This window comes from Solanum verrucosum, unplaced genomic scaffold (genome assembly GCF_900185275.1).
Source record: "Solanum verrucosum unplaced genomic scaffold, falcon-dt-bn FXZP01000112.1, whole genome shotgun sequence".
Taxonomy (NCBI): domain Eukaryota; kingdom Viridiplantae; phylum Streptophyta; class Magnoliopsida; order Solanales; family Solanaceae; genus Solanum; species Solanum verrucosum.
In genome coordinates, this window is record NW_026020441.1 from 3,554,213 (window position 1) to 3,626,301 (window position 72,089).

At 35.3% G+C, this 72,089-nt stretch overlaps 3 protein-coding genes and 1 pseudogene across 5 annotated transcripts; 2 read left to right on the forward strand and 2 right to left on the reverse strand.

The window, feature by feature from the left end:
• Positions 1 to 2,039: 2,039 nt before the first annotated feature.
• LOC125808379 (uncharacterized) lies at positions 2,040 to 33,984 on the reverse strand. 2 transcript variants are annotated; one of them, XM_049488084.1, is made up of 19 exons: positions 33,099 to 33,984; positions 32,802 to 33,008; positions 32,191 to 32,252; positions 30,885 to 31,374; positions 28,992 to 29,192; positions 27,127 to 27,382; positions 26,746 to 26,986; positions 26,504 to 26,673; positions 25,855 to 26,418; positions 24,988 to 25,154; positions 20,836 to 21,052; positions 20,471 to 20,674; positions 19,605 to 19,721; positions 15,927 to 16,169; positions 14,708 to 14,912; positions 7,471 to 7,676; positions 4,147 to 4,298; positions 2,896 to 3,160; positions 2,040 to 2,581 (listed from the first exon to the last, which is right to left on the reverse strand). In XM_049488084.1, the coding sequence occupies exons 1-19, from the start codon at positions 33,893 to 33,895 to the stop codon at positions 2,312 to 2,314; spliced, it is 5,034 nt and encodes a 1,677-aa protein (XP_049344041.1). In that variant the 5' UTR covers positions 33,896 to 33,984; the 3' UTR covers positions 2,040 to 2,311. The 2 variants fall into 2 exon arrangements, 1 of the variants encoding a protein (XP_049344041.1); XR_007441725.1 differs by lacking the exon at positions 2,040 to 2,581 and having other exon boundaries at positions 3,086 to 3,160; positions 7,471 to 7,555; positions 7,627 to 7,676.
• A 354-nt stretch (positions 33,985 to 34,338) lies between these two features.
• LOC125808398 (uncharacterized) lies at positions 34,339 to 36,243 on the forward strand. The gene is made up of 4 exons (XM_049488102.1): positions 34,339 to 34,480; positions 34,557 to 34,632; positions 34,757 to 34,883; positions 35,711 to 36,243. Exons 1-4 carry the CDS (start codon positions 34,367 to 34,369, stop codon positions 35,901 to 35,903), a joined length of 510 nt encoding a protein of 169 aa, XP_049344059.1. The 5' UTR covers positions 34,339 to 34,366; the 3' UTR covers positions 35,904 to 36,243.
• A 1,911-nt stretch (positions 36,244 to 38,154) lies between these two features.
• LOC125808382 (MLO-like protein 6) lies at positions 38,155 to 44,615 on the forward strand. Of its 2 annotated transcripts, none has more exons than XM_049488087.1 (15): positions 38,155 to 38,389; positions 39,573 to 39,630; positions 39,715 to 39,869; positions 40,684 to 40,800; positions 41,102 to 41,162; positions 41,408 to 41,496; positions 41,613 to 41,687; positions 41,812 to 41,906; positions 42,243 to 42,292; positions 42,671 to 42,711; positions 42,821 to 42,994; positions 43,182 to 43,217; positions 43,309 to 43,376; positions 44,025 to 44,085; positions 44,223 to 44,615. In XM_049488087.1, the coding sequence occupies exons 1-15, from the start codon at positions 38,252 to 38,254 to the stop codon at positions 44,553 to 44,555; spliced, it is 1,551 nt and encodes a 516-aa protein (XP_049344044.1). In that variant the 5' UTR covers positions 38,155 to 38,251; the 3' UTR covers positions 44,556 to 44,615. The 2 variants fall into 2 exon arrangements, with proteins under 2 accessions (XP_049344044.1, XP_049344045.1); XM_049488088.1 differs by having other exon boundaries at positions 38,157 to 38,389; positions 39,762 to 39,869.
• A 26,448-nt stretch (positions 44,616 to 71,063) lies between these two features.
• Positions 71,064 to 72,089, reverse strand: part of LOC125808501 (pentatricopeptide repeat-containing protein At4g02750-like) — a 4,953-nt pseudogene continuing 3,927 nt past the window's right edge.

Below are 72,089 nucleotides of genomic sequence, written 5' to 3' on the forward strand. Positions count from 1 at the left end.
AGCATATTTAAAAATCGAAAATCGATAAACCGAACTGATAATACTTAAAACCGAACCAAACCGATCGATACAATAGATACTCGAGTACATATATGTTGATTCAAGTAAATGAGTAATAATGTATACGCCAAATTACAAGTAATAATGTGCAACCCTAATGCGATTTAAAGAATTTAATTGCATATATTCGCTAGCCAATTGTAATGTGATATTGGATCTCTTATGAATTTGAATTTCAAGTCCAAAATTGATAATTAAAAAAAAATTGGAGTACTGAGAGAAAATGGCCAAATGAACCCCTAATCTATTATTGAATTTTCAACTACACACTTATACTTCACGAGTGTCCTATTACCCCTCTGAGCTATTTAAAAGTGGAATTATTTCCTCCCTGAAATATCATTACCAGACATGTGTCTTGTGGTGAAATACACGCACTTGACATGTGTATTTCACCATTTAATAATTATTTTTTTAAAAAAGCTCTCCTCCTTCCTCTTCCTTTCTTCCCCAATCATTTTTTCAACTCTAACTATTCTAAACACCATTTTTTACCTCAATAAATTTCTATATCTCTAACAATTTATAAAAACGAAAATTCAAGTCACCTTTTCTCTTCCCCATTCTTTATTCTTTCTCCCACTAAAATTTTCATGATTAATTTATAATTTGAGTTTTTGATTTTGATTCTTCATGGGTTTTAGGAGAACATCTATGATCCTTCTTTAAAAATGTAGAAGAAATTGTTTTGTTTTAGTTTCTTTTAATTAGTTTGAGGATATTTTTTAAATATACAATTAATTCACTTTGATTTTGTTACTCTTGAGTACATGACTTTAAAAATAATAATTAATGGGTATGTTTATTTAAAAAAATAAATTTAATTTGTTAGATATGTTCTATATAAGTCTATTGACAAATTATTTATTCATAAAATGCATTAGTTGTTGATAATTTTTATTCCAAACATCCATTGAAAAAGCTTCAACAATGATAATGGTGAGAAATGTATAGTTGTATAGATAAATAAGAAGAAAGAAAGAGAAAGAAAAAAGAAACTTAGAAAAAAAACAGAAATTAAAAAAAATAGGCAACTCACTCTCTCAAAGAGAGTGACATACACTCTCTATGCCAACTCAGCACATAAGGGGTTATTTATTCCATTTTAAAGTAGTTCAGGGGGTAATAGGACTCCCGCGAAGAATAGGTGTGTAGTTGAAAATTCGATAATAGATTGGGTGGTCATTTAGCCATTTTCTCGAGTACTGATAAGCGGGACAAAATGTTTTTTTATTTATTTATTGGGTCCATGTAATTTATATGGTATAAAAAATAATTTATTTTGCTATGCCAAATTTATTTTAGTGATTAATATAATTGGATGATTTTTCTAGATAAATATCTTAAGTTAAGTGATTTTATTGATATAAAACAAAGTTTAATGACTTTGCTAGATAATTTCTCATAGTTTAATGACCTTTTATGATATTAACTCGAGATTATAGATTTTTTTTTTTGAAAAAATAGTTTAAAAAAAAAAGAACTTGACAAAATCGCTGCTGGGCAGCGATTTTAATTTTTTTTAACAGCCCAAACGAAGTTACTTTACCAATAAAGATCTCGCAGCCTCCAGAGTGATTTTACTCTTTTTTATTTTTTATTTTTTATATACCGTTTATGTTTTCTGAAGGAAAAAAGTTGCCCTTTTGACTCCGAACTCTAATTTATGATCAAAGGAGTTTAACACACAAAAAAGAAAAGAAAAGGAAATAGAAGATAAAACGGAGAGGCTTGGGCATGAAAATGACAAAGTCTATCTATACAATGGTGGATCCATTATGGGAGGAAAATATGTACAACCGTTATACCTTGTGTGCTAAGCACTAATGTACAAAAGAATCAGCTATCTACAAAACATAGAGGCGTGCATACATGATTTAAACTAGATCTTTTAAGTTTTAACACTAAATTCATTCTACTTTTGAACTTATGGATACATGTATAACATTTATTGAATTTTTAGAGGATATTCACACACATTTATGAATTCACATACAGGTATATATATATGCTCCATGTCAAAAAAACTGGATTCGGAAGAATGCCCCTGTGACAAGATAACTATGACCAAAATAAGCTGCTAATGGAAATTTACTAGCAGCAACAATCTCCTATCCAGGACATTCCACTGCTTATGGATAGCATGATAAATGGATGAATCCTTCATTCAGGTCTTGACATATCGAAATAAAAAAAGAATGGAGTAGGATCATGATCCTAGTTGTTCCTTCAACAGCAGAATTTTGTTTATTCAACAATTCTCCTGTGGCTCTTGACCAGATGTTTGTTCCCTAAGCCTCCTCTCAGCAGCTATAGCAGCAGCAACAGAAGGTGGAAAATGCGTCAAGCTCTGAGTTGCCTCTTCATCGGTGGAAGGTGTCGGTGCCACCCTGAATAAGGATTCAACATCTCTTAGCGTCAAAATGGGCTGATCTTGATTCTTTCTGTTGCCACTAACAAATGAATCAGTATTCCTGCTCTTGTTCAGCTTGTATATGCTCTCCTCAACTGTGTCTTTCACCTATTATAAAAAAAACAACAAAAAGAAAGAGATCTTGATGAATCACCCCCAGTTAAGGATGTACTGTACTATATGTAGCAACAATTGAAAAATAAGACTGGAAAGTAGGTCTTCACCCACAGTCACTTCAGACATACATAAAACGACACATTTTATGTTGCTAATAATAGGAGACAGCTCAACCGATAGTTATAAAACAATACTACAATTTTTGGTTCATTGTACCAGAAAGTTTAGATATAACAGAGTTACCATACAGAGTTAGGTTTCGACTCCCAATTCAATTATAATGAAGTTTCGATAGAGATACATACTATAAAACGGTGAACAAGAGTCTTATGTGCTTGTCCAATTCGATGCACCCTGCCAATGGCTTGTGCCTCTGCTGCAGGATTCAGCAATGGTTCAACAAGTATAACATGCTGGGCTTCCAGAAGATTGAGGCCATTGGCTCCATGTTGGATCAGGAGCAGCAACACTTGAATGGATCTAGTTTCTGGTTGACCCACATGTCTTTTGCCATTTTCTTCGACATTGTTGTTGTGGCCTCTGAATTGGCTGATGGCAACATGTGATTTCCTGTGAACGCAGTACTTAAGTTTAAAACTTGAAACTAATGTGTCATAGCACACTCCTAAGACATGCAACATGAAATATTTGGCCATAAAATCAAGAGCTGCTTCCTTCACGGATTTTAGGAATGAACTAAGAATGCAGTGACTTCATTCCAACTATTAGCTTCAGTTCGAGCCCAACACTGCTAAAATTCACAGTAGCATCATAATTAAGATATAACTAGTGAGCTGAATCAAACTATGCCATTGACAAGCAATAGTCTAAAATGTAAATAATGGAGCTCGCTAACATATAGGAGGATGAAGAAGCAGAAAAGCAAGAGTGGATTAATGCTTAGTTCTGGACCGTCAACATCATCAATGTTGGGAAGACAGTTTATGAAGTTTAGCTGATTTATTACATTAAGTTTGTGGCAAACCATACTAGAGCAACGTGGTTTGGATTGTACAAATTGGATACTTTTGATATATAATTCGCTCGAAACAATTCACGTTTGCGGTATGTCGAATTGAAAAAAAAGAAGAGAAGAAGAGGATGACGAAGCAGAAGAAGATGATGATGAAGAAGACAAAGAAGAACGATGAAGAAGAAGGAGAAGAAGATGAAAAAGCAAGAGGAAGGAAGAAGGAAGAAGGAAGAAGGAAGAAGGAAGAAGGAAGAAGGAGAAGAAGATGAAAAAGCAAGAGGAACGAAGAAGGAAGAAGGAAGAAGGAAGAGAAGCCATTAATGGCTAAAGTGAAAGGAAGAAGAGGAAGCTATGGCCGAATGGCTAATTTGGCCATTTTTTTTGTAAATAAATTAGCCGAGTGGCTCTTTTCTATAATTAACTCCTTTCTTTAAACAGAGACTTCAGATAATGCAGGAAAATATGAATTTAGTCTCATGGTTGCTAAAATCGTGAAAAATAAGTGTTCCCTTCTGTTCCTAGAAAACAACTATTTTTGAACTTTGAAAGAACCAAAAAAGGTGGACTACAAGCAAATTATTACCTTCCTCCTTTCATCCGCACAAAAGTTATGTTGTTAGCCGCAAACGCATGCTCTAATACATCCAGCACATCATTCCAACTGCTAAAGACAAGAACCTTAGCTACTGGATTTGTGGAAGTGATCCATAAAATTCTTCTGGTGACAGCTTCAATCTAGAATACAATGTTCATCAAAATACAACGTTCATCAATAAATTGAAAATGCATTACAACTTTTGTTGTTACATACACAAATTCCTACTGTCCTAAAATGAATGATACAGTTCCATATTCAGTTCAAGTTATCAGTTTGCAGTTTAGTTAAGGAATTATGTATTAAAAGTAAAACTAATCAAAACTGCAACAATATGTAATGATTCAACGACATATTTTAGTCCTAACAAGTTAGCGGACTCTCTATCTAGAAAGTACTTCCTCTTGTTGCAAGGTGCTTCTACAACTTAAATGGAAGAACGTCCTCCAACATTCTGATCAGATATAGATTACATTTTCCATATTATTTGATTGGAAAGTTGACTCTGTCTAGCAAGTACTTCCTTTTGTTGCAAGGTGATTGATACAACTTAAATGGAAGAACTTCTACTCCAATTGTATTATTTGATTTGAAATTTTCCCAACTAACTTCCGTTCTTCAGTCTTCCCATTTCAAATCATTATCTTAATCATTTATTTATCAAATTCAATAAAATAATTTATTTGAATATTTGACTATTAATATCCGCAATATTCAGACCAAGGCCATACCTATTTACCCTTCTATGGATGAGCTAAACAACAGTGTTCAAGATGAGATACCATGGCACATGCTCTTTGCAGACGATATTGAGTTAATTGATGAAGTTAGTGAGAATGTCAATCAAAAGTAGAAGCACTTACAGAGTAATGAATTTAGGATAAGTAGGAGTGAGACAGAATACATGCACTGTACCTTTTGTCAGATAGGAGTAAAGTTGAGGTGAGATCAGACGGATATGAGGTACTTAAATGTAAATAGTTTAGATATCTAGTTTTAATGTCCCAGGAAAATGGAATGATAAATGAAGATGCTATGAATACGATTAAAGTAAGATGGTGGAAATGGAAGCGTGCCACAAGAGTGTTATGTGATAGGAAGATACCAATGAAAGGCAAGTTCTATAGAACGTCTTTAAGGCCAACAATGTTGTATGGGAGTGAATGTTGGGCCTCTACAGCCCAACATATTCGCAAAATAAGTGCCTCAAAGATGCGAATGTTAAGATGAATGTGCAGTCATACAAAATTTAAAAAAGATAAAAACTATCACATATCTCAGAAGGTACAAGTAGCGGATTTAGAGGATAGAACGACAGAATCTCGTTTAACGCATGATGATTGACAGTGCTAAAAATGGAAAGGAAGACCTAAAATCATGTGGGAAAATGTTATCATAAAAGATCTGGAATATATCAGAACCTAGGAAAATCTAGATAATCAATGGAAGTTGAAAATCCATATAAATGATACCAACTAAAATACTGGTGCTTACTAGAACAACCTTAATATATTTAGAGAAATAAGCACTAGAGAGCCCCTAGTGGTAGATAGTCCTTAAGCACGTATTGACATATTATGAACCTACTACACATTTATGATATTGAAGATCTATACAACCGACCTCAATTAGCTTGGTATTGCGGCATAGTTGTAAATGTTGTTTTATTCAGACTAAGAACCTATTTAGCCAAGCTGCCAAAAACTACTTATTTTGAGAAGCACTTTTGTCAAAATAATTTTTGAGAAGTACTTTTGGAGGAAATTTGTGTTTGGCCAATTCATTTGAGAAGTACTTTGTCCGTTCCTTTTTAGTTGTCACATTGCGCTTTTCAAGAGTTAATTTGATTAACTTTCAAAGCTAAATTAGATTACATTAGTACAATTTTAAAATAAAAAATTAGATATTCAAAAACTATACATAAATACTATAAATTGCAACTTTTTTTAATATAAATATGATGAATAAATACATCTTAAAATGTTAGTTAAAGTTCATATCATTTGACTCTTAAAAAGGAAACTGTGACAAGTAAAAAGGAATAGTGGGAGTACTTTTTTCAATATTTTGATTAGGGGTGTCAAATGGGCGGGTTGGGTTGAAATAGAAATAGGGTTGGGTCTCGACCCGCCCAAGTTTAGTTTGGGCTCAAATGAGTTGGGTTAAATGGGTTGGGTCTTGACCCGCCCAATTTGACCCGATTAATCTCTATACTTTTAACATAGTGATATTTAACTTTTATAATCACAATGCGAATTTCAGCACAAGATTTTTTTTAAAAAAAGTAACAAATTGATAGATAAATCCTAAAAGATGTTAAATAGATAATAATTCATACCTTTAATATAAAAACATATCTTAGTAAAGAGTTTTAAAACGGGTTGAAATTGAAGATTGAATTGGGCTCAATTGAGGATTCTCTTAAAATGGGTTAGACTTGAATGAGTTGAGATTAAACCCAATTCAAATTATCTTGTGCCGAACCCTTAAAATTTTGGGCGGGTTACCTATGTTTGGGTTCATTTTTGACACCCCTAATTTTGATAAACAATTTTCTGGGTCGAAATTTGATGAGTCGATTGTGCTGGCCAATCATTTTAAAAAGTGTTTTGGCATGTTAAGTTATGAGAAAAACAACATTAAAGCACGTTTATTTAACAGAGAAATTATATAAAATATTTAGGATGAAAAACATTAAAGTTAAGAGCAAATTATTAACTTGTATTTTGTTTATAGTTATGACATTGCTATTTCAAAGAGAAAAATGGAGAGATAGAGGAAAGAGACTGTAGCAAAAAGGGAGAAAGAAACTTGTATTTAAAGTTGACGGGTTATTACAAAGAGGAAGAGGAGAAGAAGAGAGAGATGGAGAACACGGGGAAAGGCACGACAGAAATAAAAAAGAAATAGGAAAAAAGAGTGTATTTAATTGAAAGAAAGATGTATTAGATTAATGAAGGGACGTTTGACAAATGTAAAAAAGGATATTTTTGTCTTGAAAAATTAAATTTCTGCTTCTGTTTCATGGAAAAGGCAGAAATTTGTAGTTTCTTCTCAACAACATAAATGCTACTTCTCCCGCAGCTCAAAAGTACTTATTTCATTTGGTCAAAAACCTCAAAAATAAGTGTGTTTCTGATATAAAAGAGTTGCTTTTAGCCTCCAAGAAGCTTGGCCAAACAGGCTATAAGTTAGCTATTATGGGAGGAAAGAGGTAGATTGAATAATATTGGGACACATGAAGTTGCTGGGAAAGTACAATTCAGTGATAAATGATAGAATTTGCGTTTTGAGTAAAAAAGTAAGGAATACCTTGGTACTATATGAACCTTGGACATTTGTTGAAGCTTCAGAATTCTCAGAGACTACAGAAGAAGATGGACATGACATATTCCGTCTGTCAACAGCATAAGCAATATTTCTGCAGTCAGTATGTTGTCTACAAGTTGGGCACATTAACCAGCTAACCTGAGGCTTCCCATGAAGGGCTAATCTCTTCTCAGTCATTGCAAACAAACCTGCAATGGCAACCATCAAAGTTAGAGCATAGTATCCACCTTTAGCACTCCTTACATAACAGAAAAATGTTTATAGCATTTATTCAAGTTAAAGCTACATGAATATGCAGGTTCTGTAACTTTCTACAACCCCACAAAAAAAATAGTTTGTCCAAGCTGTGTTAACTCAAATGTTGTTTATGCAGAAAGGAAGGTTATCCTCTATTCTCTTCTGGCAATGTCCGAAACCCCTCAATTTTAGGGGCATTCAAAACAATAAAAAAGAAAAGCACACAAGGATAATATAGATATTAGGAACAAAATTCTTGGCACAAATGTGAAATACAGAAAGTGCAGATAAGAAGGGCATATCAACTGTCAAATTAGATAGCTGGATTAGATATAGCCACATGTGTAAACAGACGTCTACTTGCGAAAGTGTCCCAAATCTAAATGGCCAGGATCTCTAGTTCTATTCTGGAATAAAAAATAAACTGTAACTAAATACTCCCTCCATCCTACATTATGTGACACCGTTTAACTTGGCACAAAGTTTAAGAATAAAAGGAAGACATTTGAAACTCGTGATCTAAAAAAACATTAGATATTTGTGTAGCTATAAAACATTTCATTAAGGGTAAAAAGAAAATTTTAAAACTAAGTCGTTTTAAATTATAAAAAAGGTGACATTCTTTTAGGGACATGATGGGCATTGAATTAAGCTAATTCCAGACAGTGTTGGATGTGAATTTTGCTATTATTCTTCTAATTTTATAATGAAGGTGTTGCTTATTCAAGTGTTGAATGTGATTAGTGGAAAAAAGACCCAACAGGAGTGCTGAAGGAATGAAAAGAACATAAAAATGTGTGAAGTTGCAAGACTGCGCAGCCGAGAAGAAATGGGATGAGGCCACTGGACCTCTTCCCGCTGGCTGCGCACTCAAGTACCCAGCTGCACAACCACGCAGTGTGGGGGCGAGAAAAATCAGCAAAAAGGGGCAATTTTGGGAGTTTGAAGGAGACTCTACACTATATGAGTTTGGAACTTGTCACAACGCTATGGTATTGAGAAAAAGGTGAGGATACGAAGGAGAAAAAGGGGTACACTACTGATAAAATCATCTATGATATGCTATTAAATAGTTTAGGAATTAGATCAAATAAAATCATCCCTTGATTCTCAAATCTCCTAGAATCAAGGGATCTGATTGCTAGTTTGTTTATTTTTCTGTAGTATAATTTTGTACCCTCTATGTATATGAATAGAGCCTAGAGGTCATATTATTGTTTTAATTTATTAATATATTGATGGGTGTTGAAAAGAAGGAGAGAGTCGGAAATTGAAAATAAATAAATTGTAAGGTTAAAATTTGAAATTCTCTTGTTATGAGTGATCTTTTCAATTTGAAAAATAATAATGGGTCATGAGATAATCATTGGATGGAAATTAAGTGAGGGATAGGGATTAGCCAATTAGTGGACGTATAGGTTAGCTGCTGGATGCATATTTTTATTTTCGTTCTTTCTGTAGTTGAAATTTAAAATATGGTACCACATTATTATTAAAGCCCTGATACCATTCTGCCACGACTCAAAATTGAACGTGATGACACTTGTCTTATTCCACCAAGACAAGTCAGCCTAAAATTCAACTAAAATCTTCCTTATAAATACTGTTTTAACCCAGGAATCTGTAGTAACAAACTATTTGGTTTCTCAAATGTGAATGGACATCGAATCTCATTATATGAAACATGTGACAAAACTGATAACTCCTTAAGTAGTTAGTATTCCACTTGTCAATTGACGTATTTGTTTCTAGATACCACTAATACCACATCGTGAAAGTCTGTTAGATCCACCACTGGAACACATCATACCTATCGAGAAGATCGTACCCAAACAACCCACACACTGAATAACTGCAAAACATTATCAAATCCATTCCGTCTCTAGCCTAATCGATATGCATTCTTTCTAAGATCACGTCGATGGCAGAAGTAACACGCTCCATAACTCCAACCAAGTAAGCATCGATATCGTTGTAGTAGTCGTATCATGACCCTCTTTGATATACACTCAATCTATGAAATCGTAGTAGAGATTCTGATCTCAATTGGCGCACAACATTCGCTAAGCAACCCGACAACTTTACTAACTGTAGTTTCCAAAGTTACAGTGTTCATAATCTAGCCATCATTTTAATCATTCTACTTCTAATTGTCGAACCACTCAAGATATTGCCGATACCACACAAGTACTATTCCCTCTGCTAGGGTAACTAACCAAAAAAAAAGATAACACGCTCATGAAGTCCCTCAAACACTTGTTCAACCTCATCATTCAAATATCCTCAAAATGCATCATCGAGCTATCACCTTACTCAATCCCTTCAAATTGCTGAACATTCTGAATCTGACCATGCATCCTTTTCATAAGTCTATCACTTCCACCTTAGTATAAGGTCTAACATCCAAGCCATCAAGACACACCAATGGCTTACTTAAGGAACCACGCACGACTCATCACTATAAGTGAGAGAGAATGGAATGAAGCGATACGAATCAGAACGAACAAAAGATGTACGATAGAGATTCAAGAAGTGGAGATTTTTTCTAAAAGTCACAATAGCCTCTGATGATAAGCAACAGACGTCTCCGTGCCGATCCTCAAGACTTGTACACACGTGAGACCTATGAACCTGACTCTAATACCATTTTGTCACGACCCAAAAATAGACGTGATGACACTCATACAATAAATGCGGAAGTAAGATAAGAAAAGAGACTAACACCATCTAATACTGTGGAAATCATAATCAACTCAAAATAAAACCCCAAAACCTGGTTGTCACGTGTACAAGCCTCTAAAGTATTACAATTGATTCGAAAGAAAAATATAAGTCTCAAATGACAATGTTTCTAGAATAGAACAAGATCATAAATAAGGAGCAAAAGGGTCCGCTGAGATGACAAACAACTACCTCACAAATCTCCACAGAAAGCCTTGGACAAAGAGACAGTATCACAAAGATCCGGACTCGTAACCTACACAATTGTAGAAGCAAGGGGTGAGTACCAAACCACACGGTACTCAACAAGCACACTCCTAAACAAAAAGTAAGAGTATAGAATACGGGTACTCCTACCCCTCCAAACGAACCTCCACAACTATAACCTGCATAAAACCAGCCTAACCTAGCAGTTCACAATTTACATAACGCATAGCTCAATAACAACACTCCAACAATTGCAGATCAACAACACACGAGATCAAGTTCCACAGAAAGGCGCTCACAAGTTATAAAGATCTGCAATGCCAAGTATTGTAATGCATGTCTGACCTAGTGATACACACCCTGTCTCTCAGTCCGGGACCCATGAGGGACATATCTGTCCATGCATCCGTCGCGGCGTAAGACACGTCTCTCAATAATAGAATCCGTCGTGGCACACAACACGTCCCTCGATAATAGAATTCGTCGTGGCGTATGACACGTCCCTCGAATCATAATATTTGTCGCGGCGCACAACATGTCCCTCAAAATGGTACATCCTTTTTAATTTCTTATTCTTCCTCAATTCACATAACACTTGTCACAATCATGTCTCAGAACCAATGCAAATGACATGTTCACACAATTGATGACGAGATGATCATTTCCATAACAATTCACAACAACACAATCGCGATACAACAATGAATCAATAAGTCTTTCAAACCATTCACAACACATCACACACCAGTAACTAAACACATTGCCTTTATTACCCCCTTTTCATCATTAGAATTATTCAATAGGGACCAATCAACCCGTCACAAAGTCTCATTACTCCTCAACACATACCACAAGGAAATACACAATTCTATACACTTAACAAAGGTCGAGAAATCCACTTGCCTCAAATAATCAAACAATAACTCCAAAACTTGAGTCTTCTCCTTTTGTTGGGCTTCCAAATAAATAATCACAATAAGATTTTGAAACTAACACCCATATTACTATATGTCTAGCGTAGACCCAAAAAATCACCCAACTCTCTAATCAAGTTCCTAATCTTGATGCCAATTAACAAGTCAACTTTTATATTTTTTAAATTTCAAGCCTAGGATTAAGTTCCAATTTCTCCAATATCAATAATTTAATGATATTCATATAATACAATACACCTAATATTTAATTACATATACCAATATTATTAAAACTTGAATTTTTATACGATGATCAGAAGATAAAGAAACAAGAAATCAAATTCATGGTTATCGTATAAAAATTCATGTTTTAATAATATTGGTATATGTAATTAAATATTAGGTGTATTGTATTATATGAATATCATTAAATTATTGATATTGGAGAAATTGGAACTTAATTCTAGGCTTGAAATTTAGAAAATATAAGAGTTGACATATTAATTGGCATCAAGATCAGGAACTTGATTATATAGTTGGGTGATTTTTTGGGTCTACGCTAGACATATAGTAATATGGGTATTATTAGTTTCAAAATCTTATTGTAATTATTGATTTGAATAGATTGCATTGATTTGGAAGCCCAACAAAAGGAGAAGGCTCAAGTTTTGGAGTGATTGTTTGATTATTAGAGGCAAGTGGATTTCTCGACCCTTGTTAAGTATATAGAATCGTGTATTTCCTTGTGGTATGTGTTGAGGAGTAATGAGATTTTGTATGGATTGACTTGTCCATATTGAATAATTCTAATGATGAAAGGGGAAGGGGTAATAAAAGGCAATATGATTATTTACTAGTGTGTGAAGTGTTGAGAATGGTTTGAAAGACTTATTGATTCATTGTTGATGCTGTATCACGATTGTGTTGTTGTGAATTGTGCATTGTTTATTGTTATGGAAATGGTCATTTCCTCATTAATTGTGTGAACATGTCATTTGCATTGGTTCTGAGACATGGTTGTGACAAGTGTTATGTGAATTGAGGAAAAATAAGAATTAAAAAGGGTGTACCATTTTGAGGGACGTGTCGCGTGCCACGACGGATATTATGATTCGAGGACGTGTCGTACGCCACAACGAATTCTATTATTGAGGGGCGTATCGCACGCCGCGACAGATGCATGGATAGATATGTCCCCCATGGGTTCCAGACCGAGAGACAGTGGGTGTGTACCACTAGGTCAGACATGCATCACAATACTTGGTACTGCATTTCACTACATTGCATATCTTTATCATTTGTGAACTTGTGAGTGCCTTTCTATGGAACTTGTGATTGAGGAACTTGATCTCGTGTGTTGCTGATCTGTAATTGTTGGAGTGTTGTTATTGAGCTATGTGTTATGTAAATTGTGAACTGCTAGGTAGAGCTGATTTTATGAAGGTTGTAGTTGTGGAGGTTCGGTTGGAAGGGTAGGAGTACCCATATTCTATACTCTTACTTTGTGTTTAGGAGTTTCCTTGATGAGTACCATGTGGTTTGGTACTCACCCATTGCTTTTACAATTGTGTAGGTTACGAGCCCAGATCTTTGTGATACTCTCTCTTCTCTCCTTGTCTGAGGCTTTCTGTGGAGATTTGTAAGGTAGTTGTTTGTCATCTCAGTGGACCCTCTTGCTCCTTATTTATGATCTTGTTCTATTCTAGAAACGTCATTTGAGACTTCTATTTTTCTTTCGAATCAATTCTAATACTTTAGAGGCTTGTACACGTGACAACCAAGTTTTGGAGTTTTATTTTGAGTTGATTATGATTTCCACAGTATTAGATGGTGTTAGTCTCTTTTCTTGTTTTACTTCTAAATTTATTGTATTAGTTAGATTTTAGGCTGACTTGTCTTAATGGGATAAGATGAGTGCCATCATGTCCATTTTTGGGTCGTGACAATGGATGAATAAGATTGTACAACTTTGGTACCAAAACTTATACGACCTTTCGTGAGTACCGTATACCAATAGGGATAACCAAAGAACTCAAAATTGCGAGTTGAACTGCAGAACCCAAAAAGTTGCATACTTTGTTGGCCTTATGCAAACTAGGGAGGCTAGCTCCTCATATGTGTACTAGTTTGATAATTCCCTTAGGTTGACTAATTTTCCAACTTGACCAATACGGATTCCAATAAACTCAGAAGAGACTTGGGAGGCGGAGACACTCTTACCTACAATCTCTTGAATCGACACAAACTTAGCTAAGAAGGAAGCCCAATCGAAGAAAAAAACTATACAGACGACACTAACTAGTAGGGATTAAAGTTCATATGTTGGTATGCCCACATCGATCAGGGTGTTTTTTCAGAAATGTTTTTAGTATGTTAATAGAGTTGTATGCTATTGTAGGGATAAGAATGAGCTGTAGAAGATATTTAGTCAGAGAACCTCTAAAATGCCTCAAACAATAAATTTGAGTATTTGAATGTAATGGGTCTAACAGAATGGAATGGACATAGAGGATTCATATAGTTGATCTAAACTAGCTTGATATTGAAGCGTACTAATTGTTATGTATATTAACATTGTAGCAATAAAGAACTGCTATAATACTTTCAAAGTGAAAATAGCTGCTCTAAACTAATATCAACCCAGGATATGCATGTATCTCACCCCAGTATATTAAGAAACATGTCTATTTTACAAATTCTACTCTTTTGCTCAGTAGGGTAATCTTCTTAATCAAACTTTCATTCACTAAGGTGGACGAATATCACCTATCAATAAAGAAGGAGAAGGAAGAAAAAGAAAGTAGTCATGTACATGCACTAAGCTTAGTAAAATAAAAATGATCTTATATTAGAATAACTGAAAATTCCATTTTCATGGTGTACACTATTTAGTCATGTCCTTGGAATATATGTACATTTTAGCAAGGAGAAAGTTCAGTTTCTAGAATCCTTAGGTAAAATGCATGCAGTTACAATATACAGCTTGCCAGCAACAGCGTTTTTAGAACCAAGAGGTTCAGTAACAAAATGCAGTTATGCTTGGTAACATAAATAATATATAACTTGGTAATATAAATAGTACATTTGGAATTACAGTGACTTGAAGCAGAAATAGGGATACAAGGTCATGAGAAACTTACAATTACAACAAATGACATGCCCACATTGGAACACCATCTTTTGATTATTGAGCTTCTCTTGACATACAGGGCATGTATCTTCCTCAATAATAGCTTGGTATTCCTTTTTTTCTTCTGCATGAGCCGCAGCGACAATTGTGGCTTGAGTTACATTTGAATTTTCATTACTTGCATGATGGTTAGTTTGTTTGGACTGTACCAAACCCTGTGAAAGATAATATCCACAGGAATGTGAACACACAAAATAAGTTTGAAACAAGCTAATGCAGATAATAAGCAGTTACTTGTAAACTTTAAATATAAATGGGTGACGCCGCTTTATATGATTCCGGTGTCAAACAATTAGACATCCAAAGTCACCAATAAGTTGGTTTTCTCTTTGTACTTCTAAGAAAAGACTAAGTAATGATGGAAATTGGATGTACCCGCCTCTAAAATTTAAAAAGCAAATATAGGGGAGCAAAAGAAGAATTAAAAAAAGTTGTTCCTAAAGTCAAAGGAAATACATGCACAAACATAGACAAAAAGTGTTTTTCATCATTTCTTTTCTTGCATACATTTCATGACCATTTAGGAACACAATACCATGGAAACATCAGGAGTATCAAACATATTTTCTAGAATTAGGAGAAATGAATCTAGACTTGGCACCTTACCGACAAATGACCCATAGTCTTAATAGTTTCGCAACTTCTGAAAACTATAGTCACGGTTCCTATTTTGAATAATTTCTTACTCCTTCCATTTCAATTTGTTTGTCCTACTTTCTTTTTTAGTACGTTTTAAAATGAATGTCTCTTTCCCTTTTTAGCAACTCTTTATTTCCAACTTTCCACATGGCATGTTTAAGACCACAAGATCAAAGGGCATTTTGGTACATTTGACATATCTTTGATTTAAGACCACAAGATTCAAAAGTCTCATTTACTTTCTTAAACTCTGCGTCAAGTCAAAATAGGACAAAGTCAAACAAATTGAAATGGAGGGAGTATTACTTTTTGGACTTATATTATTCCTATGGAAGTGGTTCAATATACAAATGAGATAGACAACAAACTGAATGGGATAAGTTCATAGACCATATTAGTTTAATTGCAAAATGTCGAGTTCTGGTAATGTCTATTACTGAAAGCATATATGATTCACATCCAGATGACTACTGAATTTCATAACAATCTTCATATAGAACACAAGAGAACTCTGAACCTTTTGTTGTTACCTTCAGGTAGCGAAGCTGCCCCTTTATTCTTGATAAAGAAGATAAAAATAAAAACTTTTCGCTAGACCATTCAGCATTGGCTGCATCTAGTTCTCCCGGATCTAAGGCATCAATGGATTTGTCATTCTCATCTTCTTTTAAGCGTAGTCGAGAAGTTGCCATCATAATCTCATCATGAGCACGCAGAACATGGGCTTGAGCTGTTGCCAGGAGCCTTGCTTGTGCATACTCCTTCCGCATCCCCTACAAAGAACTATAGAATGAACTACCTTACATAAAGATACACATTGTCAAGATGCTGTCGTGAAGGCTTTGTGTAACAACCCATTTGGTCGTTTTGAGTATTAGAGCTTTTATTATATAAAATACTCTTTCGATAGATTTTAAATGAGTGTTTTGGACTATTCGTAACTACAATTATGAAATTAGTGGGGTAGTTTTTATAATTAAGTTAGTTGATGGTTATAGAAGATAGCATTAAAACAAATAGTGGGCCACTTCTACAACTCCCATAATTAGTCCTAATAATAATTAGGGTTAATAATTAATCTGCAGAAGAAAGGAAAACCAAAAGAGTCGCAAAGATTGGAAAGACGGCTTCAGGTAACTGTTTCACCGAAATTTTTCCAGCATTCTAATTGTATATTATTGGTTAATTATCGTTAGTGGGTCTGTATGATGAACAGTGGAAAAAGGATTAAATAATTGAAAGGTGCAAAGTTGAGGAACATAATGATTGGTCAAATTGGGGGTACGATAAAACAAATAATGTTTGAAAGGTTCGGTTGTTGTAATAATTAGGGAAGGTAATTTATATATATATGTAGTTGTAATTGGATAATGAATTAGAAGGACGATATGACAACTTGTGTACATGAAAATGGTGGGGATAAATTGTTGTGGGTTTGTCTGGGTAATAACAGTAACATAATTAAGGAATAATTATGGCATAGTATTGGTTATAATATGTGGTGTAGGAAATTGTTATTTGAGAAGAATGGATACTACAATGATTAGATAATATTGGTTGGTTGTTTTTGTTAGTGTTGAGGTATTAAAAATTGTATGGAAAAACGTGGTTAGTCATTCACGTGAGTTCTTGGCATTATTGTACAACTTCTTAATGATCAATTAATGATTGACAATTGAGTTAGTTATTACCATCATATAGTAATAGATTGAAGTTGGCAACATACTCCAGTGAAGTGTAGTTTATACAATTGAATAGGTCAGGTTATTATTTATGGCATAGGTGTTAAGCGTTAGCATGGTTCTCACCACTGGTTCATCACCAGTTAGCTTCCATTTTTAACTAATATTATTTGATTATCATAATATAAGGTAAGTTGTAATACATTGATATATGTAATTAAATATTAGGTATATAATATTATTCGAATATCGTTAAAGTTATGCCAAATGGGAGGAATTAAGACTTACCCTTAGGTTGAACTTTAGGAAATTGATTATAGAATTAGGTGAGTTTTTGGATCTAGGTTAAACATAGAATAATATGAGTGTTTATAGACTCATCAACTTACAAATTATGCACATATACTTTATAGATTGGAAAGGTTCAGAGGCATTGAGGAAGGGAAAAGCATTGGAGAAGTAGTTTGCTTTACTTCGGTTCTTCGGTGGAGGTAGGTTATGGTTTGTTCTATTTGATAGATAAACTCTTAATAGCGATTGATATGCATTGTATGATATTGTGAAGTTCTCTATGTACTTGACTGTGTGATTGTGTGGTTTGGTTGTGTGGTTTGTGATTGGTCTAAAATCCTGAGACCGCGAGATTTATAATCTGAAAACCTCTCTATTGAAGTTATGCCTTGAATAAAGAGGGCTTGATGTAATGTTATTAATGAGCTGAAAAGTAGTGATAATAAATGATAAATTAATAATATTATTGGATCGGAGTGTCACGTTCCGACACGGTATTTTTGGATCGGAGTGTCACGTTCCGACACGGTATTATTGGATCGGAGTGTCACGTTCCGACACGGTATAATTGGATCGGAGTGTCACGTTCCGACACGGTAACCTTAAAGGAAAAATATATTGAATTAACTCAATGTACTCAATCTCAATGAACGCATTTCCCAAACGAGTGTGATGTAGAGGCATGAGTCCTTGTGTGTGTGCTTGATATTGTGATTGATTACGTACTTGCTTCAACTGTTACTTGTTCATGTTGTGGTTTCTTATCACCTGTTAAGTGCTACAGTTGACTTTATACTATTATTCGTTGTATATTAGTTTCTATTTTGGGTTGGCCGATGATACCTACTCAGTACGTGTTCCTTGTACTGACCCCTACTTGTGTTTTCTTCGTTTTTCTTTTGTGGAGTGCAGCAAGTGTACCATCGACTTCGACTCGTCCTCAGCTCTAGCCAGTCTCCAGCACATCAGATTTCAGGGTGAGCTATTCTTTCTAGCTCGTGCTGGATTCTCTCAGTTATGGCGTGATGTCCTTTGAATTTCGGACATGGACCATCGTATTTACTTATTTTAGGAGCCTCTAATATTTTTAGACTTGATATGTTAAGAACAGATGTCCTTGATGTGATGACTTTCAGATTTTGGGGATAATATGTAATAGACTTTAGAGGTTTATTTGATTGGTTACTTTAATAAGTTTTGGAGCTTCCGCGTTATTGTTGTTATTCGTAGTTGGATTATTGGAATATGTTGGGGTTTAGATTCCTTGGTCCGCCCACTTAGGAGGTTAAGTGTGGGTGCCACTCATGACTCAATTTGGGTCGTGACACTTTGTCTTGAACAGACATTAATAGACTATTATGCCCATAAATAGAAAAGTTCCCTTCTTTAGAGAATGGAAAAGATCTCAAAGGCAAACCAGATTAAGGCCATTGTTTGCACTTAATGAAGGTCTGAAACTTAATCATTAAGATGATACTCATTAAGTGCATTTGTTTTTCTTAAAATTCTACCACTTATTGGGTCTTAAAACATCTGAATGGTCAGATTTGAGATGGAGTCTGAAACTCATTTCAGCGCTCGTCGGTAGGTGATTAATGCATTAATTGCTCAGTTGAATCCAATATGACGAACTGATTTTATTGTAATCATCCAAATATGTTGTGGGTCATAGCAGCCTTTCTGCATAACTGATCTAGTATATTTTGTCTTATTTCAAGACATAAATCTATCTTTGTCTTTGCTTGTATTGTTATTAGAGGATAATAGATTAATTAATGTTGTGGCCATAAAAAATAAGTACAATCCAAATATTCAGTTAAAAAACCTCAATAGTTTTTAAAATTTTTGGATTTAAAAATATTTGATTAATTTGATACATTGGATGATATATTATGGAATATTCATATTTTATTGGTTTAGTGGTCTTATTATGTTATATTAATATTTTCTCAAATATATTAAAGATGTAATATTTAATTATTATATTGTTTAAATTTTATGTTGTGAATAATATTTGAGTATATTAGTATTATTGTATTTTTTTATATTTAATTATCTATTAATTCAATATATTCAAATGTTAAGAAAACAAGTTGTCTTAATCATTCAGTGTTCAGATCTACAACATCTTAATCATTCAGATGTGCTTTAAGATTCAGACGCCTTAATCTTAATGAAAACAAATGAAGCCTTAAAAGGACAACTGTTCAGACAAAGGCTTTAATTCAGAGATACCTCAAGAAGCTGCAGCTGCTTTCTGGCTGCCGATACACCTTCAGCATCTAACAGGCCCCTGGAGTTGCTCTTGATAAGGACCAACACTACTTCCAAATCAGATGGAGCTTTGGACACCTATTAAATGCACAATCATTAAAAATTTCGTACATTAAAGCTAGAACTATGTAGGTCTTATCCTGACCGATGACAGGAATCAGAGAACCAAATATGGAGAGATAATACCTAACTTATTCTCAAATCTGAATTTCCATATTATTCCAGTCAAAAGAAACAGAAATTTTCAAATATATGTAATATCAGGGAACACAATTTGCAAATGCAAATTCAGACTCTGTGGAAGATGAGATGCATTTTACTTGACGTCATAACATTAACTATGTTTTCTTGCAGCTCAAAGAAGAATGTTGCCGAATCTCTCTTCATCAAATATATGAACTTGATGTTACTTTCTGACTGCAGGGTGGATGTGAGAGTTTCAGGTAAACTCATTCAAGGTAAAAAACGAAACCATTCAGGTTGAGCAACATTAACAGCAATCTCACCAGAGATGGTGAAAGAGGAATTAACAGCAGCAAAGTACCAGAGCTTTTTGCCTTCATTAGAGCACTTATAAGTTATAAGCACACTTCATAATTGGATATAACTGTAGCTTCTTTCAATCATTGGTTCAAGAAATCCTATACTACTATGAAGTATGAACACCAGAATTTGATAAAATTGAAAAGAACTTCAAACTTCTTCCAGTCTTTGGCAGTCTAAGAACTAGACTGACACAGTGAAAAGCACAAAGGCTGCTGCTGCTTTAGCTGAAGTGAAAACAATCATATATTTTAGGAACTAGCAGAGATACAATCATTACGCACCACAATGTTTTCTAAGTCCCTCTTCTTTCCAAAATCTTCATATTCGATGGTAGCTGAACCTGAATTCCTGTCTGTTCGGGCTAAAGTTGTATAAAAACGATTCAGTTGAGACTTCTTCTTCTGCAGATCTACAGCCTCCTCAGCAGATGTAATCACCTCCCCACTCTTCCCTTTGTTAAGACGAAAAAGTCTGGCTTCATAAACCTGGAGAAAGTACAACAACAGCACAACATCACTACACCACATTAACCCCAAGAGAGGTAATGGGAGGAAAATCTCAGAATATAGTACGCATCACAATATTTAGATACCTAATGGCATAACTTCAATAGTCAACAAAGAAAGAAGAAACTAGAAAATCAGACCTGGAACAAGTCATTTAGTTCACAGTGAACACATAATACCCCTTCAGAATCAGCATAGCATTTTGGACAGTATCTAACACGAGCAATATCCTCCTTCCTAGGATTGCCCATTGTCTGGTCAATTTCCAAAAGCTTAACAAGTAAAGATTCCCTCGAGCTTTTCAGTGAATCTAAACCACTCTGAATATAGATCTTCAAAGCAGTAATGCTGTGGAAACTGTAGTGAAAACAATGTAAGAAAGTACACTATTAGCAAAATGATTGGGACAAATAGATTACTAGTTCCACCTTCTGAGATAAAATTGGAAGGACACACTTATAAACAGGGAATATTGAAAGGAACAAAGGAAGGCTGATTTCTTTATGATTTTTTTTTAATAAAGAGGCAAGCTAATTATTTCTGTCAGATCTACTAACAGGTTCCTCTCCTCAAAGAAAGAACCAAGGATCGACTAAAAGAAGAGCAGAGAAGCACTGAGAAAATGAACGAGAAGGGGAGGGAGAATCAGGACCATCTTATAGCATATGCTTGTCCACGGTAGAAACCTAGCGTGTTGTGTTCATATGATCCAACCGCAAGACAACTCTAGAAAGGAGTAAATAGCAGTGTCACGGACATTATATATGTCCATTGTATGATCAACATCGTCTTTGAACAGAAAAACGGAGAAGACCCACTACATACTCAAAAGGCTATAAACTACTCATTCTTTATAGAAAATATGTGTTAGAAGCTTGAGCATTTTAATAGTAGATTTAAAAATACATACATTATAGTAGGATGGTTTTTATAATAAATTTTTTTTTTCATGATGATGCACCAAGATGGTACCAAAAGTTCCAGTGTTTGGTATTGAGCTGTTAATAAATCAATTCAACTATTTATCCGAAGTGGAATTTTTTCTTTCTTCATGAGTGTTGAAGTGTATGATCATCTCATCTAAAAGCTGCTATTAGAGGGAGCACACTTTTATTATTTAATTATATTCTCAACACGCCCCATCACATGCCAGCCTAATTCTTTTTTCATAGGCCAAGCACGTGGAAATTCTTTTTGATATAGGTGGCGGTGAGATTCGATCTTAGGACCTCTGCCTGCTCTGATACCATGTTGAAGTGTGTGACTATCTCATTTAAAAGCTTAAGTTGTTAGAGGGAGCACACTTTTATTATTTAATTATATTCTCAACAAAGAGTATAAGCAAATAAAAGGAAGTTCTTTATTTTTTAAGTCGGCCTACAATCTAGACATATTACAATCTCCTTGAATCATATAACTCTAATCTCTTGTGTTTTTTAAGGAGCTAAATGAACCAAAATTAGCTTCCTCTATTTAGTTATGGTGCAAGGGACAGGTTATTCAGGACCACCTGGCTAAACAGGCTACGGATGTTGATGAAAAAGATAAAGAGACTATTTTACAGTATACCATTTCTGGAAACTTGAGGATAGTTAGTGCTTCACCCTTATACATTATGGACCATTTTGGGTGAAATCCCAAACTTTGGAGACTATTCTGGGTTTCTCTCCCTCCCCCCCTACTTTCGAGCTTATGGAAAACTGAAAAAGCAAAGGGATCATTCTATAATTCCTAGATGTAGTGCTACTGCAGCTGCTTGATTTCTCACCACCAAAAGAAAATCATGGAGACTGGAGCAGAACCATATCTTTACATGCTGGCCCTGTGGTCCGAGTTGACTAGCTAGGTTGGAGACCCACCAGTGCAACTTATGACTGGCCTTGATGGTCCTACACCCAGCCGTACAACTGCATTATGTTTACAAGCCCTTCCTCAAACAATGACAACTCCTGTTGCAACTAGATCACAAGATGAAGCCATGTCCTGTGCTCACTTTACAAGTGGCTCATATGTTACGTGCACAAAAGAGAATGCCTGAACTGTTACCTACTTTGACACCATACATTAAGCCACAAGACCACAAAAGATCTGTTGCACTTGCGATTTCACAACACAAAAGTGCAGCTTATATAGTGCTTCTGTCACTACCAAACTTTATACATGTTTTTTTTTTTTTATGAAGTAAGTTGTTTCATTAGAAAGCATCAAGTAGATGCATAATTACAGGGGCATAATTACAAGTAGGCAAAAATACAAAAGAGAATTGTAGGTCCCTATACATCTGTTCCTTCTAAATTTAGAGTACTAATGAAATCCAAAAACTGTTCAGTATTAGATACTGGGGACAGCTTTATCCAGCAAAAACGGTTAACTAAGCATTTGGTTTTAAGAGCATGGAGGATAGTTTACATAACCAAACTTTATACATGTTGTACAAGGGTGCAGTGCTCAACCTTCAAAGTCTTTCCTTTTTTGGTCTGACAATAACCATTATTACGCCTCAGTCCTAAACAAGTTGGGGTCGGCTATATGAATCCTCATCGACCATGTTTCTTATTTAAGCTCAATTTACGTCATCATCATACCAAATTATATAAAAGTGAAAATAAGTTAAACATATAAAAATAATAGTAACAATAATAATAATATCAGAAATCCTCTATATTTTTTTTGAGAAAGTTAACAGTATATTCATCAACTTAAAACTCTGTGTTGGCATCCAACTTAATAGAAGAGATCGATGAGTCCTACTATCCTTTCCTACCTACAAGGACTCCAAAATTGTAATAAAGACACTGATTCTACTATAAAAAATTCTTTACACCAGAAATGGAAAGACAAAATACATTGAAGCTTAATCTTCTGTAAAGAACTGTGTTTGTCATAAAAACACCTAGCATTTCTTTCTTTCCAAACAGTCCACCAGATGCAAGCTGGAATATCCCTCCACCATTTCTTGTTATTTACATTCCTCCCCTCACTGTTCCAGAACCTTAGTAAATCCAAAGTACGCATTGGCATCACCCAATTCACTTTCCCCAAGGTCAGAACAATTGTCACAGTTGATCAGTGGCTCTGCAGTGCAAACACAGACGACTACTGTCTTCCTGGGCTCTATTGCATAGAAAGCACCTTGAGCTCATTTGCCAGCCCCATCTTTGCAGTTTCTCATGGGTAAGACACGCTTTATTAGCTACCAGCAAGGCAAAACATGTTACTTTGAAAGGGATTCTGGTCTTCCAAATCTGTTTCCAAGGCCACCCCACCTGCTGATCCCTCCATTGCTTTACCATATGTAATCTACTCCATTTCAAAGTCCTCTATATTCTTATTGCCATATAAATCTACGTTAAGTTCAAAATTACCCCTAGAAAAGCAATAGGTTCAAATTCAGCATATTAACTAGACTAAAACATATTCCCAACTAGTAGGTATCACTTAAATGGATCTATTCTTCCATTAGTGTCCTATCTTTAACCAAGTCTAAATTAATTCAATGAAATTGTAGGTCTTTCAATACAACTTCCTTCCATGTGATTTTACAACTATCTCGTCACCTTTTAGCACTCAAACTCACCATAGATTCCACCTATGGACCGGTGCATTTGTAGATCGATGCAAGGCATGACCAAACCATCTCAAGCAACCTTTTCTTATTTTATTCTCAATGTGTGCTACTTACACTTCTGGCCTGGTCATTATTTATCTTATCTAATCTTTGTATGACCACAAATGCATCTTAGCATCCGCATCTCTAAAACACTTAACTTATGGATATGTTGGACTTTAGCGGCCCAGCATTCAGTACCATATAATATTGTTGGTTTTATAATTGTTTTTTCAGACTTACCTTTCACAAATAGCACTTCACCCCAGGGATCTGACACAAATTGGAAACAAGATACGCAATGGCTACATTTGTTCAGCATTTACAGCATATTAGTGTAAGATGTTTTAGCAAACAAAACTTTAGCTACTGATTTGACAAAACAATTTATGTTTGAACCCAACCATTCTGTCAAATAAGACAGCACTAGAGAAGATGATTCCAGGACAAGAACAAACTAATTTAAAAGAAACTTGGTACCAAATTTACATATAAAACAACAATAGAGTTGATAGCAACAATGAATCCATAAGAGATGCAAGAAGTTGTAACTCTTCATACTGCAATAAGGATGCCAATGCATGTGTCCTTCATAGCAATTGCCACCAAACAGTTTCCAAATGATAGCAAATAATTTTGATGGACAAGAAAAGACCCTAGAGTAAAGAATAAATCCATTACTAACCAGGAAGCAACTTTGGATGCCCTAGAGGTGTTCAGAGTCCCAGAAACAGCTTCTCCTATTTTCCTGATCAATTCATTTGAGGAGTCCTTGTTTTGCTCAATATGATGCAAAGCTTCCAGCCACCAAGCAGTATACTGGTTCTTTCTATCACTGAATGCATTACATACCTTCAAATATAAGATAAAAGAAAATGTAAGAGGAACTTGGAAAGCTTGTATAGAGACAGAGACCAAGTACAAAAAGAAATAGGAAACAATTGAGGGGTCTAACTCAATAAATTCCAAGCACCTCAAGTTTAGTAGCTCATCATGACTGTAGATAAAGTCAGAACTGTCTTCTAATAACACATGAACTAATTAATCTCACGACACCACTACTCACACCGAATTTAGATGCTTTTGGTCTATTGATGCTGCACAGTTTTTGAGGATACTCCTGAATATGAAAAATTAAACATCTTATGTGCAATTATTAGTCTATATTTCTCAAAAAAGTTGTCATATTGCTTGGTCTATTCAAATTATCTTCAAAACTCCTTCTTAAGTAAAAGTTTAAGCTGTTGGTGGTAATAGATATTTTCTTTTTCAGCTGTTGGCTGGAACAGAGTTTCTTTTTTCCCTTGGAAACTTTGCAGGCCGAATATCTGTGAGAGCCAAGAGCTTTCCCAGGACCTTCTCTTGGCAGTTATATTTCTTAGTTAGATACTCTCCGTCATCTAAGAGGTCAGTTTTCTGACAGAAGCACTCAAGAACAAACAGCATCCTCAAACAATTACAGATATCTTCAGTGCAAAAAGTCAGGTCTGTTCAAAGCAATAAGTATAGCCAAAGGTTTTCCACATCGATGAAGGCCTATCCTGAATATTACCTGATCATATGACTTTTTGAACTCTTGTTGGGCCCCTGCCAGCTTCAAATTAAAAACAGAGAGGAATTTTTCCTTCAACTTTTCACATGCTATTGTCATTGTACATTTGGACAAAAAGTTTAACCTGTTGACAGAATTTTCGTCGACAGAATCATTTTCCAGTGAATTTGACATTAAGTTGGATGGACCGTCAGAGTTAGTCAATAGCAAGCTTTCTTCCTTAACTTTGTCTTCCCTGAATAGAGCACCTTTATCACTTTCTTCAGCATCTTCTATGTTGGATACTTCACATCTTGTGCTTCCACATGCACATTCAAGCTTTTGCGAACTATCAGAGCTGAGTGGGAGTACCTCAGAAAGATTATGTGTAATATGGATGTTTAACAAAGGATCCAATCGGAAATCTTCGAAATGGTCTTCTGCTAAAGCCAGTGCTTCTTGGTACAATGATACGGCATGGGTATAATTTTGATTAATTATAGCAATACCCGCCAGTGCGTTCAAAGCAACAACCAATCTCCGGAGGGCTTCCTCTCCTTCTACCTTAGTCTTGCTTACCAGAACCTACAAAAAGTACCTTTTATATAAACGTTTGACTGGAAACAGATTTTAAGAAAGAACAGTTTTCTGACCCTGACTAACAACTTACCGACAGGATCTCCTCCATAGTCATGGGAGACTGTTGTAGCGATCGCAACCCAGAGCTCCCAACCTGAGGGTGGCAACAGGCTTGGCGTAGTTTTAGAAGTGAGTTAAAGAGCTTGGCAGCCTCTATATTGGTGATAACAACATCACTTGCGGCATCTTCCAATTGGGAACCTGCAATTGAAGTAAATCTCAGAATCCATTATTTTCCATAGTATTATGAATGAAAAGAAGATATCTAACTACCAGGTATTTTTCTCTTGTATATGCCATTTTTTAAACTTCCAATAAGTTCACGAGCATCATTCACACACGTATCGTGCTGCCTTTGATAAAAGTGCTCTTCAATTGGTGAAAGAGAAAGCCAAGAGACACATTCTTCTTGAGGTGGAAGCTGCAGTTCATCAGCAACATGCACCTTTGATGACCTCCACATCAGGTGCTTAAAGAAATCATGCGTGAAAGTCATCGCTCTGGAATCTCCCCTCTGGAAAAGAAAAGAGAGATTTCTGAGAGGGAGTGAGAAAGTGGAAAAGAGGACAAAAAGATGAGATAAGTGAACTTATAAGCATCAATTGCAGTAAATAGTATATTCAATGATTGTTAAAGAAAGGCCAGGGCACAGACCTCATAAGGATCGCGTATAACATCGGTCCACCACCTTAAAGTATAAAAGGGACTTGCATTGAGGAATCTCAAGAGACCAAACAAATCATCAAGTTTCCTTTGTATGGGAGTCCCTGTAATGCACCATCGATGAACTCCATGTAGTCTTAGGGCCATTTCAGTTGCAGCAGCAGCATTATTCTCCACCATTTGAGCTTCATCCAGACATATCCTCCACCATAATATTCTGGTTAATAGGGTAGGTATCACAGGATATCTGCAACATGAAACACCGGAGATTTATCCTCAATCTAGAAACAACGAAGGCCAAAAAATGAGGTATAAGTAGACAAACACAGCAATCTGGTCAGATTTCCTAGAATAAATTGATCCTGGATGACAAGGTCAAAAGACGGAAAACCAGCATTATCATCATCACTCAAGAATATCTTTATGGACTGAAAGTTCCAAGCCAGACGTGTACATAATCACCACTCCAAAGATCTGTTAGCCTGAACAGTACCTTACATTCAAGCGAGATTGTCAGGGGATCATGCCCTGAACAAAACACATACCTATGATCCTCTAAACAAGTATTGTAAGTGCTTTTGAGAGCATTATTTTGCTTTCCACCAAGTTTCCAGAGAAAGAACAGAAGAAAGGAAAGAAGTACAAAAGGAGACTGAAATTTGACTAGAAGTAATGGTTTCAGACATCTCCTAAACATCAAGGAAAAACATAGAAAAAAACTTTGTGTATCCAAAAAAATCTGTCCATCTCCTCACACTGAAAGCCTCAAGTATTTCCAAATAGTACAAGCTTTAAAACACCTTGCTATAGTTTCAGAGTTCACATCGGTCTGGAAAAGAAGCAAAAAACACTAGTTGCATCATAAATGCACATGTATGATCCTTAGCAACCACACATCCATGGTCATTATCAGCAAATATGAAACTAATGAAGGTAATAAGATTGTTCAGCAAAAGTAAACTAAGAACAATAGCTCATACAAAAAAAAAGGAAAATTATAAGGGGCTCTTGGGCTAGCTTTTGGGGTTGAGTAGGTCCAAGGTCCATAACATGGTATCAGAGCAGGACCCATCCTAATTCTTGTTACACGATGTTCACCCCCATATTAAATTGTCACACTCCATATGTCCATCCCTGGGCGTGGGGGGGGGGGGGGGGGGGGGAGTAAAGAGTCCCACATCAGTCATATAAGGGGATGGGTAGACTCTTTAATATGGCTTGCGCAATCCTAACCTCTTTAGCTAGCTTTTGGAGTTGAGTTATGCCCAAGGTCCATAACAACAACAAAGAGATGTACAAAATTAAGAAAATACAATCAGCATGCCTACCATACACAGTTTCAGAACCAATCACCTGATCAATAGGTCAGTCAAATACTTTTCAGAAGTTGTCACAGAGCAAATAATGGATAGGCACTGGGGGACAAGCACCAGACAATAGTGCATAAGAATCAAACAAGGGAAGCATTCGTCACTTTTACAATAGTAATAAAATACATTCAGGAACTAACCAACAACATTCAACATCACAACCACGTCTCTCCAAAACCAAACAGATAGAACTAACTGAGTTCAATCACTCAAAGAGAAGGACGACTCTACTCTGGTAAGGAGTGACTAGGTTGTAGATCCATAAACCACACTTTTGAATTAATAGAAGAACCAGTAACTCTTCCAAATCTAGACTCCAGTATGATTTTTTTAAGCTGTTGCATCATGCAGGAGTTTGCGATGATGCCTTGATTTCAGCACTAAGAACTGATAAAAATCAGTAAGAGCAGCACTTCTACCTTAACACAACTCTCTATCCAAGCAAACTCAAAAGACAGAAAAAGGAAATTGCAGGCTGAAGGATACCTTTTCTCAAATCTCAGAGCTCTACGATCACCTTCATGCCTGTCAGAGTCGTGTGATAAGTCCTCTTTCAGTACATCATAAGTTGTCAAAACAATGTTGGCATTGAGAAGTTCATTTATATCTGGCAAGGGTGTTTGTGACAAAAAGTTATTCCTCACTCCTTCATAAATGCATGTCTTCATAGCACCAGGACTTGTATGACTAGCAATAAGAAGAAATGATGGGTAAGCAATCCAGATAAGAAACTTGAATAAAAATTCAATAAGGAATAGAATTAAGTTTTACCATATGTAGCCTAGAAAGGAAACAAAACTAACACTAAACCTGTTTCACATTGCCATGAAAATCAATCTGCTCTTAGTCATCATAAGAAGAAGAACACATTAGGAAAAAGTGTAAGGTCAACCAACAAGTGACTGTACAAGCCAAGACCATAAGATAAAGGAAACCAAAGCCCCTTTTTTTCACAGTTTCCCCTGGTCACTTCCAGAAGTTAAGGAAACAGGAAAAGGAAGAAAGTTTCACTGAGTTCTCTACAAGACAGCTAAAGCACAAAAGTGGACTCATCAACCACAGCAGACCAACTAGACATTTATGCTTATGAGTGATTACTTTTCTTATATCAGCAACTGGTCATCTAATTAGAAGAGTTTTAGACCTATTATTTCCAAATTTTTTGGACAAGATATCTTCTGTTTTTTTATAACGGTAAAGCAGTTCTTATATCTTATGTTTACTTACTAATACTTGGGACAAGTATAGGCAGTCATGGAGGAACTTGAAAAATTGATGCAGTTATTGCTAGAGTTGAGAAACAACATGAGCAACTGCAGAGGATATTTCTAGTTCTTACACTTGTTGGAATTCCTAATGACCTTTATTTGGTGTGTGACCAAACTTTGGCAAGTCCTATTGTTCCTACAATTGATGAACTATTCTCTTGATTACTTTCCCTTGCTCCGCCACCTAGTGGCACAGTGGTCTCATCAGCACCCCATCACCAACAATTGACTCTTCTGTTCTCGCATCTCAGACAATGGAAAATCAGACATCTCAAACTATGGATAATCAATGAGGAGGATGTCTTTTTGGAAGATCTCGATCCAAGTGTAGCTTTCAGAATAAGCTTAGAAACACTCATGAAGTATATTATCTTTTCATTATTGATCACCCAAAAATATTCATGTTGCACAGACTGACACTGCAGGTAACTAGGGGTTGTAATAGTCAGAAGGAAAATATAGTGAGTTCCTTCAATGTCGAAGGAGCAAGTAGATATCTCCACAAGTAGCCTTTGTTGCTCAGACTAATACATCTGTTGCTAGTGATGCTTGTGTTTCACAGTCTAGTAATTATTTGCTTGCGCTTCTATGTCATATTTCTGGTAAAATATCATTTTTGAGTCGAGGGAGTATGGATATCAAATGGTTGTTTTATTCACTAACTGAACATATAGTCGAGTAATGCAAAGAAACAAAGCAACTAAAAATAAAAAGCAACAACTAATTTTATGATAAAACATATACTAGTGCATATCTGCAAACTGATTCACAGACAACAATAAACTACTGCCTCAAGGTTTAAATTCAGTAATCAGAGTTTAATACCGTCAATCCTTTAAAATCTTTAATATAAGGAGCTCTGAACATTATATCAAGAGATTAATTTTTTTCCAAAGAAATACCAACTGAGAAGGGCAATAACTAATATCTCCTCTTGATGACAAATAATACATACATGTACGGAAATGTTTTGGTTGGTAACATCTATGTCAACTGGTTTATATATAGTTATACCTTTCATGAACTACACAATATTGGAATATTGAGGAAATCAAAGGAAAATGACATGTTTGATATGGAACAAGGAAAATGAAAGGATAAGCATGAATACCGAACAATTTCAGCATGCCACTGAGGTAATATAGGAGCTGGACACACTATAAGAGTTGCACCTGAGGAAACTGGCGCTACACAGGCTTGGATCAGTTCTGAGCACGGCTGGCAGATATAGCCATCTTCCATTTCAACTATTTCAACACCGTTTTTGCGTTTAGCATGCTTGTGCATATTCCCAGTTAACTGCTGTTCAGTTAAGATTGCTTTGGATTTTTTATATCTCTTGTTAGCTGAGTAGCCCACACAATCTGCATGTTGCCACGCATCACAAGCATCACACTGAACCCACAATCCTTTATATCTGATGCTTTCACTCACAGAACCACATATACACTCAACACGCTCTCTTTTCAGTCTTTTCAGACTATTCTTCTGACCCTCATCACACAGAAATTCACCAGTAAAATTGCCAATGAAAGATGATGCCACCTGATGTGTAAAGATACAAGCAAGCAGCTCAACAGTCTTTCCCAGCCCCATCTCATCTGTAACATAACAATAACAGAAGAAGCAACCAAAGCTAAGTAAGGCTTTCAATAACTGTAAAATGTCAAAAGGCGCTGTTCACAGTTGAGGTACTTCCTTGGAGACTAGGAGGGTTCTTGGAACTAAGGCATGAAGCTCGAGAACGTGCTAAAGAGGAAGAACAAGCATCCACGTGGAAGACTACTCAAAGTTGGGAGAAAGAAGCTATGACTGCAAATGGTTATTTTTGAAATGCAAGCCTCTAGACTAGAAGACCCTTATTTCATAAGTGTATTTTTGTAATAATTAGCTTAGGCTATAAATAGTGGAGAAAAGCTCCCTTTAGACGGAGATTACCTAGATTATTGAATACTAAATAATCTTTGAGACCATTGTGAGCTTGTTGAAGCTTTTGATTGTGTTGAATCTGGAATGTAAGGTAGCTTGGGAATCTAATTCCCTATAGGTCTTTCTAATAGGTTTGGTGCCCTTGGGATATTCTTAGGAGGTCAATTCTCTTAATAGATTTGGTTGCCTTTGATTCCATTTTGTGTATACCTTTCAATCCTTTTTCTCTTCCTTGCTTAATTTCCATTCTTGTGTTTCCTATTCCGTACTTAGAATTGAATTAAAGAAGATCCTACTATGTACAGAGGATCAACCAGCACAAAGAAAAAACCAAAAAAAAAGAGGATAAAATAATGTATGATCCTATCTATCTTAAAGATTTAACGGTGTCCAACACATTTTTAATTGTCTTCCCTGAGGATTGAAAGCAATAACATACAAAGGTAGATCAAGGATGAAAGACTGGAAAATTCAGTCATTTTGCTTACCAGCTAATATACCACCAGGAACAACTGGTGGGGCACTCTCTGGATGCAAGGATACATTTCCACTGAAAAGTAACATCAGAAACTGATCATTAAATGAGAATTCTTCTTAGATGGTTAACAAAGTATGAAGAATATAACTTAACAAAAGAGATATTTAAGAGAGATATCAGTTCAATCTGAAAAAGTTCTATTTCAATTTTTGACCCCTTGTATTTTGAGTTAAGAACAATAGAATTGTGTACTTAAGGAAGAGTAAGAAGCACCAATCAATAATGACCTAAGCCATCAGGAAGACGAATTTTACCATTCATGTGATCTTTTAAAAAAAAAAGGGGGACATGGATACTTGTCCTGGAATTAGGGAAGTACATAGCAAGTCACATCCCAATCCAAAGAACAAAAGATGATGAGAAATTGATCATCCACCTTTTGAAATCATAAAATGCAAGATAGCAAAATCAAATTCAGTTAGTGCCAACAGTTGGAAGTGTCCATTTCATCATAAGGGGACATACTGGATGAACCATGGATGAAAAATACTTCAAAGGATGGTAGAAGTACAGTGAATCCAATGGTAACATTTTCTGTAGATCATAGAGAGAGAAACATACCCAAATGGATTGTAATAAATTGTTATAGAGGTGTCAATTAAACTCAGTGGCATACATAGAGGAGAAATAAAGTGATTTATTTTGCTTTGCAAGGAGCCATCGGAATTTCTTTTCTCCCTCTGCACCATCCAATAAGCAGCACGGCGCTGGTAAGGTCTAAGCTTAGGAAGCAAACCAGGGAGGTCATCATCAAGCATCGGCTCCTCCCTACAGGAAACATCACAAATGCAAGCCAAGTATGAGGAAATTTGCATATATCCAACATAAATTGAAACTTATGTCAGCAGAACCACTCACTTTGATGGCTTAATAGCTTCATAGAAACTAGCTACATCAAACCTAGAAAGTTTCCTTGCAGCAGAAGAACTTTCATCAAGCCCTGAAGCTAGACCAACATCCGCAGGTGCTGCCACCTGGTATCCATATCTAGCCTCTGCTGTGACAACCTCTGGACGTAGCCAAGCCATCACATTCATCATGCTCTTTTTCCATAGCTGTCTGGATGTATCAAGAAGTGACTCGCATGCATCAAAGGCGCTTTTTAAAATCTCGACCCTTATCCGTATAGATGCTAAACAACTCGGAACTATAACAGGCCTCAATGTGAAGAACTTCAAACTAGCCAGATGGACTAGCCCTGATATACCCTCATCAGGTCCATCAAAATTTCCCTCTACCAACACAACTTTTTCCTCCAAACCCTCTTTCTCCTGTTTTGCTACAATTTCCAGACATATACCAGTAGCAGATAATACAGGCCAATGACCCAACTTTATCCTAGTAAGATGATCATTAACATTACTGACCCTAAACCTCAATAAATACCTTGAATCGCGGTAAAATTCCTCATCCAATACATAATTGCCAAACTCATCACTAACATTCAAGTCTGATAAAACAATTTCAGAAATATCCATATGTTGGTCAGATAACCAATTAGACCTATCAATTTCAACAAAATATGGCACATCAACTGCAAAAGACTCATCTTTTTCCGCAGTTCCAGCATCCGTTTTACCGTTTAATTTCCCCTTAGGGACTTCTCCTTCCAAAATTCCTACTGAACGATTTGGCTTAGATTTCCTCCGACCCATTGCAGTAAATAGTAAGATATACAATGTGCAATGCGGTTAACGGATAAAAATCAATCCTTTATTCTTATTAGAACAACCAAGAACCTGTACATAATAACAATTCAAGAGTCTCACATGAACTAACAATTAATTGGTACATAATTTGAATGGTTTCTCGGAAAACCGATAGAAGTGAAATAAGCTACACAATTTCCGAGGTGAATTCTGTAGAGAATTGAAAAAACTACTCTACTAACACTAGAGGCAGAAGGAAAACCTCGATTTCCCGCGAGTACAAACCGTTGAGCTTCGAGTTGTAGGACTGCCAGGATATTCGAAACATTGGATTGATCTGTTTACATATACCCTATGAGGGTATTCAGGTCATTTCACATTTTGAAATTTGGGGGCAGTTAAAAGAAAGAAAAAAAAAACAGGGGTTAGGGTTTTGCAGTATCGGGGAAAGAAAAAGAGGAAGAAGAAGAAGAAGACATGAGAGGGGGAAGGAAGAATTTGAAGAGGGCTGTTGAGGAAGAGTTTTTGACTCTTCAAAAAGGGCAAAGTATTATGCAAGTTTTGGACCTTCGAGGTTCAAATATTATTCAAGTACGAGCTTGTTTTTCGTCTTCTGTATGAATTTTTGTTGTTACCAAATTTATTTTTATTTTTTTGGAATGTGAAGGTAAGAGATGCGAAAGGGGAAACATCATTAGCAATATTTCCAGCTAAATTTCAAAAGAGCATGTGGATAAAAACAGGTTTGATTTGGTATTTCCTATCCATTGATTCATCATGGTTGTTGATTTTATGCATTTATTTTGTTGGCGTTGAATAGTTAAGATTAACGCGAAGTGGATCTTCATTTTTTTGCTGGATCAATAGGCAATTTTGTTGTGGTTGATGATAGTGGTAGAGAAGAAGCTACTGAATCAGGTAGAAAAGTGGGATGTGTTGTTACACAGGTTCTCTATTATGACCAAGTTCGTGTGCTTAAAAAATCACCAGAATGGTGAGACTTTGAAATTCAACCATCTATTTTTTTCACCTTTTTTTTTGGTTTTTGGGAAAGGTCAGGGGAATTTTTCTTCAAAAACTGTTTTGGACTGGAAAAGAAGTAGGGTATTTTGCTCGATAAGCCTATAGTTAAATCTCTATTGAAATGGATAATTTATTTCTAGTTTGTGAACGTGCTTCTAGCTTCTGAACTTGCAGCTAGCATATTTACAAAGATAATTGAAATTGAAGAATAATCACTGATATATGGAAACAGGAAATAATCTCCTTATGATGATTAAAGTAGTGTACTTGTTTCTTCCATGACATTTCACTTTTAATTCTCATGTGGACTGTAGGGATATACAACATTTTGAGTTTTTGTGTTTTTTTACATCCATCCTCTTAGAAGATTTTGACCTTTTTCTAGCAAGTTTGTAGGTTTTTCTGCTACAGCATAATATGTCAATCAGCTTACAGATGAAGCCTCTCAGTAACTACTCCGCTGAGTATGTGTAGTGTTGATTTCATGTAATTTGTCATTTATATTTCAACATGCTAACTTCAGTGATACTTTGGTCTACATACTCTCCCACATAATATTTGCAAAATAGAGGGTAGTTTTTTGTGGGTTCGGCCCTAATTGAGACATCATACTTCCTCACGACATCCCTCTAACTAAGACATAATGACTTCAATCCGCTGTGCAATGCTGTCCAATTGGCTGGTAAGAGTCTGTCGGTGGATGCTCCTCAGGAAGGGTCATACTACTGTCTACTGCTCTCCTCCCCAAAATAGTTTCTGTTCAGAAATTTTCTAATGTTGTGTGTTATTCCTGTGCAGGCCAGAGATCTTCAAATCCACAGCAGTAGAAAGCTCAAAACAGGATAATACGCAATCACACAATTCCCAGATGGATGAAAATGAAGACTCAAGTGATGATGATGGACTCCCTCCATTAGAAGCCAATACAAACAGATTAAATCCTTTTCAAGGAAAGTCAGAAACTGAGTCTGATTCAGAAACTGATTCCTGATCCATGTTTGGGACATTCCTGGCATCATTTCTTTTTTGCAGATGAAGTAGGAGTAAAGGTATCGCTTTCTTTGAAAGCTATTAATTGTGTCTCTTATATAGAGTAGTTTCTATGTTAATCCCATATCTGGAAGGAGTGAACTTCTGGATATTCACATTTAGTTTATCAAAAATTTGTAATGTTATGTTTGATAGGTTGTTCTTCGACATTGAAAACTATGCATAGCCTTTGTTTGGAACTTAACTTGTGAATTAAGGTGAATGAGCACATACTAATGTCTGATTAGCTTTTTTGCCTGATGTTGATAAAATTTTGTGATGCAAGGGTTTCAATATATGTTACTGTATTTCCTTGGGATGTTTGATTTTGATATGTTTTACTTGAGTCGAGGGTCTATTGAACAAAGGCTCTCTGCCTTCACAAAGGATCTCGCTTCAGCATGCACATAGGGTATGACTAGTTCGTATGGGTGTTTACATAATCTTGTAGCAACGTGAAACGAATCCACACATACACGTTGCTTAACAGTCCTATGTTACACTCACCTTTCAGTTCATATTGTTTTGGAATTAACTTTCTAAGTTCTTTTATTTTGGCTAACCATAGGAGAATTTTTCAACAACTCTGTACCTGTAGATGTTCACATATAATCATCTGTTCCACCTACTTTTTATTTCAAATTATAATGAGCTCTCTTGTTAAGGGTTGTATCGGTGGTTGGGGTGTCAAAGTGGCTGAGCAGCCTCGAGCAATGGCTGCCCATTGACCGCGACGGTCATAGTTGCCAGAGTAAAACAGTCTAGTTTTAGGTTTTAGACTTTTCATGAGCTAGAGATCTCGATTCAAGCGTTGAAACTATTTCGGGATATTTGATATTTAAGAGTATCTGTTTTTGACTTTTCCATTCAAACATTAAATCTTCCACTAATAACACTGTTACAAGATATTTATCATAATATATAAACAAAAAGTTTCACCTTATTTAAGTTTACATTGTTTTTGAATAAATTCAAACTAAATTTTTGTATGTTTTCATTGATCATCGTTAAAGTTAATATCAAAAGGCTGTTAAAGCTACTTCTTTAACACCTTGTTTGGATGGTTGTTACCGTTGTATTGTATTGTACTATTTTGTTAGTTTAAATACAATATTTATTTTAATTGTTACTTAAATTCTATTGTATCGTATTGTTTAAATTCATGAATAGATAACGACGAAAAGACTCATTGTAACGACCAATTTAATGTGATCACATAGTTACCTTAATATTTACATCTCATTTTGTCCTCATATTTCATCTTTTATTCTACGTCATAGTAGCTCTATATTGTACCATATTTTTCTTATAAATCTATCATTCAAATTATGAATATGTGATATTATATAGTGACATACAATCGATCTAAATATTGCATGTATTTATTAAAATAATATAATACTATATAACACAATACAATACCTTATGAAACAAACATCATAGATTTCTAGTTTTCTACAAAAATAAATCATTGCGTGTGTAGACACGTAAAACCAAAATTTTGTGGTCATTAATCAATCCAAATTAAGATGAAAATGGTCAATTACGTATTGTTATAAGCTTGCCATCTGTCAATATATAATACTGCCAAAGACTAATCTCCCTTGTGAATTTTCAAACTAATAAGCTATTGGAGTATTTGATAGCTATTATCTACCATCCACTTCTTACTGTTGGACACGATACAAATATGTTACATCACAAAATGTCATATGTTAATAACGACAAAACCATATTGAATGTTATTTTTTTTGTTTTTATATACAAGTTTAGTCATGACTCATCTGATTTTACTATGACTTTTCTCTTCCATGCTTGCTAGAAAATATACGAGTAATTACCTTAAGTATTTTTCTATGTTGAAAGATATATATTTGCGTAAACTTATCTCCAGTGGTTGACTGGTTGTAATTAAGGCGGAGCTACAAGTTCAGGTACAAATTTGGTTGAAATCAGTATATTTATATTAAAAAGTTTATTAAATATGCACAAATATTAAATATAAAACTTAACTAATAACACTTAAATTATCGTTATAAAATTTAAAACTCATAAAGTTAAAATGTTGAAGAACACTTTTACATGTTATAATATATGAGTAGCTTCTTTAAATTGACTCAAGTTTTGAAAAGTCGTCAATATGTTTTCTCTATAAATACAAATATATACCATAGCTTATATATACATACATACAAATATAAAGCCTTATTTTTTTCCCGAAAGAAGTCTCTCATAAATTTTCCTTGTCATTAAAAAAAAAAGGGTTGTACTCCTATCTAAAAGAGTAAGCAATTGATATTGAAACTTATAATGGCAAGCACGAGCTGTATTACAACGTGTGATGAACGTCCTCTAGACGAGACACCAACATGGGCTGTAGCCATGGTTTGCTTTGTATTAGTTATCATCTCCCTTTTCATTGAACAACTTATTCATCACCTTGGAGAGGTAAACATTCATTTACGTACCTTTCATAATTGTATATATGGTTGAATCACAGAATATGTTGCATTTTCATGATGTTTAATTATACAAGTCCATGCATGTGCTATCAGAGAGAAAAACAAGACAAATTTTTAGGAGGAGAGGGACCAAAATGTTTAAGAGGAGAAGTAGCAAGGGGCAAAACTTAAAAACGTCTATATGCAATTTTATTTTAGGTAAATATAGTATAATATCATACTTACAAATAGAATTGCCGATATGAGCTAACTTATCTCAGCTTATACCTCGGCTTTGGAATTTGACGAGCTAATTGGACCAGCTCACTATTTAGATGTTGATAGGCCTTAAAATAGTCAACCCAGTTTTATGTGGGCAGCGGATTGGGGCTATGGGTCCATCATTTTTTTAAAACATTTTTTTAATCTAAATTAACATAAAAAATGCAAATATATAAATACTATAAGACAATATTACAGAACGTAAAATAGAATAATAGAAAAAAATATCTTGAATTTGCCAATACTTTAAGTCTCTGTCAACGACGTCAAGAATTTGTTATCTCCTAACACATATGCAAGTACACGTAGTCACAAGTAATAAAGTGATTAGATTATAAGGCTCGTTTGGTAGAGTGTATTAGAAAAAATAATGCATGTATTAGCATTGTGTATTGCTAGTACCTTGTTTGGTACTCTTTTCTAATCTATGTATAACTAATGTTTGTATTAGTTATACACTCTATTGTGTGTTAAGACGTGTATTGTTAATACCATGGATTTCTAGGTATTAGCAATGCAATAGTTTTAATGCATGTATTAGCACGATTAACCCCTCAAAACTTCTTTTTACATCTTTTCCACCATGATAATGGAGAGTATCTTTTAAATAATTTTTTTATGCAATGCATGTTATTTTTAATGCATCAAATCGAACAATGCATTAAAATAATATATGTATAATTAATGCAAGCATAACTAATACATGCATTGTTAATACAAGCATTATTAATACATTCTATGTAGAATTATTCTTATATACTCTATCAAATGAACCCTCGATTCTTAGAGATACGATATTAAGACCTAAGGTTACGGTGCTTGTATATTCAATAAAAGTGTTGTCACCCTCTCTTTCTCTACAAATAACATATGGCTGGCATTTTTATATATTCTTAATGTTTTTATAGTGGTTATGGAAGAAACAAAAGAGACCACTATATGAAGCACTTGAGAAGATCAAGTCAGGTAAGAGAAATTTTGTTTTTTCATTAGAAAATCATTAAGTTTTTGGACTAATAATAGTTTTATTTTGTATTTGTGGTGGTGCAGAACTTATGTTATTGGGGTTCATATCATTATTCTTGACGGTTGTACAGGATCCTGTGTCTAAGATATGTATCCCTAGGAGTGTTGGACGCTCTTGGCATCCATGTGACATAAACAAACATATTGATGACCAATATCTTGATCCATGTAGAATTAAGGTATATTCTTTGAATCACTTTTGGAGAACTCGATATTTTAGTTCGTACCTTTTTGTATTTTCTTGATGACTCAAACTCACAATCTCAGATTAGAGATAGAGGATACTTATTATATATATAAGCAAACCTTCTGGTCGGAACTAGGTTTATACACTTACATTTAGTAAATTTTACTAATATTTATAACAATAAAATTAAGGAATTATTTTTATAAAAAAGTAAGTAAACTTTATCCATTGTCATAATAAAGCCTCTATAATAATAAAATAAATTACTAAACTTTATGTTATTATATAATAATGACAAAACTTACCATTAAGATGACTTTATCGTTATAATTGGTGAAGTTTTATGATTTCACGCTTTTATTATAATGGATAAAGTTCAATCACTTTACTATAACAAAAAATGATATTTTTTTACTTACTATTGTAATGGACAAAGTATATATAGTTATCTTAACAAGCAAAATAATTTATAATTTTACTTCTATTATGGGTAAAGATCAAATGTTTATGAGTAAAATTAACCATGAGAAATGTCTTAAGTATATTGATAAAAACTTTTTTTCTACTTTGAACATCAAGATAGAGTGTATTTTCCCTTTCAATAGAGAAATAATGACTCAAGTTCTAAGACATCTTATATCTACTAACGTAAATTTAAATTAATCAAATCTCAAATTAGTGAATGTCATACGAGAGATAATGATTCCTTGTTTTATTAAAGCTGAATGACTATAGTTGTGACTGATCTGATATGACCATAGGATAAATATGTTGCTAACTTGTGTTTTATCGTGATTGAAATGCAGGGGAAACTACAATTTGCTTCAAAATATGCAATTCACCAACTCCACATTTTTATCTTTGTGTTAGCAGTTGCACATGTGTTGTATTGTATTACAACTTTGGGAATTGGCAAACTAAGGGTAACTTCTTAAGATAGAAGTATTTAATATTTCTTTTATATAATAATTATCCCAAGTACTCCCTCTCTTTAAAAAAAAAAAGAAAAAAAGAATGATCTAGTTTGACTTGATACGAAATTTAAGAAAATAAAGAAGACTTTTCAATTTTATGGTTCTAAATTAAAGTTATATCAAATGTACCAAAATGTCTTTAAATCTTGTGACCTTAAACATATCACGTGAAAAACTGAAATTAAAATTATGTTAAAAAAAGAAGTCTAAGGTAGACTGTAATTTATGATTTGTGTACATTGAAATGCAGATGAGGACATGGAGAGCTTGGGAGGATGAATCTAAAACAATTGAGTACCAATTCTATAACGGTTAGTTTTATGGATCAGAGCAATGTTCTTGTTAATAATTAATTAAAATTACTTATACAAACAAATTATTTTAATTAACTTTTTTTGTGTTCAATTATTTTGTAGTTCCAACGACCAACATTATATATGCTTAAAAACTATTTTCACTTTTTCACTTCATTTTTTATAGGTAAGTTCATAACATATACAATTTAATTAAAAGAGAAAAAAAAATCATAATATTCTTTTTTTTTTGTTTGTTGCAGATCCGGAGAGATTTAGATTTACAAGACAAACATCATTTGGACGTAAACATTTGCATTTCTGGAGCAACTCTCCAATTCTTCTCTGGATAGTATGATCTATTTTTCGTTTTTATTTCCTCCAATTTAAAAGCTATAAAATTTAATTATTTTTTTTATAAAAAAAGTTTATTATTTTATTAATGGGATTATTGTTAATTTGTTCCAGGTTTGTTTCTTCAGACAGTTCTATGCATCGGTTGAAAAAGTAGACTATCTTACCCTTAGACATGGCTTTGCAATGGTAATTTTGGTGCAACTTAAATTATTATTATTATTATTTTAAATTAAAATGGAAAAATTTAGCTAGTGGGAAATGATAATTAATTTAATGTTGATATGACTTGTAATATTATTTTCCATTTCAGGCACATTTAGCACCTCAGCAAGAAAAGAATTTCGATTTTCAGTTGTATATTAATAGAGCACTTGAAGAAGATTTTACAGACGTCGTGGGAATAAGGTTAGTTAAACCATTATTCTCATACGTAATTACTATTCCCTCCCTTCGTTCAATTTATATAATATAATTTAGATTTCAAAAGTCAAATAAAAAAAATTACGATATATTTGTATGGCTTTTAAATATTTTAAAAATTTTAACTTTTAAAAGACTTACGTAGCTTCTAAATATGTAAATTATTTTTTAAAAATTATATATCAAATTTTATGATCAAAATAAAGAATTTAACTTCTGAAATCCAAACGATATCTTATTAATTATCCCTTTTCTCTTCAAATAGTAAAAAAAAAGGTATATATATTATTAATGAGAATTTCACCCTCTTGTATGTGGCAGTCCAGTGTTATGGATATTTGCAGTGCTCTACTTTCTCACAACTACCAATGGTAAGCTACATTAGCATAGTTTATTAGACGAACTTAATTAATTAAATGAGTGGAACAAAAATGATCGATTTTGACTCATTCACATCGTTTGGTAACTGGTTAAAGTCATGTATGTATTAGCTAGTAATGTAGGGTTTAGTTATTTCACCTTCTATCATACATAAAATAATATATAGATTTTCATAACTTATATATGTACGTATTAGCTATAAAAGTTATTAAATTGCAAACCAAACACTATATTAATTTTACACATTACTTTTCAACCAACTATCAAATGTGCTATTATTAATTAGGCACGATTTAATATGTGCATAACTTAACCACCCAAAATTGGATCATACATTTCAATTGTTACTAAATAGATTTGTGCTTCAGGTTGGTATTCATACTATTGGCTGCCATTCATCCCTTTAATTGTAAGTCAACTCAGAGTACCACATATATATATATTTTCTATTCTTATATTTAAATTTTCTAATTCTACAATTGATGTGTTTCATTATCTAATTAAAGTAAATTTTGCAGATTATATTACTGGTGGGCACAAAATTACAAGTAATTATAACAAAAATGGGATTAAGGATTCAAGAAAGAGGAGAGATTGTTAAAGGGACACCACTAGTTGAACCAGGAGATGATCTTTTCTGGTTTAATCGCCCTGCTCTTTTGCTCTTCTTCATTCACTTTGTTCTCTTTCAGGTAATAATTAATTATACTTACTAATAAATGGACCCCAATTTAAAGTTTTGATTTGAAATCAACGTGTGTTTATGAAATCGATTTGTACAAATTTCAACTTCAAATCCCGAATTCTTCATTCAGTATTGAGAATTTGATGAAAATATGTTTGTCAAATAATTACTACTTACTTTGTTTGGTTTTCCAGAATGCATATCAACTTGCTTTCTTTGCTTGGAGCTGGGTAAGTAGTTAATTATTGGATTATAACTAGTACTTACTAAAATGCACATATTCATTATAGATGTATCATCATCTTCTTCTTTTTTATGCAGTGGAAATTTAATTTACCATCTTGCTTCCACAAGAATGCAACAGATATAGCCATAACACTTTCCATGGGGTGAGCATTTTTACTACTACTAGTACTCCCTCTGTTTAAAAGAATTTGATCTATTTTCTTTTTTAGTCTGTTTCAAAAAGATTGATCCATTTCCTCCCTCTATCCCAATTTGTGTGACACATTTCGGATTTCGAGATTCAAACAAATCTATCTTTGACTGTAAATTTTTCATATATCTTTTAAATATTTTGAATTATCAATTATTGTAACTTATAGTACTCTTTATGTAGTTTACAAATATATAAATTTCATTTTTAAAAAAAAACTGAAAATTCCATGAGCAAATTCTCGGTCAAACTTAAACTGTTTGACTCTCGAAAAGCTAAATGTGTCACATAAATTGGGACAGAGCGAGTAATATTTTAATGTCAATTTTTTCACGTGATATGTTTAAGTCTTTTAATTCAGGAACACAAAGTTGAAAAGTTTATTTATTTTATTAAATTCCGTATCAAATCAAACAATAGTGGGAGTACGTAGTACGTAATATTTCACTTTCCAAAAGATGTGGGGGGAGGGGGGGATTCATTACCCCTTCTTTATAACTCAAATTATTAGCTCTTTGTCCTATATTTCCTCTATTTTTGTGGCCATTATATTAAAGAGCATATTTAACTTATTGGTGGATTTTGATGTTGTTATAATTAGGGCTCTCATTCAAGTTCTTTGTAGCTACGTGACACTCCCCCTATATGCCTTGGTTACTCAGGTATATATTCTCTTCATCTCTCCTCGATCCATGAATATACCATTAGGAATATTTAAGTTATACATACCGATAATGTACCATTTTTTTTACATCAACAAAAAAAGTGAATATATTTAATTTGTTGTAGTATTTTGCAGATGGGATCAACGATGAAACCAGTTATCTTTGGTGACAACGTGGCATCCGCGATACGGACATGGCATCAGACAGCAAAGCAACGGGCAAAAAACGGGCGTCCATCGGAAAATGTGAGTCCAGTGAGAAGCAGGGCAGCGTCACCATTGCGTGGAGGTTCTTTCACAGTTCAACAAAAACATGGACAATTATATCCTCCATCACCTAATTCTTCGCGGAGGAGTGGAGGTAATCCAGAATCAAGTTCTAGGCAAATCTTTGATGCTGGAAGTCATGAACAATCTGAAATTGAGATTACCTTGAATGATTTCTCACTTGAAAACAAATTAAATTGAACTTGTTAGGGTCCGATCCATGTACGTATATAGTTAAATAGTGACAACATGATCAATCTAGTTTAGTTCTTGTACGTGTATACCTTAAGAGTAATAGAAATCTTTATCTTTGTATAATTGTACGTGGGAACTGAGGTATGAAGCACGAAGTGTGTGTACATATTGTTAGAACATTTATGGACTTGGACATATATTGTTTGTATTAAGAAATAAGAATAACGGTAGGTTGGTTGTTTTGTTAAAAGGTCGATCCAGATTAAAAATATTATCAAAAATAGTAAAATAGGGCTCTGGATTCGAACCCTAGTTTCATGGGTGGTTCCTCCAGCTTGCACCAACTATGTTTCAAACATAATTAAAATATTTTCTTACTTTTATATGTTAAAAATATATTTTTGATTATCTGTATTACTAATCAAGTTGTTTATATATGAATAAAATCATGTAATTTGTAATCAATTAAATTTAATGTTACTTTGGTTAAACTAATATCAGTGTGTCACGACCCAGACCGTCGTGATTGGCATTGACACTAACCCTCCGGTGGGAGAATCATTACTACAACCCAACTAAGCAACTTAACAAAAATTAGAACATTTAAAGATACGAAAGCGGGTTTAAATGACTACTGAAATATGGAGTTCCCATAAACTCCGAAAGTTTAACAAATCAACTAACATAACTATTGCGGAAATTCAACCCCTAGAACCTGAAAATCATTGTACCAAAACTCTGATTAACTAACAAGTCTAAGAAAAAGGGACGCAACCCCGAAAACTAAACAAACAACCTAAACCAATAGTCTGAGTCCGAAAAGAGTGGACTTAACAAGAAAGATTCATGGCAGCCTAAAAGAACTAGTTCACCCTTGAATCCGGTCATGCTCAATATAATCTTCTAACTGAGGTTTGTCAGTAGCCGTCTGAAAATGCCTTGTACTCAACAAAGAAAGAGCAAGTGTCGTATCAGTACTCAACCACAGTGTACTGGTAGGATCACACGGCTACTCCCGTAAGCACAATATACAACGAACAATTACAACACAGTAAGCACATATACAAAATACAGTTCAGTTATCATTGCAAAGCAACATACAGTCTTCCATTATCAATGACAAGTAGACATAACAAAACAATCACAAGTAGTTCTCTCATGGAACCCATACCCAAACTGTTAGTGTGTCGGAACGTGACACTTGATCCAATCAGCACAACCACAATCACACCCATAATGAACAATACTTATAGTCATACAATCAAGTAATGAGTTCATGACGTATAGTTAATCATAAACATATACTCATTGCATTAGACTCGTTTTACATTCCTTATTCTCATACATGCATGCATACAAGAAGCAATTATCGGCATATATTACACAAACAAGAAATCAAACCATCACCTACCTCGAAACCAAGCTTGAATCCTCCTAAGACACTTGAGCCTTCTCTTTCAGGATTATTTCCGCTTATTCTTGGTCTACAAATGATTAATTTAATGCAGGGATCAATAATTAAGGTCTAATTTACCCAGATTATAACAAACTCAATAGCCCAAGACCAACCCATGATCCTAATGTACAGTTAGGGATTTTCCCACCATTAACATCAGGCCAAAACTCTCCTCCAATGATAATTATCCTAGAATCTAAATTCTACGGATCGAAAAATGGATTAGGAGAGTAAAATCCTTACCTTTAGCACTACAAGTCATGGGAATCTGTCAATAAATAACCCTGGATCGCGTCCTAGTTCTCAAAGACGAAGTTTTGCAGAAAAATAACATTTTTTGGGGTTTTTCCCCGACTTTAGTGGCGACTGACCCGCTACGGTGGACTCCAACCTGCCACAGCGGCCCCGCCCTGGCGAGACTAACCCCGCTACGGCGGCTTACACGGAGACAGAAGCTCGGAATTTGAGTTCCAAGCTCCCATTTCACAACACACCTTCAACCCTTGACGTTCAGAAACTACCCTTTCATACCAAGATCAGTTTTGGGAGTTCTACTTGCCCGAATTCGATTTCGTAAAGTCGTACGGGCTCCTTAACGTCTTAGATACCCATTTATGTGATCAAATTCACAACCCCATTCATTACCATATTTACCTAGACCTTACCTGACTCAGATTTCATCCAAATTTTGACTAGGCTACAATATTTCAAGTCATTACTCAAAAGTTTTCTGGCCCAAAATCCTTCCCCATTGGCTTTTCCATAACGACGGGAACAGGTCGTTACAATTGATACCAATTTACCCATCACTCGTACCTGAGTGACAAACTAGGAGAAAAGGCTAAGGCAAGAGTAGAGTAGTATCTGAATCATCGAATAGCTGGGGATACTTCTCTCACATGTCTTTCTTGGTTTCCCAAGTAGCTTCCTCAACTGGACGATGCTTCCATTGAACTTTCACAGACTTTATCTCTTTGGTCCTCATGATACTTCTTTAACATGTACATAGAACACTAGATGGACTCCAGATAGGCTAGGCGGTAAATCCAGCCTATAAGCCACTGGCCCTACACAATCAAAGATCTCAAATGGTCCAACGTATCGATGACTAAGCTTTCCCTTCTTGCCAAATTGCATCACCCCTTTCATAGGTGACACTTTTAGAAGGACTTGCTCACTAGTCTGAAATGTCATGTCCCTTACCTTACGGTCTGCATACTTTTTCTGTCGATTCTGGACTACTAGAAGCTTAGGTTGGATGCTTATCACCTTATCTTAAGCATTTTTCACCAAATCAACCCCCTAAGGTTTTCACATCTCCAACCTCAAACCAACCAATTGAATACCTACACATCCTCCCATACAATGCCTCAATGAAGTCATCTTAATACTCGAGTAATAAATATTATTGTATGTAAACTTAACTAACAACAAAAGCGATTCCCAACAACCACCAAAGTTGATCATACATGTCACACCCCGAACCTACACCCTGGACGTGGCCGACACTCGAAGACCATTATTGGCCCCAAGCGAACCCTTGACCTGACTTACTTAACTCAGCGGAAGACTTAACTCAACAACATAAACTCAAGTAATAGTTTAAATGATAACACCTTAGCCAAAATGACAACTTATGTCTCAAAACAAAGTATCTGCAAATACATAGATGAGAGACTCAAAACTAACTGTCTGACTGTCCATGAAACCTCTATAATACTGAGATGGATGTTGGGACAGACCCCACAACATCCTAATAAAGAAAACTAGGAAAGAGAAATAAAAGAGTCTTTCGGAATGCAATGAGGCTCACCACTGACTCTGGAGTGCTCAACTGGATCAACGGCGCGTTGGATGTTGATCCTGGTTACCTGCGTCTACATCATAATAAGATGCATGCCAACTGGCATCAGTACATTGAATGTACGAGTATGCGAGTTAGAATGCTAAACCACAAATTAAGCGTGAAAGGATTACAAAGGAACACTTACCTTGGCTCTGTTTAACTCATGAGTCTGACTCCCAGGCGTGCAAGTCTGTGCACAACTTTGGCTAACTCCCTATTTTCTTCCTCAACATGGATGGTACTACCCATGGATAACCTGCTTAAAGCATCAACAACCACATTAGCCTTACCTAGGTGGTAGAGAATATTCATGTCATAATCCTTGAGCAACTCTAACCACCTTCTTTGTCTGAGATTGAGTTCTTTCTGAGTGAACACATATTGTAAGCTCTTGTGATCAGTGAATACATCAACCTGAACACCATACACATAGTGACGCCAAATCTTCAAAGTGAAGACTACCGCAGCCAACTCTAAGTCATGGGTTGGATAGTTCTTCTCATGAACCTTCAGCTGTCTGGAGGAATAAACTATCACCTTGCCATTCTGCATTAACACACAACCCAAACCAACTCTGGATGCATCACAATACACCACAAAACCTTGAGTACCCTCTGGTAGTCAACCTCTTCTTCAATTCCTGAAAGTTTTTCTCATAAGCTTCAAACTATTGAAACTTCACTGTTTTCTGAGTCAACTTCGTCAAAGGAGACGAAATGGATGAGAAACCCTCAACAAATCTCCTATAATAACCAGCCAAGCCCAAGAAACTCCTAATATAAGTTGGAGATGTGGGTCTAGGACAATTCTGCCTGCCCTTCTGCTGCCCAGATTCATTCCCAGTCTTAGCTTTCTTGCTTCTATACTCTTCCCTATCCCTCAACTTCTCCTCTTCAACCTGCTACATATAAACCATCAACCTGGAGATGTCCATGTTGCCTATCAACATTGCAGCCCTGCCCTCTTTGCTTGATGAACGACCCAAGCCAGCAATAAACAAACTCATTCTGCTCCTCATGTCCTTAACCATTTCAAGAGCATAGCGGGACAACTGGGTGAACTTCAATCCATACTCATGTACACTCAAGGAATCCTTTTTTAGTGTAAGAAATTCTCGTACCTTAGCCTCCTTCAGTTCTTAGGGAAAGAAACGCCTCAAGAAGGCTTCTTCGAAACTAGCCTAACTAGTAGGTGGTGCATTTTTAGGTCGACCCCTTTTCCACTGATCGAACCATATTCTAGCAACATCCTTCAGTTGATATGCAGCTAGTTCAACTCTCTCAGTGTCAGCAACATGCATCCCATCGAATACCTTTTTCAACTCTTCAATGAAGTTCTCTGGATCCTCAATAGTGCTCAAACTAGTGAAACTTGGAGGATTCATCCTCAAGAATTCGCGAATCCTCGAAGTGTCAGCCTCATCTTGCCTTGGTCCTCTTGGCTGCCCAACCTGGTTAGTCACAACTTGGCTCAGCATCTGGATAGCCTCACGAAATTCGGCATTAGTGACCTTGCCTTGAGGTTGCACGTTTGGTGCATTAGGTACCCCTTGCTCTTGTGGTTCAATATCTCTCCTAGCTGGACGACCTCGTGCTGCTCTTCGTGGAGGCATGATTATTTGTAACACGCACAAACACAAATTAAAGGGAAACTTTTAGAGATAAACTTTAATGCATGAGATGGATATAAAGGAAGTGAAGAATTTCCTAAATGTCGCAGCCTCCTAATTATAGATGTGGTGCGCTTCACACCGATAACTAGGACTCTACAAACACGGCTTCATAGACTCCCTAGGAATCTTGAACTCTGTGCTCTGATACCAAATTTATCACTCCTCGAGCCTACACCTTGGACGTGGCCGACACTCGAAGACGATTGCTGTCCCTAAGAGAACCCTTGGCCTGGCTTACTTAACTCATCGGAAGACTTAACTCAACAACATAAACTCAAGTAATAGTTTAAATGATAACACCTTAGCCAAAATGGCAACTTATGTCTCAAAACAAAGTATCTGCAAATACATAGATGAGAGACTCAAAACTAACTGTCTGACTGTCCATGAAACCTCTATAATACTGAGATGGATGTTGGGACAGACCCCACAATATCCTAATAAAGAAAACTAGGAAAGAGAAATAAAAGAGTCCTCCGGAATGCAAGGAGGCTCACCACTGACTCTGGAGTGCTCAATTGGATCAACGGCGCGTTGGATGCTGATCCTGGCTACCTGCGTCTGCATCATAATAAGATGCAGGCCAACTGGCATCGGTACATTGAATGTACGAGTATGCGAGTTGGAATGCTAAACCACAACTTAAGCTTGAAAGGAGTACAAATGAACACTTACCTTGGCTTTGTTTAACTCATGAATATCCGAACTCAATATAAAGCAATAAGACACATGCAATATATATATAAAACTTGTAAAACAGTGTGAACAACTTAGTTCATTAAAGATAAGCAATAACAAACTCAACTTTACTTATATATACAAGTAATATAACTTTAGTGGGAGATTCTTTAACCGACAACCACCACATGAGCCCTAGTGATGATACAATGTTTTACCTTACGTTTCCCAAGGACCATCTTATACCTTGCCTTGATATAGGACCTTACTTAAGTTAGTGGATCCACTAGCTTAACTTACATGATCATCTAAAAAGTATGACCCGTTAAATCCCATGTTGGCCACATGGTTCTTATGGAGATTTGAGTTAATATGAACTCGCATCCCCAATTCGGTGCTCAATACTACTCCCAAAATATACTTTAGCCCATATGTGTTTTAAACACCTCTTTCTTTAGTTTGAGATAATTGCTCAAAGCTTAGCTCAAAGGCTCTTTTGGAATCGATGTTCCCTTTTCTTTGCTCAAATGTGAAAACATTTATAAACTTCTTTGGGAATACATAGTTCCCTAATAACTTTTTAGAAATGAACTCATCTCTTACTCTTTGCTTTACTTGAAACTTGATCCTTAAAACAAAGTTAAAACATTTAATAAAGACTCTTGAAAACTTTAAGAAACTTTGCTTTGACTTGCTTCTTAACTTTTAGACTTGACTCTTAACTTCTTTCACTTTGATCTTAACTTTCCTTGAATTGGATTATGGATTAAAGGCTCATGATCTCATGTTTATAGATGATTTCATGATGTTTAGATGTACCTTAGAGTGTTGGATTCAACTAGAAAACGTAGGTACATCGATTAGAAACTAGTATGAAAAGATGGGGGAAGAATGGGGTGAACTGGCGTCCTTGGCGCTCTAAGAGGCGTGGGGCGCCAGGCCCCAAACTTCAGAGAAGTCTGTGGGGCGCTCTGGCTGGTGCGGCACCCCAAGGCAAAACTTCAAAGGCTGCTTTGGGGAGCGCTGGCTGGCGCGGCGCCCTAGCTCCGATACCCAGGTGTTCTCGATTTTTCTTCTCCGTTTTTCATCTCTAAGCCCTCCAATCTTCCCTAGTTCCTTCCCCAAACACTTAGGATCAATTGAAACCTCAATACACGACCAATCTAGCTCGAAAACAGCCTGGAAACATAAATCAACTCAACCCCCAAGCATCAACAATTTAACCAACAAGAACTTAACAAATTTCAACAAAGTTCTTCAAGAACTCCCTAACTTTTCATTCAATCAACAACCATTCTCTGAATAGATATAAGATGAGAGTGTGGGTGAACTAACCCAACACGAAAAGATCTCACATACCTTAATAGGGATCACCCCCGACGAATTCCACTCGCAAGCTTGGATGATCTTGGTGAATTCTTGCCTTCTTTTCCCGTTCTTTCTTTCTTTCTCTCTTCTCCTAGCCCTAAGCGTATTCTAATTTTTCAAAACTGAATTAAGTTCTGTTTTTACCCCAATAAGTCCCTAAAAACGAATTAGGAAATAAATTAGAGAAAAGACTACTTTAGCCTTCCCTAAATCTGGATTGGGACTTTTCACAATCCAACAACCCAACTACCGAAAGGCATATCTCACTCATACGATGTCGAAATCGCGCAAACTCAGTGGCGTTGGAAAGATATCTCCAAGGTATTTCCAACTATATCAACAACTGGTCCTAATTCATCCTTATCTAGGATTTATGGCCGTTTGAAAATGGCCAAAACTCACTTTCTTAACTTAGACAATTTTCCAGATTTCCTTATTCTTTCCTAAATCATTATTTTCAGATTTTAAACTCTTTCTAGTCGTATCTAGGTGCGAGATGTTACAATACACATGCTTGCAACATGTTATCAAGGACCTTGACACAACTATCAGGATGAATCCTTTCGCACTTAAGCATGATAAAATTCCAAATCAATACTCGCTACAATTAGAAGTGAACCTGAATCCACCAACACACACTCATAATAGCCAAACAATCATAGTTCTTAACAACATCTCCATTGCACAACATAATTTCCCATGAGCTTAAGTTATAAAAATTTGTTCTTTAGACATCAGATACTCATCGAGGGATATGTCCAAGCATACAAACCCCCTAACAACACTATTGAAATGCTAGATTTAGCAATTGTGATTGTAGATTACCCTTAAGAATAGTAGAATTTGATCCAATGATCCTCATATTCAACCAAGAGAACATCGCAGGATCGGTACACCTGATCCACCGCCAAAGATCCACCCACAAAAGTGAAAACATACGTGAGCATAGCTAGTGAATCATACTCTCAACCAAGTACAAAATGAAATAGATGGTCACATAAGAATTTACAGAATAATTATTGAATAGCACTAAATGTTTTCTTCCGAAGAGCCGATACCATCCCTTTCCATTCAGTTGACTCCACATACTCTTTACATTATTCCACTGAAGTCCACACTCTCAATACTAACAACCATCATAAACACTCTGACCATTTACCTTATCATAAACCAACGCTTTTAAATGAAACCTTTCTTAGGTACTCAACAATCAACAATAATAAGCTTTACGAATCAACCCATGTGTAAGTCCTTTTAAATGCTCAATACCTGATACAATTGATCATTTCTCACCTTGCCAACTCATACCTTGACAACATATATCACCACGAAGGTAGACTTATAATGAAAAATATGAATTGTAAATTCAACTGTATAACACAATCTCCTTATCTATCACTATTAGCTTGTACCTTGAAGATTTTTATTAATTCATGGATCTTCACTTATCATTGATCGCATCTCCATCGATCTTACAATATCCTTCGCTAAAAATTCACTCATACTCATTACTAAACTAAAAAAAAAACTAAAGCACTTATCATCACACTCGAGCTAATATCTATTTTCTCAAGTCTTTTCCCATATTTTTTTAACCAATCTGATGGACTCGCGACACTATTACCATAATTCACGCGTCTTTGGACCCAATTCTGTACCCTTTTGAAGATACCTTTTTAGCCTTTGCAATCAAATAAAATATTTTTGCTCTTGCCTCTCTCTAAATGTTGTACTACATCCCACTATTTTTCTTCATTATGACTCTAACTCTTTTAAATTTTATTCGAGTGGTGTCTCACTATCTCTTAAAACCTTCCATACAACCATGTTACTCACCAAATATTAGGAAACCACAACCTTAGATACTCGCGAGTCGTAATTACTATACAAAATTTACTTAACCACAAACTTATTATATAGTTGCATTCCATCACAATTCACCACGAACTCTTATTACCATTATGCTCAGTCAGCCCTGACTATCACTACAAAGTCAACCTTTTCATCAACATGACACCTCAAACTTAGGTATACTCATCAAATTCAAATGACTAACTCAATTTTTTTACGCACTTTCTTACTAAAATCTTCAATTTCCTTCACCCAAGTATACTCAATGAGACTTTCTTTATCCATAAGCTTGTCATTTCGGTATCAATCCACTCATTTACGGCTTAAGATAAAATTATCAGTCCTTGTACTACCATATTTCTTCTTAACAAATAAGATAGGAGCACCCCACGGGGAAGCACTAGGATAGATGAAACCTTTATCAAGAAGCTCCTGGATTTGGGCTTTAAGCTCTCTCAATTCTATCGGAGCCATACGAATATGAGGAATGGAGATGGGGCAAGTGTCAAGTTCCAAGTCTATGTAGAAATATATATCTCTATCTGGAAGCATACCATGCAAATTGGTAGGAATCAATTCCTTAAATTCAGACACTACAGGAATAGACTCAATAGAGGGAGACTCAACCTCAACATCCCGAATATGAGCCAAATATGCCAAAATTCCCTGCCCCACCAGTTTCCTAGCCCGAATTAAGGATATGACCTTAGCTGGCTTAGGCTTGTACACCCCTTCCCAATCTAACTTTTCCCTACCCCGGATCTCTAGAGTCACAAACTTAGCATTATAATTAAGCACAACATAATAAAGGGACAACCAAGTCGTGTCTAAGATTATATCAAAGTCAGTCATATCCAAAATAACCAAATCAGTCCAAGTTTGAAAACTCATAAACAAAACAAGACAAGCACGATATACCTGGGTGACTGTAACACCCCAAAAATATTTTTGAACTGAGACTCGAACCATCCTTTATTGTGAGTTGTATTTTTACTGAGGAATTTAAATTTCTTGAGTGTTAAGATCACTAGATGTAGCACATTGAGTTCCAAAAAGAACTAAATTGGAAATAGCAAAATCTGAAATTTTGTAAGTTATGCTTAAATTATGAGTTTTGGGTCAAATTCAAAATGACCATAACTCTCAGTACAAGATGAGTTAGGTGACCTATGAGATGGAAAATTAAATCCTTTGAGTCCTCTTTCCAATGCCACCGAGTTTGCTAAATTTTTAGCTCTGAGTGAAAAGTTATGACTGATTTACTAACGACGCTCAAACCTGGCAGCAGCTACGCGATAGCTACGCGTTACGGAGCCAATAGGGACCTCACTGCTCGGTGAAAATTATTTCGACTCCCAACTCATTTTATTTATTTCTTTAAGAGTATTTTGTTCATAAAAACCCTTAGGAGGTCATCTTAATTACCCTAAACGAGTAGAAAAATTAGTTTTCTTAAATCAAACCCTCTCATCCACTCCAAAAATTCTAACGCTCAAGGAGTTCAAGAAACGTTAAGGCTAGGGTTCATCTTTCAAGATTTTCCTTCAAGTTGCTTCAAGAAATGGTTCTTTCAAGTATGTAAGCTACCATAGTGTTGGGTTTGTTCACCCACACGCCAATCGTGTTTATTTAAGCAAAATTCGTTCTAGAAGTTTAAAGTTTGATGATCTTGAATTGTGTTCTTGAAATTGGTTGTCATTCTTGAGTTAAGATGAGATTGTTGAGTTCTTGAGGAAATCGGGTCGATTGTAGAGCGTTTATAAGTAGATTCTTGTTTACTTAGGTGGGGTATTCATAAAGAGGAATTGAGAAAAAGAATCAAATTTAGGCGAATTGAGGTTAGAAAATGAAGAAGGAACAAGTCGGGCAAATCTGGGTACCAGGTCCGCGACGTGGACGTGTTCCTCAGGATTGAAAAAGTTGTCTTGGCATCGCGGAGCGGTCACAGACCGTTCTGCCTCAAAATTTATTTCGCAACCAAATAATTAAATGCATCTCCGTGTCGCGGACTTGCTTCCAGATAGTGATTTTTTGATCGTTTTTCATGTTTAACTATCTGAAAACACTCCTAAACATCATGAGATCTTTTCTATCACAAATCGCAACCTTAAATTCATAAATCACATTCAATGTAGAGTTGAGAGTCAAGTCTTGAGAGTTCTCTCAAATATTTTTGAGAAAGTCCCTTTGAGTCCTTTGAGGATTCTTCTACAATTTCTAATAACTTATTTCAAGACTCGAGCAAATGAGTATGAGAGTGAGGAGAATGTATTCATGAGTCTATTTTGTCATCACGATATCCTTCATATCATGAACCATAACTCTTGAATTCATAATTCACATTCAAGAGAGAGTTAAGAGTAGAGTTCAAAGATGTCTTTGAGTTCAATTGTGAATGATTTGAGATCCACTATCGATTTTGAGTTAAGTTTTGAAGAAGTAAGTATGAGAATGAGAAGGGTCGTATACATGAGTTCCATAATGTTCTTTAGACCCTCGAGTCAAGTCATTCATTCCCATAAATTCCTCATGAACTCTATAAGTTGAGTATCTTTGAGAGGAGTAGTATCTTCAAGTTCTAAGTCTTGAGTATCGACTTTCTAAATTTTTCGAGATTATATTCCTAATCGTGGGACTATTACATGTTACCCATGAAGTCCTTAAGTTGAGTAGTTCATGCCCATAATTCCACATGAACCATATGAGTCGAGAAATCTTGAGATAAAGAGTACCATTGAGTCCTTGAGTTGAGTAGTTCATGCTCATAATTCTGTATGAACCCTCTGAGTTGAGCATTATTGAAATGAGTAGTATCATTGAAGTTCTTGAGTTCCAAGTATTGAGTTCTATCTATGGTTATTGAAAACATTGCATTGAGTCGTTCACGTCCATAATTCGACATGAACCATATTTTAAAAAGTCTTTTACAAACGTTTTAACTTTGTTTTAAGACTTAATCTTTGAGTTGAGTAAAGAGTAAGAGTAAAGTTCATTTCTTAAAGTGATATATGGGAACGTTCCCAAGAGTAATGCTTTCACATTTAAAAGAGAAGGAAACTGAGATTTCCAAAAGAGTTTTGAGAAGCTTGTGTAACATCTCTTTTTAGAGAAAGATTTTGAGTAATAATCTCAAACCACAGAAAGATTTATGTTTTTAAACATTTATTAGTTGAGTATTTTGGGAGTAGTATAGAGCACCGATATGGGGACAATTTTGGGTTCAGATAACTCACGTCTCCATAAACCATGTAGCCATCATGGGTAGAAATGATCATACTTTTTAGATGACTCCTTAGTGCTTTTTAGCATAGACTAGTGGATCCACTTAGTTAAGGCGTCCTATATGACGGCAAAGTATATGACAGTTCTGGCAGCGTGGGCAAGACGTTGTATCATCACTTAGGCTCATAGTGGTGGTTGTCGATTAGACAAACTCCTACAGAGTTAAATTATATTTTATTATATATAAATTGAGTTGTTATTGTATTCTTCAATACACTAAGTTGATAACTATTGTTTTAAAAGCTTTCCATATATTGCATATATATTGTTGCTTTATATTGAGTTGAGTATCTAGAGTTGAGTACCTAGAGTCAAGTATCATATCTTTGAGTTGAGTATCTAATCTCTGAGTTGAGTATTTTATCCTTGAGTACTTCTGAGTTGAGTAAGTTGAGTAATTTTGAGTATCCTTGAGTATTCCTTGAGTTGAGTATGTTTGGAAAGGGGTAAGTATGTTTTTTTTTATCAAGTTCAAGCTTATGTTTATGTTTTAGAATTCCCCTTACATGCTCATACATTCCACATACTGAGCCATTTGGCCTGCATCATTTCATGATGCAGATACATGTATTCAAGGTCATCAACATGAGCTTCGTTGATACCATATACAGTTCGAGTTAGCTATGGTGAGCCTCCTTACTTCCGGAGGATTTCATTTACTTAACAGTTTTGTCAGGATGTCGTGAGTGTTGTCCTGACTTCCATCTTTGTCAGTTAGAGGCTTCAAAGATAAACAGTAGAGTTTCAGAAGTGTGTTTATTTATTTTATTAAATGTTTTAAAGACTTAAGTTACCTATTTTGGGGCGATTTGAATATATTATATTATTCAGAGTTTTCTTTTGAGTTAAAGCTTGTATTTAAGTTTTCCATGAATTTTATTATGTTTTAAGCTTTGTATACTTAAGTTAGTCTTCCGCTTGAAGTCAGCCATGATGTTCTCTTAGGGACCATCAATGGTTCTTGAGTGAAGGTCACATCCAGGGTGGTGGCTCGGGTTGTGACAGTGACTATGACTGACTCTCCAACTGGTGTAGAAATATAGATGGGGGGAATCAAGGACATCACAAACTGCATCAAATCCCAAGGCAAACTGAACTGACACATATAAATAAGTAGAACCCGAATCAAACAAAATGGTAGCCATTCGTTCACAGACAAGAATAGCACATGTGACCACTGCATCAGACACCTCAGCCTTGGTCTTGCCCGGAAAGGCATAAAACTGAGCCCTATCATCTTGACGGGCAACCTGCTTGCCTGGAGGTACTACTCCCCTACCTCCACTACCATTTCCCTGGCCTCCACGGCCTCGCTGATTTCCTCCTCATATGCCCAGGTTCTCCACAATTTTAACACACTTAATAACTTAACCAAGTAAGCATCGCTGTTATTATAATAGTCGTATCATGACCCTCTTTGATATACACTCAATCTAGGAAATCACAGTAGAGATTCTAACTTCAATTGTCGCAACATAATTTCATCATTTACTAAGAAATTCATACCTGTTATAACAATAATACTAAATGCATTTTCCAAAGTAATGGTGTTCATTATCCAGTCGTCCCTTACAAAACTTCTTGAATGTTGTCACCTATAGGATCGAATCTGTAAATCTGACCCTAATCAGTGCACAAAGCAACGAATTTGCTCTATGTTCAGGAACTCATCTCTCCTCTTTTCCCTCAAAGTTCAGGGTATATACTTCTCCATAAAGAAAGTTATAAAATGTTTCCAAGTCATGAGTAATGCATTTACTAGTCGACACTCAACGTGAGACAACCACCACATTTTGGTGTCTCTCTGGAATTGATATGTCACAAACTCAACCCCAAACCTCTCCACTATATTCACCTTATGAAGCAACTCATGACAGTCAACAAGGAAATCCTAAACATCTTCATATTCCGTACCCCTGAATAATGGGGCTTTCAACTTTAAGAACTTAATAAAAGATCATGTTGGACACTAGTCTTTACATGACCACATTAATTGGTGAAACATGCTTATTTGGAAGGACACATCCTCTCTTGCTAGTGTTGGTGTTACCACTTTTGTTGCTCTAGCTCTGACCATACAGTGAAGGAGGAAATATACCAATTTGTATCACCTAGATACCAATTGGATTCAAGTAATAACATGAAGGAAAGAAAGAAATGAGTTTTCCTAAAGTCTTATAGCCTCTCGAATAAAAGTACTGACGTCTTCGTACCGTTCCGCAAGACTCTACTAGACTTGTTTTGGTACAAAGAGATCAACGAACCTAGGGCTCTAATACCAATTTTGTCACGACCCAGACCGTCGTGATTGGTAACCACACTAACGCTTCGATGGGTGAACCATTACTACAACCCAACTAAGGAACTTAACGAAAACTAGAACATTTAAAGATACATAAGCAGGTTTAAATGACTACTGAAATATGGAGTTTCCAAAAACTCTGAAAGTTTAACAAATCAACTAACATATCTATTGTGGAAATTCAACCCCTAGAACCTGAAAGTCATTGTACCAAAACTCTGATTAACTAACAAGTCTAAGAAAATGGGGTGCAACCCTGAAAACTAAACAAAATAGCCTAAACTACTAGTATGAGTCCGAAAAGAGTGGACTTAAAAAAAAAATCCATGGCAGCCTGAAAGAACTGGCTCACCCTTGAATTCAATCACGCTTAATAATTTCCTAACTGAGGTATGCCAGTAACCGTCTGAAGATGCCCTGTACTCAACAAAGAAAGAGCAAGTGCAGTATCAGTACACAACCACAGTATACTGGTAGGATCACACGGCTACTCCCGTAAGCATAATATATAACAAACAATCACAACATAGTAAGCACACATATACAAAATACAGTTCAGTTATCATTTCAGAGCAACATACAGTCTTCCATTATCAATGACAAGTAGACATAACAAAACAATCACAAGTAGTTCTCTCATGGAACCCATACCCAAATTGTCAGTGTGTCGGAATGTGACACCCAATCCAAAGTATGTGTTGGAATGTGACACCTGGTCCAATATATGTATCGAAACGTGACACTTGATTAAATATATGTGTTGGAACGTGACACTCGATCCAATAGATGTGTCAGAACGTGACACCTGATTCAGTCAGCATAACCACAATCACAATCACACCCATAATGAACAATACTCATAGTCATACAATCAAGTAATGGGTTCATGGCATGTAATCAATCATCTACATATCCTTAGTGCATTCGATTTGGTTTACATTTCTTATTCTCATACATGCATGCATACAACGAAGCAATTACATGCATATATCACACAAACAAGAAATCAAACCATCACCTACCTCGAAACCAAGCTTGAATCCTCCTAAGACACTTGAGCCTTCCCTTTTCGGATTCTTTCCGCTTGTTCTTGGTCTACACACGATTAATTTAACGCAATGATCAATAGTTAAGGTCTAATTTACCCGGATTATAGCAAACTCAATAACCCAAGACCAACCCATTATCCTAATGTACAACTAGTGCTTTTTCCCACCATTAACTTCAGTCCAAAACCCTTCCCCAGTGATAATTATCCAAGAATCTAAATTCTACGGATCAAAAAATGAATTAGGGGAGTAAAATCCTTACCTTTAGCACTACAAGTCGTGGGAATCTGTCAAGAAATAGTCCTGGGTCGTCTCCTAGCTCTCAAAGATGAAGTTTTGTCGAAAAATAACATTTTTGGGGTTTTTCCCCGACTTAAGTCGTGACTGGCCCGCTACGGCGGACCTCAACCCACCACAGTAGCCCCGCCCTGGTGGGACTAACCCCACTCTGGCAGCTTACACGGAGACAGAAGCTCAAAATTTGAGTTTCAAGCTCCCATTTCACAACACACCTTCAACCCTTGACGTTTAGAAACTACTTTTTCACGCCAGGATCAGTTTCGAGAGTTCTACTCGCCTGAATTGGATTCTGTAAAGTCATACATGCTCCTTAACATCTTAACTATCCTCTCATGTAATCAAATTCACAATTAGATCCCCCATTCATTACCAGATTTCCCTAGACCTTACCTGACTCAAATTTCGTCCAATCTGGACTAGGCTACAATTTTTCAATTCACTACTCAAAAAATTTCTGGCCCAAAATCCTTCCCCAATTGTTTTTCTATAGTGATTGGAACAGGTCATTACACAGTGTTATAAAATTCATTGAATTAAATAAGAAACTACGATAATTAATTTACTGGAACTTTTCATGTTAACTTTTTATGATTTTCTTCTTTTTGTTGGCAATGTTAAGCGGGAATTATAGTTTGAAAATATCTTTTTAGCAATATTTTGAAATGACAATATCGAGATCAGACTTGATTTGTATTTTTTGTTTTATACACTGCTTATAAAAATTAGTCAATTAATGATTAATTATTCAAAATATATATTTAATTCCATGTGAAGCGCGGATGACTACACTAGTATTGTATAAATTGAAATGAAGAAATTACTATTTTTATTTAATATGTATGTAATCATCACAAATTAATGAGCCATGTATTGAAACACTCCCTCCCCCCTCCCCCCCCCCCCCCCCCAAATCCTTTATTTTTTTAATATAATTTTATAGCTAATAATGATACGATTATTTTTCAAATTTTTAATAAAAAAAAAAATATTATAGTGGAAGTTTACGATGATCACGATACATAGTTCTCAAACATCAAGGTAAAGAGAATAATTCAAAAGGTGAGTAACATTGTTTGCATCTCTACGAGCCTTTAAATGAGATGCATCTAGTCAAATTTGTGATTCTATTTATAATAAGTAATTCTTAGATGAAATTAACATTTTTATACAAGTTAAATATTCCTTGTATTATTCAATTCTGTACTGAGATAAAGTATCTATATTTGTCTTATTATTCAATAATTCAATTTTTTTATCAATGTTTTTAACAAAATCAATAGAAACTCTGTTGGAAATTCGCCAATAATATTACAGATGTTGAAAATTCATTTGAAAATGTATAGACGAGTCAAATTTTAATAAATTTTCCATCGAACATCCGTTATTTTTTATAAATAATTTATTAAATCTGAAACTAAAAAAAAACACTTATTTTTTTATTTGGTTGATTTGATTTAATCTTCTCTCTGATTGTAAGACTATTACAAGTGCATGTTTGTCTCTCCCTTTATTTTTGCAATAGGGATTATTTTAGAGAAAATTTTAGAAATAGCAAACATAATAGACATAATAAGGTTCTATAGCTATAATATCGATAATTGTTGCGGTTTGTATATTTCGCTTGTGGATATACAAATAGGGTAAGTACATACAAATTATGTATTTCTAAATTTAGGAATTTTTCAGAACTCCATCTATTTATTTCGCTTGCCAATACAAACAAGGTAATTTTTAATGAATGTTTCATAAATCATATAGAAATAGCTAGAGTAAGCATATACAAAATTCTAAATTTATACAATCAGGAACCGAATTATACAAATCAGACAAATAGCAAGAATTAAGAAAATTATAGCCATGAATTATAATTTTCTTAAATTGTAGCTTTAGTACCTAATATAGGCTAAATGTTTTCTATTCTGCATAATTTTTCTATTATTTTATTAATGTGAACTTAACATTAATTTATTCTTTTATATTTTTAAAAATGGGCTAAATTTTAATAGTTGACAGACAAGACACATATCACATAGTATATGTTGGATTCCTTAATGGGCATGTGTTATTTCTCAGATAGGCGGGAGCTTACAATAATATAGGTCCGTTGGAGACTAATAAGCCCAGAACAAGGATCAAACTCACTAGGCTAACACTTATACACATATAAATACAATCTAGGTTTTCTCTCTTGATTTAACGCAAGAGATTTTTTATAAGATATCCACCGTTACAAGCTAAAGGAGAGAAAAAACTCAACCTACTCTGTCACAAGTTAAACATTGCTATGGAGAATAAAGGTGCGCACAATTTTTCGTGTATTTCATTACGTCACATGTATTTTTTATCTATCTGATTGTAGTTGTGTATTTAATTAATTTAATACTTACTTCATATAAACTTTTTATAAATTTGGTAGTATTTTGTTTTGATAAATATATCCTCTTTTAATAAAATAAGTAAAAAAAATAAAAATTGAATGCAATTTAAAACCTATGTGTTCTTGAATGCACAGAAACACATATGAATGAATTGTTTTTCATGTGATAATGGTAAATTTTGAGGAATTTTCGTAAATTTATAGTTGAGATCATAGTTATACATAATAGATATAGTGTGTCTAATCATAATTCATAGAGAAATTTTTAGAGAGAACGAATGTGTGCGAGATCGAGGGAGTTAAAGATGAGAGACAAGCGAGATCGAGGGATGTATAGAAGAAAGGTGAGCAGATCGTATCTTAGATATAACTTGTATCTAAATTGAAATTGAAATACACATATACATGATTCAATCTCGCTCGCCACTCTCTTGTCTCTCACAATCTCGCATAAATACACATATTAGCTTTTAGCTTTTAGCTTTGAAACTGAAACATACATACACAAATACACATTGTATCATCCTTAAAGAAATACAGTGATACAATATGTATCACTTTTTTTTTTGTGATACTCAAATGAAAAACACATTAATATAGTGTTTGAATATCGTATCATATCTAAAATAATACACATATATAATTTTTTCCGTTAATAGTTATATCATTATTTTTTAATTCATAGAAGAGTCTAGAGATAATTTTATCTTTTTTTTTCTGACACACAAATATAACTCTTTTTTTTGTGATACATAAATGAATTGATCATATCAGTATATATCAATTAAAGAAAATACAATTTGATAATAAATGTATTATTCTTTTTTATATATACAATTTTTTTTTTTTGATACATAGATATAGTTGATTGCATCAATTCAAGAATGGGAGAAAAAAGATAGATGATACTTTTGGAAAAATAAATGGACTTAAAAATTAATGAGTCTAACAATTAAATGATATTTAAATGCAAAATTAATTGAATTTGATAAAATGAATTATTTGTTGACTCTATTAAATGAGAATGAATTGCTAACGACACCAAATCATATAATCCAAATTAGTTGGTGTTGGTTATAGAATTTGAAGTTCAAAATTGAAATCAATTTTAAAAAAAATATGAAATGATGATAAAATATTAATTTTAATTTAAAATCTCAAATATTTCAAAAAGTAGGATTTCAATTTTTTTTGGGTGATACATAGATAAATTGACCAAAACATATTGACTTTTCAAAAACACTACTGTTTGTTTCTTCTCCATTTTTCATTGAAGATAAAAAAAATAATATTTATACAAGAGGTTCCCGAGGAGTTAAGCAACCTAACACTACTAGAATATACAAAGAGAAAGCATACTTAGATATATAATACGTTTAGTTATCTATCCTAGTTAGAGTCAAAGTACAATTATCCTTTACATTCCCCTCAAAGTGAGCAGAATGTGAGAACACTAGCAACTTGCTTCTCAACATCTGATAGCATGTATTGGCAGAGCTTTAGTGAGGAGATAAGCTACCTGATCATGAGAGCTTATATACTTAATTATAAGAGCCTTGTCTCAGACCTTCTCAAGACAAAATCAAAATCTATTTTCATATGCTTTGTGCGTAAGTGGAAGATTGGATTTGCAGTTAAATAATAAGTGGCACTAAGGTTTCTGATGAGACAAGTCTCCTAACAATACTAGAATACACAAAGAGAAAGAATACATAGAATTATAATACTTCTAATTATTTATCCCAGTTAGAGTCAAAGTACATTTATCCTTTACAAAAATAAGTATTTTTAGCCTCCTAACAACAATGTCAAATAGGCTCTTAGTTGAAATTTGTCTCATCTTTGCTTTCTAATTCTGACTTGAATTATTTATAATATGTTGTGTTGTTATAGTAATAGTATGATATGTGCATGGGGTGGGAATGTGGAATGGGTCTATGAAAATTAGGTGCGATGGGAGTCAACATATAATATATACAAATAAAATTGAAATCTTATTTGCTTACTTAATTCATATTTTTTATTTTTTTTGTGTATTGAGTCAGTTATTATAGTATAATAATATAGTCAATTTCCTTTCAGTTGCTACAATATACAAAAATCAACTACAAGAGTACACACAAAAAGTTGGAAAAAGTCTCCCAATTTACCAATCTTTTAATGAAGGTTTTGAAAACTTCCCAAAGCATAGAGCTAAGGTGTTGGTGGATGGTGTTGAATACTAAACCAAGATGACAGATTCAACAAAAAAGCAAGTTGAGCAGGAAGTTGCAAAAAGTGCTTGTGAATCTATTTTTCATGAAGAATCTGAAGTTGAATCTTTTCCGTTTCTTTACGAGGTACTCACTCTATACTTGCTTACACTTTTTTGAATAGTGTGCTAAAAAATCATTTTTTCTCAAACTTTACTTTTTTTTGTGTTTTTTTTAAAGGACCCTACCTTGTGCAAATCTATTCTAAATGAATTTTTCATCAAGAAGAAAATGAAGTCTACATATAATATGATATCTCAGGCAAAAGGGCAAAGTCCAGTTTTTATTTGCCACCTTGCTTTTGGTGGTAAAACTTATATAGGTGAAAAAGCTGGAACAAGAAATTGGCAGAGTATTTAGCTGCTCGAACCGCCATCAAATTGCTATTGGGTAAATGTTTATTGATTGTTTTATTTATCTCAATGCTTATACGAATATATATTATGTGCAAACAAATATTTGTCTAACTCTTTGAAAATATCAAAGAAACGAATGCAGATACTCTTTCACCAATAATCATATCCAAAGTTAACTCTGATGATTATTTTCCTAAATGCTCAGGTGAGAATTAATATAATTGATTATTTTTTGATAATTATATATATTTGTTGAGTCACATTTCATGCATGTTGTTTTGAATAGGCAACTTACAAGGTGAAGGTTCAAGTCGACATAAGCGTAACGCCAACACAAACAATGAAAGAAGGAACAAAAATAGAAGATTTGGAAATTGATACTTAGAATTTAAATGTTTGTCTTAATATCTTGATAGAAACATACATGATACTTGTCAAGTTTAATGGGATCGTGAACTCACTTTGCAAGTTTGACTCAGCTTTGTATGAATTGGATCTTATAGTATTTTGATATACTTCTAAAAAAATTATATATTGTTCTCTTCTTTGTGTTTGGATTTTACTTCTAAAGAAAATTATATATTGTTCTCTTCTTTGTGTTTGGATTTGCTCCACTCGAGCCGAGTGTTTTTTCGTAAACAACCTCTCTATCTTCTAGAAATAGTGATAAGGTATGTTTACACTCTACTCATCTCAAACTCCACTTAGTTAGATTTTACTAGGCGTGTTATTGAGTTATTGTTGTATTTGCCCTTATCTTTGTATGTTCAACAATCTTCGTAGTTATAAAATGTAAAGAAAAAAATTGTAAGCACATCGCTGCACAAAGCTCCTACTTTAACCAAGAGAGTTATTCTAATCTTATTTATTTTATATTCCTCTTTAGTTAATTATTTAAGGACAATAATTTTTATTTCGCAATTATTACTAATAATAAATTTTAGTGTTTGTGATATTTGGCCAAATACATTTAACCTTTCCTTTAGGTAAAAATATATATATTGTATTTGAACTATGCATGCATTTAGTGTATTTTTTAAAATATTGTTATGATATTGTTGTCAGGAGGCTAAATTACCTATTCAAAACAACATGCATGAAATGTGACTCAACAAGTATATGTAATTTTAAGAAAATAATCAATTATAATCGCGATTATCTCAATTCTCACTAAGCATTTAGACAAATTATCATCAGAGAAAACTTTGAACATGATTATTGATGAAAGTGTATCTGCATTCATTTCTTTGAGATTTTTAAGGGGTTGGACTAACGTTCTTTTATGCATAATATATATTCATTTAAGCATGGAGATAAAATAAAACAATAAATAAGCATACATGATAGCTATTCAATTGTGGTTCTAGCAGCTAAATGCTCAACCATTTTCTTATTCCCAACATCTTTACCTATATATGTTTTACTACCAAAAGCAAGGTGGCAAATAAAAACTAAACTTTGCCCTTTTGCATGACATCTCATATTATATTTAGGCTTCATTTTCTTCTTAAAGGTAAATTCATTTAGAATATATTTGCACAACGTAGTGTCATGCCCCACCACTTTGCCAGTCAAATTTTGCATCCGGATAGGGGCGGAAGATTCTAGAGTTGAGGAGAGGCTTATGGAGAACTCTATAAGCCCTTAGATATTTCAAGAAGGCTTTGGAACATTCTAGATTATGTAGAGTTTTCTAGAGAGGGGGGGCCAATGTGTAAATATTTTAGAGACTTGTAAAGTAATTTTAAATTACACTTTAGCCCCTAGGTTGTAGTATAAATAGACGTGCCATTCATTTGCAAGGCATCAACCAAGTTGTAAAGCTTTCCACAAAGCAATACAAAAAGCCTTATTCCAAAAGCTCTCCTGTTCGTTCTAAAGCTTTCTTTACATTCTCTTAGCGATCTTAGTCTTAAAGGCTAGCTTGAGCTTACAAGATCTTGCAAGAGTAGTTAGTAAGTTGTCAAGCTCCGCACGGAGCTTTAGCGAAAACTCTAAGTCCGTGACAACGTGGTATCAGAGCCAGATTTTGTACTAAGGGAATGGCTAATGAAAGAGACGTGAACGCCGCTAGCACCACCAACGTCCGTCCAGAGGGAGGAAAAAAGAACCGCAAAGGAAAGAAGCACCAAAAGGGTAGTGAGGAAATGCTACTCGACCCCATACCAAGCGAGGCGCTAACATCTCACCCATCTTCGACCACCGAAACAAGTGACAATGAACTTGGCGAGGAGGACATCGACGCCACCACCGGAGAAGAATGGGTCGCAAAGGTTGAAATGGCAAGGCAGGCCGTGGAGATATTAGGTCGGCGTTTGAATGTGGCCGATGGCAAGTTCAAGACCCTTGAGGACTTCACCCTTGAGGAGATTGACAACCTTCGCAAGGAGTTGGAAGGACGTCAGCATGCCGAGTTCGAGATGAAGGAGGCCATCACTTCCTTGGAGTGTCGGTTCATGGAGGTGTTAAGCACAATTAATAACATGAAGGCTGAGATGAAGGCACTCAAGGAAGGTGTGGAAACTGGAGGATCTATGTCATCCGATCATGATAGGGAGGCCAGGGTCGAGGCTCCCAAGCCACCTATATTCAAAGGTGTCCGTGACGCTCAAGCGGTGGATAACTTCTTGTGGCACTTGGAGAATTACTTCAAGTGTAGCCGGGTGAAGTGCAATGAGAACAAAATCAACACTGTTGTGTTGTATCTTTCAGAGATGGCCATGCTATGGTGGAGGTGCGCAAGGTGACCGAGATAGGGAAGGGGACGTGCATCATCAACACCTGGGAGCAATTCTAGGAAGAGTTCAAGAAAGCCTTATTCCTTTACAACGTCATCTATGAGGTCAAGCACAAGTTTAGGGAACTGAAGCAAACGGGTAACATTCAAACGTACGTGAAAGAGTTCACAACTCTAACGCTTCAGATTCCCAACCTCACGGACGAAGACATGATGTTCCACTTCATAGACGGACTGCAAAATTGGGCCAAGATGGAGTTGGAGCGGCGACAAGTCAAGACTATCGATGAGGCCTTTACACAAGCCGAGTCCTTGACCGACTTTAAGCATGACATGCACGACAAGGCAAAGGCGAATGATGTGAAGACTAGTCATGCTAAAGGTGGGGGAGATCACGGTCGAGGCAAGGAGCAACAGGCATACCCTAAGCAACACGACTCCTACAAGTCGGATGGTAAGCGGTTTGGGCGCCAGAACTACACGGAGAAAAAGGCGCAGACCACCAAGGTAGATGGTTGCTACATATACGGTGGACCACATGGCTATGCCAGGTTCCCTAAGATGAAGAACCTTGGTTCCATCCTACGCGAGCGGAAAGAAAATGATGAACAGGAGCAAGGACAGGATGCAGGCATGACACAACTAGGCATGGTTGGACTATGTGGTGCTATTGCCAAGCAAACAGAGAAGCCATGAGACTTTAGCACGTAGCATGTAGACATCTCCATTAATGGACGACCAGCTCATGACCAAGTTGGTGGCATCAAGGTTGGGGCTAAGCTACATTCCGAGTAACACCCGCCTCAAGACGGTCAACGCACCCCTAACTCCCATGTGTTGAGTTGCCGAATGAGTAAGCATCACGTTAGGACAGTGGCAAGGTACGACCAACTTTACCGTAGCTCCCTTAGATATCTTTGACATTATTCTTGGACAAGAATTCTTCCAGAAATGTCATGCAATGATCGACCTCTACCTCCAATGACTCATGGTCATAGAGCGGGATGGTTCATGTATGGTACCCTTAGTCAAGGTACCCAAGAAGGAAGGACAGACCCACTTGTCGGTCATGCAAATCATGAAGGGCCTGAAGAAAGGGGAGCTGACGTTCATAGCCACCATTGCAAGTTTGGGAGAAGACAATTGTGCTAAGGAACCTTTTTCACTGATCGTAGAAAAGGTTCTTGAAGAAAACAAGGATGTGATGTCAGACGAGCTACCGAGAACTCTATGTCCTAGGCGCGAGGTAGACCACAAAATTGAGTTGGAGGTTGGAGCCAAACCACCTGCACATGCACCCTATCGCATGGCTCCACCCGAATTAAAGGATTTGAGGAAGTAGATGAAGGAGCTCCTCGAGGCCGGTAACATTCATCCGTCGAAGGTACCTTATGGCGCACCGGTTCTATTCCAGAAGAAGAAAGACGGATCATTGTGCTTATGATCGACTATCGGGCACTCAATTAGATAACGATTAAGAACAAATACCCTATCCCGCTCATTGCAGATTTGTTTGATAGACTTGGACAGGCAAAGTACTTCACCAAGGTAGATCTCCGAAAAGGCTACTACCGGAAATGAACAAAATGAGAAGATTTGGCAATTGATATTTAGGCTTTATGTCCGTCTTAAGATCTAGGTAGAATATACTTGGTGATTGTTAGACTCCCTAGTGCCTAGTAGTTATTGAAGGGCTGAGTGGTGATCCTATATGTAGACAAAAACATGTTGATTATCTCTTGTTATATTGTAGAGTTGGTCTACCCCTGCATCCACTTGACTACTATTATCCCACCTAGCTATGTCAGGGACAAATTATTACACCACTTGAGCAGACATGTTCACATTCGTACCTAAAGTATTCCAATCTAATCCACAACTGATAAAAGTATTATTTTTACCTTCAGGCAAGGTAGCTTTCCACCATTCTGTTCAGTGTGTTTGAACTTCGAAGTATAACTCATTTCATCCTGAAATGGAATGTAACTAGTTTAGGAATACGGAAACTACAAATTACAGAGATTGTTTTATCACTGCTTTGAACAGATTAACAATAAATATCTTAAGTGAATCTCACACGAACTATTGATCATACGAAGATGAATCAAGGATGAAATAACTTTTCTTACCTTTTGCTCTCAAAACTCAGAAAGATACCAGACCCAACTATAAGTGAGTTTGGTGATTGTCTAGTCATCCAATACATGTGTTCTTCACCATATCCAGAAAAGTATGATTTTTCTTGTGGCCACAGATGAGGTTAACTTAGGGCCAAGATAATCTTAAATAGCAGATTTTGAGTAGATTTCCACTATGTGTAAATGCTGGGCCACTATATTATCATTATCGCTTAGCTAGCAAGGCTCAAAGAAGCAGGAAATCAGTCAGCGAGCTTAGAGTAGAGCAGATTTATGATACTCGACAAATAGTCACTGTCATGCGTTTGGGCCAGACAGGTAGATAGAGCCAATCAAGAATCTCTCACCAGAGAACAGAGGACTGAAGTACTCCTGAAGTGATAATTGATTTATTTTAAAGGCACAACTGCTAATTCACCCCTCCTACAAATTCACGTCACTCTATTATGATTATCAGATCTTTGAGAAACTTAAGGAAACTATTCCCCTTTCTTTTGTTAGATGGTCCGTAAGTGCAACAATTATGGGTGATATACCTCAACATATCTCCTTTTTACCAGGATCAATGAGGAGATCACAGATTATACGTGTCAAATTCACCAATCAACAAGAAAGGGATTATCCACTTATCCCTCTTCTGTGCTTTGCTTCCTTGTGTGCAATAACTACAGTAAATCCTCAACACTTATGGAGATGACCAGCACAATAGCTAAGTATACAACGGCTAAAATCTAATTGGTATACTTTCACACTCTACTCTGTAGTACTACCAATAGTCTCCACAGGTACAAACACTTTCACTGAAGTGATGAATCTCCACAAACCCTTAAATTTTTCATCACACAAAACATCATGCAGGACCAATTTCGCTGTGATACTTGAGCAGGTGTGCCTTCTCCTCTTCATCCACATCATGCATGACCAATTTCGTGGCAAATACATAACCTTCCTGCTTCATTAATAATTCTAACTCTTCCAAGAAAGCATATATTCTCTTGTTGTCTGGATGCATGGTATCCCTAACTGAAAAAAGATGTATCTGATTTTGCACCTCAACCTAGTTGTAACCAGGCATTTTCCTTACACCTGTGTCCCTTATTTTTAATCTCATCTTGCTAACGTCATGCCATCTGCCAAATGAGGCATATAGATTTGATAGAAGGACATACATCCCGGCATTCCAAGGCTCTAATCTGAAAATCAATTCAACAACCTTTTTACCTAATTCAGTGTTTCTGTGAATCCTACTTACCCTAGGAGAGCACCCCAGATTATAACATCTGGTTCACAAGGCATATCCTTCATTAGATTTTGAGCATCACCCAGTCGTCCAGCTCAACCCAGAAGGTCAATTATGCAAGTATAATGCCTGGGATTTGTTACTATTCTATAATCTCGAGCTATTCAATAAAAGTGTTCCATACATTTGTCAATCAAGCCAGTATGGCCACAAGCAGGTAGTACACCAAACTGTAAAAAAGGCACAAAAACTGAAACCTTAATAACTGTACAAAGATTAAGACAAAACCATATATCAGATGATGTGTATAACTCGGCAACCCACAACACATGGGAGCAATCTTTACATACTATTGCATTAAGCAATTCGGAATGAAGTAGTTTTAAACAGAGCCAATAATGTAAAAACAGTTTTACAGTACCCTCGAGATAATACTTTAGAATATAAAATGTATTAATAGTTACCATGGTGACATCATTCGATCTGATACCAACTTCTTTCATTGATTCGAATTGTCTAAGAGCTTGTTTGCCAAATCCATGCCTTGCATAACTGATGATCACTGTGTTCCAAGAGACATCATCCTTCTCCACTATCTCCTCGAACACATCATATGCCTCGTCAATACTTCCACTC

Bases quoted from the DNA above. Each gene is read 5' to 3' on its own strand.
- LOC125808379 (XM_049488084.1), bottom strand. From the start codon at position 33,895: ATGGGTCGGAGGAAATCTAAGCCAAATCGTTCAGTAGGAATTTTGGAA. The intron at 7,677-14,707 runs GTAAGTTTCTCA...TTGCCATTGCAG, and splicing joins GCATGTCATTTGTTGTAATT to GTTTGTTTGCAATGACTGAG. The intron at 2,582-2,895 runs GTATGTATCTCT...TTTTTATAATAG, and splicing joins CTCTTGTTCACCGTTTTATA to GTGAAAGACACAGTTGAGGA.
- LOC125808398 (XM_049488102.1), top strand. From the start codon at position 34,367: ATGAGAGGGGGAAGGAAGAATTTGAAGAGGGCTGTTGAGGAAGAGTTT. The intron at 34,633-34,756 runs GTTTGATTTGGT...CTGGATCAATAG, and splicing joins GAGCATGTGGATAAAAACAG to GCAATTTTGTTGTGGTTGAT. The intron at 34,884-35,710 runs GTGAGACTTTGA...ATTCCTGTGCAG, and splicing joins CTTAAAAAATCACCAGAATG to GCCAGAGATCTTCAAATCCA.
- LOC125808382 (XM_049488087.1), top strand. From the start codon at position 38,252: ATGGCAAGCACGAGCTGTATTACAACGTGTGATGAACGTCCTCTAGAC. The intron at 39,870-40,683 runs GTATATTCTTTG...ATTGAAATGCAG, and splicing joins TTGATCCATGTAGAATTAAG to GGGAAACTACAATTTGCTTC. The intron at 43,377-44,024 runs GTGAGCATTTTT...TGTTATAATTAG, and splicing joins GCCATAACACTTTCCATGGG to GGCTCTCATTCAAGTTCTTT.